This window comes from Bactrocera dorsalis, chromosome 5 (assembly GCF_023373825.1).
Source record: "Bactrocera dorsalis isolate Fly_Bdor chromosome 5, ASM2337382v1, whole genome shotgun sequence".
NCBI lineage: Eukaryota > Metazoa > Arthropoda > Insecta > Diptera > Tephritidae > Bactrocera > Bactrocera dorsalis.
The window spans coordinates 47,770,636-47,842,724 of record NC_064307.1 but is presented as its reverse complement, the minus strand read 5'-3'; the positions used below and the strand labels follow the sequence as shown (position 1 = coordinate 47,842,724).

Below are 72,089 nucleotides of genomic sequence, written 5' to 3'. Positions count from 1 at the left end.
CCCAAATATAAAGCCCGATCCCATAAAACTACAAGCTCTTGCAGTAATTTTTATTTGAGGAGAAGATGTACAAGTATTTACGACAATTGGCGAAGGCCTTATCAGCTTTGTTAGAAAAGACCACTAACGGACATATAACTGGATTGTAAATGTGAAGATGATATAGTCCAACTGAAGCTATAATATTTTCCCATCCTTCTGGTAATTTGAAGATTCCATTACGAAGAACTGCGCCAGAAAGGCGGTGAATATAAAGTTAATTTTAATACATTGGTCAGATATGAATGGTTAGGATAAGTCCGAAATAAAAGGTAGTCAGAATGGGCAAGGTCTAAGTTGTAAGACGGGTGAGGCAACATTTGACCGAATGTTGTCGTGATGGAAAATTATTGTTTTTTGTCGGTAGCGTATTTCATTAATGGTTCCCAGTTTCAAAAGCATATAATACATCACGCTCTTTTGATCCCACCAAATATTACCTTCACGCCATATTTGTAGGTTTGGGATGCAGTGGCTTAATAATCTCCAAATAGTACGAAATACTTAGACTTAACGATCGTTATATTTGACAGAATCGCCTTTGGTTCGGTAAAAGTGATAGAACTATTCTTGGGCTATTCTTGTGTTTGTCAACAATTTTCATCGAGTAACGCTTCCAGTTCCTCATCTTCTAACTTTTTTGTCCGCCCATGGTGTTCTTCATCTATCAAGCCAAAACTATCCGTTTTAAATCATGCAAACCAATTTTCAAGTTTGCTGGCTAAAGCACGTTCATCATAAACTGAAAATGTACTTTTTTCACTTAATCAAATCTATCTAATTATTTCAATCCACTTAATCCTAAAATTCAATACAACAAACATGAGAAGAAATAAATGAACTTATTTCATTCATTTGAATAACATCTCTTTTTTACCGTTTTTTTCATAAACTTAACTGAAAATAGTTCCCGCTAATCTCAAAATTGATTTAATTTTTTGTTGCTTTTTACAAATCGAAAGTTTTGATTGAAATTGTTATTTCCGTTTCCACTTCATTTGCAAAAACTCGGCCAGTAAACTATGCAAGCTTTCAAGCACTTTTTACAAACTTTTACTCTGCACCTACTGATTGAATAGTTTTAATTGTTTAATTGAATAGCACATTTAGGTTTCCACGCTCATTTTAAATGACTTAAATTAATATCAAAGATCAATACCAAAAACAAATATCTAAATACATAGTACTATTATGCACGTATACTACTATGAGCTGAAAATAGTCAGGCATTGTTGTTTATAATTTTAGAATTCTTAATTTATTCTTTAATATCAATGTCGTTCAACTCAAAGTAATCCCCAATACACTTTTGCCAACGTGTCTTCCAATCCTTGAAACATTTGTTAAAGTCAGTTTCCGGAATAGAGTTAAATGCAGGTAGCGATTCACGTTCAATGTCTTCAATTGACTCAAAACGGTTTCTAAGAAGCGATCGTTTGAGTTTAGTGAATAGCCAGAAGACACACGGAGCTAAATCAGTCGAACACGATCCTTGCGGAACGATGTTAGTTGAAAATTTTGCCAAAAACTCAGGAAGAATCAATACAGTATGCGACGGTGCATCATCGTGGTGCAAAAACCAAGAGTTATCGTCCCTAGTTCCGGCCTCTTTTTACGAATAGCTTTGCGCAAACGACGCATAACACTCAAGTAGTATTCCATGTTGAGAGTTTGGGCTGTCGGATGGAAATCGGAGTGCATCACACCTCGATAAAAGAAGAAAACTGTCCACATAACCTAGATTTTTGATCGGCTATAATGTGGTCTTTTTGGCCTTTGCCGCGAAATTTAAATTGAAAAATCTTATTATTTTTTGCACAGTAGTATGTACATGGGAGGATGGAGTCATATGTAGAAGTTCACGCAAGTGAGGAAAGTTCTCTGATCGCCATTCACTTGGGAGTGGCCAGAAACGATTCTCTTACATATGGCTCAAGCAGATCACGACTTCCGCTCTTTGACCAAGTATCCTCTGATTAGCCTTAGAACATCCGTTTGAAGGCGAGCTAAATTGAGACGACGAAATATCCCCTACATAGGGTTGTGCGCTGGGTTTAGGACCCGCCACGTAAAAAAAACACCCCCAACGAAAACACAACAACAGCCTCGGATGAGAGATCCCCCTTTTGATGACGACCATGGCAAACGGAATAAGGACTACGAATTGAGGGCAGGCACCTGGAATGTCCGGTCGCTTAATTCGGAAGGTGCCGCTGCCCAGTTGGTAGATGTCCTCGTAAAAATTTAAAGCTGACATCACCGCCGTCCAAGAAATGCGATGGACGGGACCAGGGCAGAGACGAGTAGGCTATTGTGGCATTTACTACAGTGGCCATATAAAGGAGCGTAAGTTTGATGTAGGGTGGGAGAGAGACTCCGTCGCCGAATACTATCATTCACTGCGGTGAATGAATGTCTAGCATCAACATCAAAGCGAGGTTCTTCAACATATCGCTGATTTGCGCCCACGCCCCGTCGGAAGAGAATGACGATGTGACCAAAGATGCATTTTATGAGTGCTTGAAGCGCACTTATGAGAGATGCCCCCGCCACAATCGTGCTCGGCGACTTTAACGCCAGGGTAGGCAAAGAAGGTATCTTTGGCACAATGGTCGGTAAATTCATCCTCCACGAGGAAACATCCCCAAATGGGTTGAAGCTGATCGACTTCGCCCGGGCCCGAAATATGGTTATCTGTAGTACTGAATTCAGCACAAGAAAATTTATCAAGCTACCTGGCTGTCTCCGGATCGAAAAACTACCAACCAGATCGATCATGCTGTGATGGACGGAAGACACGTCTCCAGTGGTGATCTAGTCACCGATGCCCAGAGCATACTTAAATTATGGAGGGAACACTTCTCCAGCCAGTTGAATGACAGTAAACGCACAACGGCAGGAAAAGGTGAACCCGATTCCCCAATCGATGACGATGGAGCAGACGTTCCTTTACACAACCATGAAGAAGTTCAAATAGCAATTGCCCGCCTGAAGAACAACAAAGCGGTATTGCCGGCCGAGCTATTCAAACACCGCGGCGAAGAACTGATAAGGAGCATGTATCAGCTTCTTTGTAAAATACGGTCGGACGAAAGCATGCCCAACGATTGGAATCTAAGTGTGCTCTGCCCAATCCATAAAAAAGGAGATTCCACAATCTGCGCCAACCACCAATTGGATCAGCCTCCTCAACATCGCATATAAGGTTTTATCGAGCCTATTGTCTGAAAGATTAAAGTCCACCGTCAACAAACTGATTGGACCTTATCAGTGTGGCTTTAGACCTGGAAAATCGACAACCGACCAGATATTCACCATGCGCCAAATTTCGGAAAAGCGCCGTGAAAGGAGAATCGACACGCAACACCTATTCGTCGATTTCAAAGCTGCTTTTGACAGCTGCCTTTATGCCGCAATGTCTGAATTTGGTATCCCCACACAACTAATACGACTGTCTAAACTGACGTTTGGCAATACCAAAAGCTCCGTCAGGATCGGAATGGACTTCTCCGAGCAGTTCGATACCAAACGAGGTTTCAGACAAGGCGACTCCCTATCATGCGACTTCTTCAACCTATTTCCGGAGGAAATATTTCGAGCTGCAAACTAAATAGAGAAGGTACCATTTTCTATAAGAGTGTACAGCTGCTGGCGTATGCCGATGATATTGATATCATCGGCCTCAACACCCGCGCCGTTAGTTCTGCTTTCTCCAAACTGGACAAGGAAGCAAACAAATGGGTCTGGCAGTGAACGAGGACAAGACGAAATGTCTCCTGTCATCAAACAAACAATCGTCGCACTCGCGACTTCGCACTCACGTCACTGTTGACAGTCATAACTTTGAAGTTGTAGAGAATTTCGTCTATCTTGGAACCATCGGAAACACCACCAACAATGTCAGCCTAGAAATCCAACGCAGGGTAATGCTTGCCAACAGGTGCTACTTCGGACTGAGTAGGCAATTGAGAAGCAAAGTCCTCTCTCGACAAACAAAAAGCAAACTCTATAAGTCGCTCATAATTCCCGTCCTGCCATATGGTGCAGAGGCTTGGACGCTGTCAACAACGGATGAGTCGACGTTAAGAGTTTTCGAGAGAAAAGTTCTGCGAAAGAATTATGGTCCTTTGCGCGTTGGCCACGGCGAATACCGCATTCGATGGAACGATGAGCTGTACGAGATATACGACGACATTGACATAGTTCAGCGAATTAAAAGACAGCGGCTACGTTGGCTAGGTCATGTTGTCCGGATGGACGAAAACGCTCCAGCTCTGAAAGTATTCGACGCAGTACCCGCCGGGGGAAGCAGAGGAAGAGGAAGACCTCCACTATGTTGGAAGGACCAAGTGGAGAAGAACCTGGCTTCGCTTGGAATATCCAATTGGCGGCAAACAACGAAAAGAAGAAACGACTGGCGCGTGGTTGTTAACTCGGCTATAATCGCGTAAGCGGTATCTACGCCAATTAAACAAATGCGGTCAAGTAGTTCCTGAGAATTAATATTTCACCCCACGCTCCTTGCCCAAATATTACACCGGCTCTGCAAAAGCCCTTCCCTACTAACTTGGTTGTGAAATTTAGTGCTTCTGGCGCATTTTAGGGAATTTATGCACTCTTAATAGTTTTCAACCAACTCGTTATATGCGAAGTGGGCTAACATTCTCTCGTTTAATTTTATGAGAGATTTTGTTGCTGTCCATAGTACACTCATCAACTCATCATTTTCAGCTTCTTCACTTTTTCTCAGAGTGTTTTTCTCCTTCCTTTACGGTTCACTCTCGGTTTTGCACATTGTGCGCAGAAAGTAAATTTTATAACTTTTTTATGTGAAAAGTGAAAGTAGTAATTGGAAAGTAAGTGCAATATACAAAACTAGTAATCAGCACGAATGTTTACTCTTGGAAAAAAATTGCTAAAATGTGATGATTTTTCTATTTTGAATTCAGGATGATTCAGCTGGGGATTAAGAGCATTACCTAAAGAAGTAAATGTTGCTTGATATATGTCTTCGGAGATACGAAAAGGAGATTAGTTAGGGAATACATACATGGCATATCGTCGAGTGACTTTCATCAATCATCATACTTCGTACAATTTACTATTAGATGACTGAACCACTTATGGGCTTAACAACCGTTAGTCCTTCATAGTTAAAAGGGTGTTAAGTTGCCTGAATTATTTCAATACTTTCTGCTTGACTGTCCTGCAAAAAGCACTGCTGAAACATTTTCGGTGTTACAGCCAAATTTTCGAACTTCAGCCATTCTGGTGAACTAGCTGGAATCGAAATAAATTGAGGACAAGTTATCTACAGAACTGAATTAAAATGATACTGCCTCTTGAAAATACTGCAGTAAATGCATTTTGGTTACCATTGATTCGATAGAAAATAAGAACATTTATCTGAAGGTCTTTGTCTCTATAATAAATAGATAAACAATAATTGAGGGTTTGCACTCTGGCCTATGGTCTACTGTGCACTCTACTATATCATACACATGGTCACACAGGTCCAATACTCAGAACAATTTCCTGTCCTCGTAGATGGATCCTAGGGCCTTGACCCTGCTGCTACCAATTGCTGGGCAATCTAGAATAAAGTATTCTGGAGTTTCCCGTTCATGTCGCAATACCGGCAGTTTGCGTAAGAGACTTTGCCCATGTTGGACAAGGTAGAGCACGACAAGGAGACAGAATTTGTCTAGCGGGAGGTTGATCATATCTCTAAACCTTGATAGGTTGTAACCTCCCAATAGTAACTTGGCGTGGCGGATTTGTGTTGCCTGATGCCAGTGTCGTTCCCTTCCCATTCTCTCCACCGATATGCATGATTCTGCATCAATATATCAAAGACTTCTGATGGAAAGAAAGAAAAAGAAGATAGTTTGGTGTGCGGTATGCTTTTTTAATGATTTTCGGGTCTTAAAGGTAAATATCAGTTAAGCCTCCAGTGAGACTGAGGCGTAAACATCACCAAATCTACTGATGACTCGATTAACAGGAAACTATATAGTGCAGTAAGTTGTTGAAAGGCTATATTTATATGTCTTTTAGTTACTTTCTGTTAAAAACTAGGAAAACTGACGCATGGACCACCCTGCGCTTCCATTGAAATAATTTATTCTGCACCAAAGCGTTTGTTTTCTGCTATTATTCAATTAAGGTCTCGCAAACTAATTTATAGTTTCAACAAAACATATTTTACTTTGCCATTAAATCAACAGCAACAACAACACATCTACTTTTTGCCGTCAAATGTCGCACGAAATGTCAAATGTAGAAATTCCAAAAACTTTTTTCCATGCGATTTTCGAATGAAAACTTATTATGAATGCACTCACACATACAAACACATACCTGAAAGCGGACTCTCATGGAGTCGCGTTGCAATTGCAGCAAGTTCGCCGTCACCCGCCACTTAATTGGGGCCGTTGGCACGCCATGCACCGTCTGAAGGTGATATGCGCCGAATAACGGGAATTCGGCGTCAACGAAAAGAACGCCAGGGAAGGTGCTAATTAATTGAATATCGTGCAACACGACAGCGAATACAAATGTGATTGCGAAACTGGCAGTCGACAAAGCCGAAAGCTGGCACCAGCATACATATGGGTCCCAGGTCCACTATTTATGTGTTCGTAGGCAATATGTATGGCAGGCACGTGACGCAGAACAAATGAAATCAAAACAAATAGTCGAAGTGGTAAACACACCAGTGAATTGGCAAACAATGCAATGACCCGTTCGAAAAACACGCGTGAAGTGGCGGACCGGGGTTACGGCGTGAGTTGCTGCTCGTGCAGAACTTTCCGAAGAAGTGTGCAGTAAGGTATATATTGCATTAAATAATTTTCAGCAGAGTCAGGCAAAGTGGCAAACTTGCATTGAAATGCGACGCCCGTGCCACAAATGAGCGCGTTCGTGTTGCGAGTGCAGAAAGAAAGCAACGAACACTTAGTGGCAAGCAAACTAAAAATATTATAGGAATTTCACTCCAAGGCATAAAGTGAATGTTTTCTGAGTTGGAAACCATGTACGGCGATAAGTCGAACTATGCAACAAAAGTAAAGGGTGTTCGAGCGAAGACAACAGAAATATAGCTTGAGTAGACAGTTGGCAACGCGTTTGGACAACGGAAGAGTGTCTTTTGTAAAGCCAACACAATTTATGTAGTACGAGTAGATAGATGTTAGATTTCAAAAAATTGTTCTTATTGGGTAATTGTAGACAGAAGGCTCCTTTTTTGCAAAAAGAACCGGCAGAATTCACTTGTTCGATACAGCTTTGTTACAATTTGTCGGAGTTCCGTCTGGAAAACATAGGAACTACAACTTTCACAGACTTGAAGAATTAGAAATAATTCGGGTCATTTTCCCAAGTGCTTGCATCTCCTTCAACTTTCAACAGTTTCATAAGTCTTCTACTATGAATAGTATGGAAGCAAGGAGTTCTCCGGAAAGTTAATTGTTGCCCTTTGTATGGAGAATAGATGCCAACAGTTCAGCTTCAATAAATGTTGGCGCTCGATTAATATGCTCCAGGAGGCTCAGCAAGGCCCAACTGGAACTATTCCAGACTCCGCTGTTCTAATGCTGTCTTGTCTTACACATCTTCAAGCCATTCAGAAGCTTTTTGGCATGCAACACCCGTGAGTATCACATAGGAATACATACTGTCAGTTCAGTAATCATTTTCAATCTAATCAATTGAAGTAAAGTTTTTGCTTTGCCAACACCCTGCACACCCTGTTTAGATCACAGCAACTAAAATATTGCACCCACAAGTAATATGAGTCTTCATTCACAGAATATCGCAGTAAAAATACGAGCGCACAAACTCCTCGTGGTGGCGCTGCTGGCTGAACATCGAAATGTGAGGCCACTGCGGTTGCCGTGGCGTGGTCGCATGTTAAATGCAGCATGCAGAGTTGCATGCGCTCAATAAGGAAAGGTAACACGCTGATTATTTGCACAGCAAACCAATGAATGCGGCGCGTGGTAGGTGACGGCGAGCGCGGGCGTTGCCGCGTGGCTAAAGTGCAGAAATTGCTCGTGGCACTTCAATTTATTGTAGACGCGCGGCAATTGCATGAACGGTGTTACATGTGCCGCTGATGATGATAATGATGCGGTTGCTAGTGGGAAGAATGCGAGGACGATGGTGGCGTGGAGAGATTGTAAAAAGTGTGTGGGCGTGGCAGCGTGCCAAATTGAAAGGCAGGACAAGTGACTTTGCCAACAAACTGAAATTATTTCTTTTGCGGCGCGCAACACGAAGACCGCCAGCCAGTGAGAAGGACGGAGAGCCAGAGCGGGGGTGTGAGTTGAAAACACTTAGTCACACGTACACAAAAGTTGATTTCAAGTGAAATTAGTGGCAGACGATGTTAAAATCAGCATTGTGCCGTTGGTGGCAAGCGCTGGCATAAAGCGGTATAAATGGGATGTGCGGTTGCATTAGAGCTGCCACAGCACGTACGTGGTGGCGCGCACACATGCCTTGCCGCCAAAGGTGTGCGCGTATGTGTGAGTATGTAACTGTACTTGCGGCCACAATGATTTTGTTTTATTTCTTCCTTTACACAATTACGTTGCGCCGCAGCATGGCTTTGTGGTAAGCGAAAAAGTAATAAAAATTCAAAATTAAAATGAAATAAAACGCAAGACGCCGCATGCCGCATGCCGCACAAGTATGTATATGTACATATCTGCATGTGTGCGAGCATGTAAAAGTATGCGCCACACGTAGTAGCGTGGCTGGCAGCAAGTTGGCGCATCAGGTGCGCCCAGCTGTGGCAACTGCAGTGAAATTCTTATGTCGGTCGCGTAGCTGCAAAATACACGTGTTGTTGCCACAAAATGCAGCGCTGTGCTTGAAGGGATAGAGCGCTCTAGTGATGACGCAAGTGTGTATGGGAAAGTGCCAGTTAGAAAAGGTATGTTCTGCTTGATGCTCTGAAGGCAGCCACCATTGATACAAATGTGCGCTTTCCGGGTAGTTAGCAAGCCCTCCACAGTCCAACGAATCTCGCCTTGGTCTGCGCACTATACAACATAGTATGCAGTCTAGGTATCTCTATTTGCCCTCAGGCGTTGGTGTTGCCATGTCTTTGCCTCGTTTAGTATGATTATGTTGGTGCACAGGGGCACCGTATATCCTGGTCTACCGGCGGCTGCTTTGCGCCTTTCAACACGTTCGCTCAATTTCAAGTACATTTTTCTAAAAACTTTATCACCGCAATTGTGTCGCTCGTCTGCTTTATGTATTTACCACTTCTTTTATTCTGCTACTTCGCTGTTTTTCGTCTCTCTTGCCTTTAACGCCACTTTCTCATCGCCCTAAGTAGGTGCATATATTGTGGTTACTGTAATATTTATGCTTTCACATGCGGAAATCTCTGCATTCTTTTGGGAAAATATCATGGTGCAGTCTGTTAGTTTTTCGGCGAGCGAAAATCAATAATCAAGAAGCCCAAATTTTAGCTAGCCTTGTCAACTACAGCGCGCCAGTCGCTTCTTCTTTTCGCTACGTGGAGACAATTGGATATTCCAAGCGAAGCCAGGTCCTTCTCCACCTGGTCTTTCCAACGGAATGGAGGTCTTCCTCTTCCCCTGCTTCCTCCGGCGGGTACTGCGTCGAATACTTTCAGTGCTGGAGAGTTTTCGTCCATTCGGACAACATGACCTAGCCAGCGGAGCCTCTGACGCAGAACCTTTCTCTCCAAAACTCGCAACGTCGACTCATCAGTTGTTGTCATCGTCCAAGCCTCTGCGCCATATAGCAGGACGGGAATTATAAGTGACTTATAGAGTTTGGTTTTTGTTAATCGAGAGAGGACTTTGCTTCTCAATTGCCTACACAGTCCAAAGTACTTAGCACCTGTTGGCAAGAGTTATCCTGCGTTCGATTTCCAGACTCACATTGTTGTTGGTGTTTATACTGGTTCCTAAATAGACGAAATTATCTACAACTACAAAGTTATGACTGTCAACAGTGACCTTATACGCGATGTTGAGGAGGCTTATCACACGGCAGTTGACACAGATTGTGGGGTCTCCCTTTTTGTGGATTGGCCAGAGCACACTTAAAATCCATTCGTTGTGCATGCTTTCGTCCGACCATATTTTACAAAGAAGCTGATGCATGCTCCTTATCAGTTTTTCGCCACTGTGTTTGAATAGCTCGGCCGGCAATCCTTTGTTGTTCTTCAGACGGGTAATTGCTATTCGAAATTCATCATGGCCGGGCAATGAAAACGTCTGCTCCATCGTCATCAATTCGGGAATCGGGCTCCCCTTCTCCTGGCGTTGTACTTTCACCGCCATTCAGAAGGCTGGAAAAGTGTTCCCTCCATAAATTAATAAGTATGCTTTGGACATCGATCACTGGACTACTTTTGGGAGTTCTACAAGAGTACGCTCCGGTCTTGAAACCTTCTGTTAGCCGCCGCATCTTTTCGTAGAATTTTCGAGCATTACCCTTTCGGCCAGCTTGTCAAGCTCTTCATTCTCACGCATTTCGGCCTCTTTCTTTTTTTGTCTGCATATGCGTCTCGCTTCCCTCTTCAACTCTCGGTACCTATCCTATCTAGCACGTATTGTAGTCGATCGTAACGTTGCGGGGTAGGCACTCCTCGTCGTACCAGCTGTTTTCTTGCATTTTCCGAAAACCAATGGTTTCGGTTGCAGTTGTACGTAAGGGGCTTGAAATACCGTCCCACAGTTCCCCTATACCGAGTTGTTGACGAGTGCTCTCAGAGAGCAGGAGTGCAAGCCGAGTAGAGAATCGTTCGGCTGTCTGTTGTGATTGCAGCTTCTCGACGTCGAACCCTCCTTGTGTTTGTTGGCGTGCGTTTTTTGCTGCACATAGGCGGGTGCGAATCTTAGCTGCAACAAGATAGTGGTCCGAGTCGATGTTGGGACCACGGAGCGCACGCACATCTAAAACACTTGAGATGTGTCTTCCGTCTATCACAACATGATCGATCTGGTTGGTAGTTCTTCGATCCGGAGACAGTCAGTTAGCTTGATTAATCTTCTTATACTGGAATCTAGTACTACAGATAACCATATTTCGGGCTCCCACGAAGTCGATCAGCCTCGATCCATTTGAGTATATTTCGTCGTGGAGCCTGAGTTTACCGACCGTAGTGCCAAAGATACCTTTTTTGCTCACCTTAGCGATTTTGACAACGTGGCGAAGGCGACTCTGATAGCTGCGCTCCAAGCGCTCATGAAGGCAACTTTAGTCTTTTCTTCCGTCGAGGCGTGGGCGCAAATCAACGATATGTTTAAGGACTTTGCTTTTATGCCGATTGTGGCTAGACGTTCATCCACCGTGGTGAATGACAGTACTCGGGACGGAGTCTCTGGTCCATCACGAGTCCCAGACCAAATTTGCGCTCCTACTCGCCTCAGTCCTTCTTTTTCAATATTTTTTGCCATACTGAATTAGAGAAAAGTCGGAAAATTTGCTTTCTCTCTCAAATCCGCTATAGTAGCGTAAGGTTTTATGAATCAGCCATTTTTGTCCACATTATCGTAGATTAACTCATCGTATTGAGCTTAAAAAAATTAGCCATAATCTACAGGAGTTTCCAATAAGAGTGATATGAATTCCTAAAAAATTAACACACCAGTAGTTTTCACATAATATGTATGAATTCCAATCGAAACAATTCTGAATCTAGCATCATTGAAATTGCCTCCACGACTTTTTTTCTGGGAACGAATTCGATTATCCAAATTTTCGAATACTTTTTTCCCTAAATCAAGTCGTATCTTATAAATAGCACGTCAATATTGACTTTAAAGCTCTAAGAGGGTCTGGTTTAGTATAGACCAATGACTTGGAATCGAAATTTTGCGATCTTCAGGAAGACTTGCTGAACGGCTGAAATATTATTCTTACTTTCAGCGATTCTTTGTCATACTGCCACTTGAATATTATGTAAAGAAAATGTTTGCTCGAGATTTTCAACCATTCGACGAATAGTGAACACATGTAGATGGTTATTACGATCATAAAATGGCAAAAACCGTTTCGGACAGTCACCATATGGCATCAATTTTTTATTGATTAAAAAAGCATTTTTGAAATTTACCATATCTACCGAATACTGCGGCTGTGTGATGACTCTCGTTTCGCTATATCACTGATGTCGCTTTCCAAGCTTTGTTTCCTTAATTGTTTGGATGTTATCGGCTTTAACAGAGTTGAGTGGTTGACTCGCATGATGCAAGTTGTGAATGATTTCAGGAGCATCATTGAATTTTTTAAGCCACTTAAATACTGCGGTTCAAAATACTTCTCCAACCTTTTGCAGACTCCGTAGACATGATTTTATGGAAACGCAAAATTTCAAGCAAAGTCTTGTTCAAATTTTTTTCGATGGTATTACCGATGTAGGAAGGAAATATTTATCGATTCCGTTCGCCCTTTTAAATAGACCAGTCAAGTTTGATCTTGATTGTATATTGGTTGATGTTTTGGGTTTAAATGTAAGACGTAAATCAGTAATAAAATGTTTTTTTACATAAAAAAGCTCTAATTAAATAAATCATGTATGGTTGGGTTTTATAGTGTAATAATAATATTAACAGAGGTGATTTACATTTATCCCCAAGTGGACAATGCAGTCTTCAGACTATTTTATTAATGACTTAAATCTACTGTATAATCAGAAAATTATGTATTACTGGTTACACCGGAGTGTGAAACTGCAGGGCTCGCAATAAAGAGTAATTTCGTTTTAATACCATTAGGATGGGAACTGGTTAAAGTCAATTAACAACAGTATCCTTTGCGTGAGCTAATATTGTTCAGACAGCACTAGGGCGTATCACAAAACCCCGCTTGAACTTTTCGCTCTCAGTTGGCTCACAATAGTCATACAATTAATCGTAATATTACAAATATCCAGATTACCCAAAACTAAGAATAAACGCTTTGAATTGCATATATTAAGTCACTCAGACGAACTAGTTGGAATTGAAAGGAATCGCCTCTGCAAAGTTCTGTTGAACTCAACACATTTTGTGGATAAATGGGAACTTAAATCCATCTTGAGAATGCTTTAGCACTATTAACTCCCGCTCTTCAACTGTTCAAATGCAATCTTCGTTGCAGAGGTCAATGAGGTTGGACAGCCAGTGAAACTTGTTCCAGTGCCCTTAATAAAGATTCTACTTGCCATAATTTATAAATAAAAATAAAAGTCAGATATCAACTCCACAGCATTGCTTAAAATTATTGTGCGACTGTTTTCTGATGCTTCAACAAGAATATTTCAATATCAATATTTGCTACAAACTAATCCTTAACTTATATTTTTCTTGAAACTTTTCTTCCACTCATTGGCATAATATCGCCTACTTGTCAGCACGTTATGCAATCGTAATCTTCTTATGGCGTTTCGATCCACATTTAACTACCAGAATCGCACCATTATCGCTGCCATCAAATCTTTACTGTAATCTCATTAAGACACCACAAAAGCACTTAGGCAACGATAAAACCAACTGCTCAAATGTATGTGTACACTAAGTAAGTGCAGCGGAGAGACTCTCCGGAAGATACGGAAGATTATTGCAATGCAATAGAATTGCAGAGGCAAATATATACAAAAAATGGCGGCGCAAAGTGGGAAATGCAGCGAAACAGATGGAAGAGATAATTTGCACTCAACTTTGCGGCATATCAATGTTCATAGGAAGAGAGTGGGCGAGAGAATCAACAGAAGGATGGAAAAGCGCAAATATAAATGAAAGTTGAAAAATTGGATTTACAAAACACAATACTCGTAAAAGAGATTACCCGCTAGGCGAGGCAGCTACGCTGAAGACAATCTACGTGCTTGTAGAGAGTTCGTGAGTCTTGTCGAGAGCAATGATGCACACCAAGCGCGTTGGTGAAATTCGAGGCTCTGCGAAAAAATTGTCAAGCAGTGGATTTTAGCAAGTGGAATAAGAAAATAGTCAACACAAGCTGCGACGTCAAGAAGGCATTATAATAAATGGCTGCCATTTTGTGTGTCTTCTCGGTGGATTGCATTGTTTTGGTGGCACAAATGCAACTGTAGCAGCACTTGCGGTTGTGTGTGACGGCCTAATCCACGCGTGACTGACAACAGCTGCTGCTTATTTTCCAACAACAAATACACTGTTGTGGCCAACTAGATTCATCAGCTGCAAAGAAGTTTACTTTTCTGGCCTTTCATTTAGTATTCACAGATCCTTTAAGTTTAAGTTTTTGAATTGTTTTTTATATGGTAAATTTCAAGCATATTTTCGTAGAAAAACTATCGAAACACGCCCACCAGTTAATTCAGTTAACCAAACCTGAAGTTGGAAAATATTTGTATCAGAAATATGGTGGCTACGGCAAGTGTGGTCTGATTCATCCCATTTCTGACCCTCAGGCATACCAATATCAGAAAGGGAAACTCTCCAAACTAAACAATATTTCCGATAAATAGTTAGAAACGGGTACTGATTTTGAGAATTTTTAGACTCAAGATTCCATACCTGAAATACGCTATTTGTAAAAATTTGTATCCCGAGATATTAATTGATGCTTACTTCATATACAGAAAAGTGAAAAAATCTAATAAAATTTAGAGTTGTATTTTATGGAAAGTAGGCGTGATTGCTTTCTATTTCTCGAAGCAAGTGGATCAATACAAGCGTTGATCAGCACACCAAAGCATAAATGCATTCAATACTCATATCATGGAGAACCAAAGTATGAATGCATTCTGCACTTATACCTTGGTTCCAATTGGTTCGGGTGGATAGGGACACCCTAGCCGCCTTGGTCGGGTTCGAGGCCGACCTAAAACCTCTGCCGTACTCTGGGTCCGGCACCCGACCGGACAAAATGCTCTGCATTTGGGTTTAAACCACAGCCACCATGAATCTCCACAAAGGGCCAAACCCAATGAGCAGCTCGAAGTTACCTCCAAGGGCTAACTGCTCCCCGTGGTACCAGGTTATAGTCTTTGGTGTGTCTTTGGTTACATTTGTCGCATGAACAACAAATGCCTTTATATTAGGAATTAATATAAAGTCTATAATATCATTTCAAACTGAGTATTATAGCACTATTTCTTACTTAGACCATGCTGACATTTTAAACCAAGACCTGTAATCTCAGACACAGTGCATGTGGATTTCAGTCGCCTCTTACGACAAGCATGCCTTACCACGGGTATATTTTCCCCCTCCAATGCAAGGGGCCTCCCTACCCGGAGGGGGTAGGTCATCTCGTCCGAATGGACTGCAGCTCTGAAAGTTTTCAACTCTGGCGGGTACGGAGGAATCAGGGGAGGAGCAAGACCTCCACTCCATTGGAAAGACTAAGTGGAGAAGGACCTCTTCGCTTGGAATCACCAATTGGCGTCACATTGCGAAAAGAAGAAACGACTGGCGTGCTGTTGTTGACTCGGCTATAACCTCGTAAGCGGTGTCTACGAAAGTAAACAAGAAGAAGAAGGTTTGCCACTTCATCATGGAAAGAAAATTTACTACCGAAATCGGAGACAGTAGCCTCAAAACGTGACGAATTTTGGAAAAAAATATTGGCCTACATCCTTACAAGATCTAATTGACGCGAGAGGCAACAGACAGAATAGAATAGAATCCACACGTACTCCATGAGTCACCATTGCATCACGAAAAAATTGCGGTTTAGTGCGGTTTATGGGGCGGCGGGCCAATGAGGTGCTTCTACTGTGAATGGGAATATATATCTATAGCCTTATATTTGCATCCCTAGAAGTGGAAGTATTACACTCGTATATCTGCTAACTACATTTTCATGTATGAGGACAATTAATACCTTTATTAATAAAACAAAATTGAATCTGTTTGTGAAACAATCTTGTCGAAAAGACAACTTTGTATTGAGTAAACCTTAAAAATAGACTTCATTACCAGCAACGTTCAATACTCTTTTATTTCATAGTTTTTTCAATTATTCAAGTTCAGTTGGAGTTGCCATATTGTAATTCAAAAATTCAACCATATTTTTCGGAACATCATCACCTATACAAATATTTTTTCTAAATTTTCATATTTGTTTTCGCAACTTTTTTTATCACTTTTGCTTTTCCTCCTCCAGCAGAATGCAACAACTATAAAAGTGGTTTGCACAAATTGAGAAAAGTCTCTACTTTGCTTGCATCTCCGCAGCAATATTTTGTCAATTTTGGCAACGCATCGACTCATAACACATGCGCAGCCCGGCCTATTCATCAGCAGATGTCAGTTGAGGCCAATCAAGTTTCGCAAGCTCTGCTTTCATCATCTTGTAGACACTGTTTTGCCTGCTTTTCACACTCACTTGTCTTGACTCCTTCCGCTCAAGTGTCAGCTGATGGCGTCAACGCCAACGTCACTTCATATTTTTTGCTTTGTTTTTTGTTTTTGGTCATTGTGCTCCAGCCAAGTGGTTGCCAAAGCGTTTACAGCCACTTTACTGGAGTGTGAACCTTTATGTGTTTGTGTGTGTATATATCTGAGCCTTTGTTTGTGTACATGCGTATTTATGTTTTTCGCATTCATGAATTTCTTATATTTCCCGCTTTTGTGTTCCGCCTGCAATTCCTACCCACAACTCTTACCCCACTACACGCTGTCGTCTGCAAACGCGGTGCTTTGTCTCCCACGCGTTCTCACTCACTTACTCGCTCGTCAAAATCCAAACAATAGCCACTTCGGTCTATTATCCTACTCTGGTTTGTTTACCTTTTTTGTTCATTTGTCGAGCCTTTCTACAACAACTGCATTCCTAAGTCAGCACTGAAGAAGTAGTGTGCATAAAATATGTTTTGTAGGCAAGAGAAAGGTACAAAGCCGGCTCGAAAGAAATATGCGCCCATTGTTAACACCTTCACTGCCAGCAGCAGTATGCTTTGGCGGCTTAGTCTGCATTCAGCTCGCTCATGAATCATTCACGCATTCTTTCGTTCAATTGTCATTTCGCTTGCCAGCTCTATCGCTCTGTACATAAATACACATTTCTATTAAATAATGTTCAAGGCAGCCATTTATTATTTCGCTGACATTGCGACCGTCAGCATTGTTTCGCGCATAGCACGGGCGGGGGCGCTTAGAAATAATTGTTAAAGATATTTCAAAGGCAAAATGGAATTGTAGAGATTTTCATTAGAAGTTAAAATTTATGTAATGTCTGATAATAATTGTTTACTTACAACTAAAAAATCGACATTTGGGTATTTATATTTACTTTAAATCGATTTTCTCTTGATTTAAATATTTACAATTTCCAACAAAACCTTCAGGAAATATTAAGAAAAAATTCAAGATCCAACATTTTCACTTACTTTTATCTACTGCTTCATACACTACCTTAACTGTGAGTCAACAAAATCCAAACGCACAGCTGCTTCATAGTGGTGCGCCATGGCGTATGAGCAATAAATTGGCGGCTAAGCTGTCGTTATGCCGTCTAAGTTACAATATATGGCAAATTAGGCAACGAGCGATAACCATCATTGCAATTATGTATTTAAGCATACATATACACTCATTCATGCATTTACATTTATATATCCACACAAACGCCGAAAGCAACTTCATTAGAGAGGATTTTTTTAGGTGGTGGCAGGTAATTTCGCAACAGCTTGAGACGTTGAATTTTATGCGTCAGCTTTTTGGTGGATCATAAAATTTAGCGCATTAAACACACAGCAAATACGATAATGAGCTTACGTAGTTTCGTTTTGTGCTTATGCCATGGCGTGCAGACATTGTTAGCGCTAGGCGGACAAGAGAAAGTGGGGGGACTAATAATGACAGTGCAAGAAACTGCTGTAAGCGAAACAATTAATAGTTTAAATGTTAATTTTAAATGCATCACGTAATCATTAACTGGAAATTTATTGTCAATAAAATGGCAAGCATTTGAGCATTATAAGACGGAACTGAAAAATTTATCTGAAAAGAAGTTCAAATTCTATAGTTAAAATACAAAAAGAGGGAAAAACTGTATTTCCAAGTTATTCAAATGGAAAATATAGAATTAGTGGTGTCTGTTCCTCACATTTTATTTCTCAATATTAATATTTAAAGGCTTAGTTTTTTACCTTCTCGAATATTTTCAGTCTGTTTTTTATTCGAAAACAATAACCGATACTACCCTTCACAAAACAAAAAATTCCTTACAAAAACTTGATGTGCAAAATTTCAAAGCGATACCTCAATTTAAAAAAAACGGACGGAGTGACGAAGATCGGCTCAGCTCGTCATGCTGATCATTTAGATAAATATTTATAGGTATCCGATGTTCTATGCACTGTATTATCCTACATGATGCCATTTGATCACTCTGGATCAGTATTTATGCCATTACATATGCAATTCAGAATAGAAGAAAACAAGCATTTTACGATTGGTCTACTAACAAATCACATCGTCAAGGTCTATATTGAGCAAGCCACTTGTGGTGTATTAATAGTAATAAAGTAATCGCTAACAAAATGTGGATAAGAGGATATGCTATACTATTGTGAGGCCAGTTACATTAATGAATTAATCTTATAAAAATATCTATATAAATAAAAATGAATCGCCAAAATGTATGTACGCGCATCACTTTCATACGACTGAACCAAATTTGATAATTCTTTTTTTAAAATGTTCCTTGAGGTTCAGGGATGGTTTATGCGGAGAAAAAAACTCGAAAAATTGCCGGAAAACCTCTAAAAGCGGCCCTTTTCTTTTTCCCATAGAAACGAATGGATGTTTGTTTATTAGCAACGCTAAGGGAACGACTGAATCAATCTTGATGAAATTTGCAGAGAATGTTCTGCGTGGATTGGGGAAGGTTTAGAAATAAAAAAACCTGTATGTCATTCATGAGGAAAAGTCGGAAAATTGAACAATTCCAAAAAGTTAATTTTTTCCATACAAATTTTTTATTAAATTTTTTTGTTTTGGTTTTCAATTATTTAAATCTTTCAAATTTGGCGTTTGCTTCAAAAATTTTTTAAAATTATACAGTGAAAATGTTATGTGTTTTCACACAAAGTGATCAATTATAGATTGAAATTTGTCACGATGCCATGAAGAGGTCGCGCTAATATCGGTCGGCGTTCTTTTTGGCATCAACACATTAGCAGCCCAAGGCACATGAACGAGTGCTCCCAGGATGCGATGACATTCGTACGGTATTATGGGTCGCGATCAATCAGAAAGCGATCGTCACGATGTCACAGCAAGACTTTTCAAGCAACAGCTTCGATGGACATTATCTTGATGCAACGCTTATGTGGTGCTGTTAGATGCTAGATGTACCCTGTTGAGTGGCAAAAGAGAGGTTTGCCGCACGCACAGAATTTTCTTTGGATGGTGGAAGGTGATTACACCAGATCAAATTGATGAAATCATTCAATCATGCGGCAATTCCTGATGCAAAGAAAGATCCAGTATTATACGAAGTGATGAAAACCAATAAGATTCATGTCAATAAATGCACGAAACAGTATCCACGTACTTTTCTTTCGGAAACACAAACTAGAAATGATGGATATCCACTCTATCGGCGTCGCTCACCAGACGACAACGGCAGAACATTTAGCATTCAATTAAGAGGCGGGAGTATCGAAGTTGACAACACATGGATCGTACTATATTCTCCACTGTTGTCTAATTCACATTCAAAACTCATATCAATGTTTAGTATTGCAGTTTGGTGTAATCGATAAAATACGTTTGTAAGTACGTCGCCAAAGGACGCAACATGGCGATTATTGGTCTTGAACGATACGGTCGATACGTGAACTGCAATAAAGCGCTTTGTAGGATATTTACTTTTACAATTCATGAACGTTTTCCGACTGTTGTGCGTCTCGCAGTTAATTTGGAGAATGGCCAAAGAGTGTATTTCAACCCAGAGAATACAGTATAGCCAGTGGAAAACATCGAGAGCAACAAAATTAACATTGACGAGTTTTTTCTCAACTTCCGTCAGTGATTCGTTTGTGAGAACATTGCGAACGAAAATACCTTGGTATTATACATGGAATGCATCGTCGAATAGTTACGCAGAAAGCAAGGCCAACCAGTAGATTGACATGCAGGTGTCTTATCAACTAATGCATTAGGACGAATTTACACAATCCACCCGAAAAACGACGATTGTTTCTATCTTCGGTAGCTATTGATTAATGTACGCGGTTCAACTTTATTTGAGTCATTGTTTACTGTGAATGGTATATGGGAATATGTGAAAGTTTTGGAGAAGTAAGCCAGCAATTACAAATGCTGGAACACGTTAATCACTGGAATGAAAATGAAGTTCGCATACTTTTCGATATAAACATCGACATTGTCAAAGACATTTTACATCGTCTTCGCTAAAAATTGGAAATGGTACAATAACGGTTGATACTTCCGGTGGTTCGATATCAATTCCATCTTCCCTTTATCAATTCACGAAAGATGAACTCATCACAAATGTTCGGACATTGGCCAAATTATCGTAACTACGATTCCTTAAGTGCACGTGCAATGTTAGCTGCCAAAAATACCGATGTTTTTGACTTCAACTGGAAGATTTAAAGTCAAATTCCGGGAGACTTGCGCTCATACAAATCGATCGATCGTATGAAGACGACGCCGTGAATTATCCAGTGGTAGTACTAAATTCTTTGGACAGGCTTGGTATGCCACCGTATCATTTGCGTCTCAAAGTAAGATCCGTCGTTATTATATTTCGCAATCTTCAAGCGCCGAAAGTGTGTAATGGAACCTGACTGATTGTGACGCACCTATCGAATACAAGGAGGAGAATGCTTGATTCTACGAATTCTTTTGAGGTCTAAGGATTTCTCTTTTAAGTTCAAACGTATTCCGTTTCCAGTGAAAATTGAATTTGAGATGTCAATCAACAGGACCTAAATATAGTCGCATAGTGTGAGGCATAAATTTGGAAATGCTATGTTTTTCACACGGCCGTGGCGTGCTCACGAGTTGGAAAACCATCTTTTCTGTACACCGGAACAGAAACCGAAAAATGTTGTTTATAAAGCTGCGTTACATTGAAAAAAAATGAAATGAGAAATTTAACTTTCTTTTCATTACAAACCATATAATTTCACGCAGGACAACGGCTGCGGGGTCAGCTAGTTTAAAATAAATATTCAAAAATGGGTGTGGCGCCATGATTGACTCATCTTTTGCAAGTAGAATCTTAACTCAATCAACGAACTGGCGGTTGTGTGAGATATATGTATACCCAAAGAGATAACCTGGCTATAATGATAAACATCAGTAAACACTCGCAAGGACTATGCAAAATCACTTGTCGCCAAAAAATGCAGTCCAAAGTGTGGAAGCACTTGCGATACGGCCAAGGCCAGAAGGAAGCAAAAACCCAAAGAAAGCCGGTAGACTGGCGGAATAATGAAATCGATTTACTGAGAACGATTGTACACAGAGCGAGGCGTCTATATCAAAGTATCACGGCGATTGTATAAGACTCATCAAAAAAGCGAGCGAACCTCAAAAAAGCGATAAAGGCGCCCAACTTTTTGCCTCAAAATGCTATGCGACAAAGTGGAAGAAACCCCTTGGGCAAGGCGTATAAGATCCTTGCTTAGAAGTGTGGCAGCAATGCTATTCCCAAAAGTACGGAAGTATATTTCTTGAAAAAGCAGAGACCACAGATGCATCACAGGTAAATGATCTTTAAGTGCTTCAAGCTGCTGAACGGTTCGATAATTCCAAAACACCAGGCCTGGATGGAATCCCGAACAATGCTCTGAAGCTCGCAATGAAATACAAGAAATATTTTTTGAACCTTTTCGAGCATTGATATCACTTATTTTCAAACTACCGTGAGTTTTTTCTACCGGCTTATTTATCTTGTCCAGAATATATTAAAGTACGCTCAATAAAATTTTTCTAGCATAAAGCATTTATAATTGAAGTGGAGTTAAGTGGCACTAATGTACAGTATGATTATTATCTTTAAGACTTAGAACCGCCTTTTGTTCGTACTTTTGGTCTTCATGAAAGACATGCTTTAGTAAGTACTGTAATGCGTTAGTTTACATATTTCAGAAATCGTACTTAGCGCACCGTGTTCTAATTTAACATAAGGTAATCTTAGTAAACAGGAAAACGCATATGTCAGCAGAATAGCTTCATTTTAATTCTTTAAATAATACTTAATTGAAGCTTCTAGTTATAAGCAAATACTCGGCTATCACTCTCCTTATCACTGTTTCTCATACCTTTTCTTCTGCATTCACTAATATTATGCAATTAAATCCGATCTATAATAGCTATAAGCCACCATTGAATGTATGAATGAATAATTGAAGGAAGTTTGATTAGTAGATCTAAGCTTTCTTTTATGAGTTTTTGAGGAAAGTTGATTGAGTAGCTCCCAGCCAACTTAGATGAACTTTTGAGAAATATTCTATGAGTAACTTTCATCTACCATAGTTGATTTTCTGAGCGAAGGTTGAGGAGTAGGTTTAATCCAATTTCTAAGAGCTTTTCAGTTTAACGAATTTTCACTACTCTTCAGAAGTAAAATTGCATAAATAAAGGTGAATTCAGGGTAACGATTTGAACACAATTTGAAGCTTCGAAAAAAATGATTGGCATACGTGTACAAAATTTACTCGTGCCCAAACCTTCGCTTCCAATACTACTAAGGATACTAGAAGAATGCTTACTCCCACTAAAGTCTCGCAAATCATTAACTGAAACAATTAGCCTGGCCACCATGTCACAGGCGCTCACCAACAACTGCGCACAGCGTAAAGTGATGATTGACTGACTTTCGACGCTTTTTCGACAACAACACATTTTACGACACTGTCATGTTTTCGCATTGTTTGCTTTATTTCCCATTTCATGTTGGACTCTGCGCCGCTCGCTCCCCGCCAACGTCCGCCCCCGCGCCTATTGTGTCGAATAACGAGAGATTAATGGCATTATTTAGCCGGAAATACGCATTTAATGGTTGTGTGTATTTATTTGCTCAAACAACATCAACTTGAAATTTTATTAACCCAAACAGCACGCAACGTCGGCATAATAACGGTGGAATGCCACATATTTTGATGAAATAGAGATTTGAGCCAGTGAGTCATCGCGGGTGAGTACTTAAACAAGTAGTTGTGTGTGTGTGTTTTATGTTTATGCTTTTGTTTAAATACCAAAACCACAGTTAATAAAAGTATTCATATGTGTATGTGAGTGTGCTTGAGTGTGGGCGTATTGGTTAAACTCTAAGTCAGAAAGGTTCTGCCCCAAAAGGATTCGACAAATAAGTTTCTTTGTATTTATTTAGGTTCTTAAGGTTAACAGCCGTAAATGTATTAAGTTTGTTGAAATAAATAAATAAGCAAACAAAGAGAGAGCGAAGAAATGCATGTGGGTGCTGGCACCGCTTTACGTAACGCCAAAATTGAGGTTAAAGGAAAGTGCTAATATTTATTTTGAAGACTAAGAAAGGGAGTAAAAGTAGTAAACAGGCATTTTATTGCCCCTCCGCCTACATTATTAAGTAATACCTTATTTAGTTGCTTTTATACCTTATTGCTGCGATTTTTAAGCACATTCCGAAAGTATATTATCGCTTAAAGGAGAAACTTATGCAGCAATAAAAATATTCAAGGAAGTCATCTTAGAAGTACTCACTGAAGGAGTCAATAAACTGTTTCAATTCTTTGGTTAATTAAAATTAGACAATAAAGTTTCAGTAAAGTATGATAATTTTACTAAATTCTAAATAAAGGCAGGCCCTAAAAATCACCAAAAGTTTTGGATATACTAGGTCTTTAAAAACTATTGAGGAATTATGCTTTTTCGAAAAAAAAATATTATTCATTCGGCTACAGTAATATTGCCGCCTTCAAAATAGCCACCATTTCATATGCCATCCTTCCAATCGTCGAAACACTTCTCAAACTAGGCTTTTGGAATAGCCTTTAGCACTCTCATTTATGATTGGATGTAAAACAACGACCCTTTAAGGTTCTCTGTAATTTTGGAAGAAGGAAAAGTTCACACGGGGCTATGACTAGCGAATATGTAGGATGGACATAGTAACAATATTGTTTTTAAGCAGGAATTTACGAACAAATTCTTTTATTTACAACTTTTAACAAACGAAAATTGCTAAGCTCATAAAAACACTTCCAACCCAAGAGTATGCTCTAGACAAAGTAAGCAGTAACTACAGCTGAAAATATTATCGTACTTTAGATTAGATATCCATTATTATTACATTTATAATTAAAAACTGACAATTTGACACGCTGAACCCGCGAAATTTTTAATTTTAGATTCCCGTCAGTTTTGAACACACCTTTGAAATACATAATATGTACATGTACATCGTTTGGAACGAGCATCGTGCATGCATAGAATTTTTCTCAGTACCCCGATTAGAACTGTGTGAATGATGATATCTCATAATAAATTATTCCCGTCATGATTTTGTTCAGATTCGCAAATATTTTATGTTTTTCAATATTTTCTATGTGGGGATACATAAGTTAAGTACGGTGGGTGGTTGAGGGGAAAAATAAGTTTTTCCATCAAACACTAGTTCATAAACTTTTTTACCCAAATCTTTAGTTAAAATTCAAAATTTTAAAATATATATAATATATTTATCATCATTCAAAATGTGAGCATTTTGTTTATTAACGAACTCAATCAACCCACAATGAAATTGATCGCTGAACTAAATTTGCCTGCAAAGCAAGATTTTTTGCGCAAAATCTTCCATAAAGTGGATAGGCACAGCAACAAATTTTCTACGATACTCTGCCCATAGCACCAATAGCTTCTTTGATGCGCACTATACGATGTTTCCGAGTAAACGTAGTGCGAAACCGATCCACGATTGGTCAAATGACCGACTCTGATCGGCAATGAAGTCAACCGAATATTAAAGGATCGCCTCAGTGTAACCTGCCGAAAAATCACTGATTTTCACGACATTTTTTTTAATGTTGAAATTAACTAATTGGTCCGTTTTTTTATAAATAAATACATTCATTACGAATACAAAATGATTTTTTTTTATTTATTAGGTGTTAATAGTTAAATAAATTGTTAAAACTACACTTAAAAAAGGAGGTCCTATACGATGTCCACGATTGTGGCCGCAATTTTGGTCTAAACCAAAAATTTTAAAAATATTATTAATTTGTAGTAAAGTCGCACTATGGAAGCTGTTTTTTTTTTTTTGTATCCGATAATGCAACAAAAAATCGATTTCTCGAAAATTTCATGCTGAGACGATCCCTTAAACGCAGCACGCGATGCGTCGCAAGAACCGATCTATTTACTCTACTAGTAATAAAATTAATTTAATAAATTCGTAAACATTGTTTGCGAGTAAGTCTGTATTGCTTCATTGAAACCCACTCTCCTAATCTAAAACCCGTTGAAATAATTGCTATAAAATTTTTCATCTACGACTTGCGAATAAAAATATCACAATTGCCCGCTTTAACACTTATGGATCTTACAGATTTACGTGAAGTTAGGTGCGCGTGAAAGTGCTGCAATTTTTCAATAGGTAACGCTGCACGTTGCATTATTTAAATAAAGAGATATAAAAATGTGACACAAGAAGTAGTTTTGTATTCTCTGTACTTCGTTATTGCATAACATTAGCATATTTTTGTAAATTTTTCAACGATAAATTTATTTATTTTCTATGCCATAAACGCCAAAAAGTAAGCAATATTGCTGCCTATCTATACATGTACTTTAAACAGAACTTTTACCAGATTTTTCTAACTTTACTGATTTAACTTGGAGTGCCTCTTGTTTACAGAATTTGTAAGCAATTCACTGATTTCCCCGATTAACAGTCTTTTTTGCAACCTACAGCTAGTTTTGTATCAAGTAAGGTCTGTTCCACTTGAATTTTACATAGCAGATAATTTATCTGTTCGATCCTGCTGTTAGAGCTTTCTCTCAAATTGCCAAAAAACGCTTGTCGCTTCGTGATACAGTCAAGTTTGCCGGTGATTTAGATTCATTGAAGATCTATTAACTCTTATGAACAGCTTTAAGTATGTATTTCGCCAATACTGTATCATCAATAGCCTGTTCAGTCCAAAGCAATACTTATGTAAGTGACAAAAAGCTATACCGGACCTTCCAATAGGTCTTATATGATTTCTAAGTGTCGTTTCGGCCATTTTAAATATACCATAATCAGTAATTTTTAAATGAAGGAAATTTCAATTTCATCATGAACAAAATTGTAACTTTTCGTGGGCTTTTGACACGAATTTTTAAAAATTTCAAGCGTACATTTTTTTTACATAATCTTCAAGTGTCAATAAGACAAATAATCGCTCAAAGTAAAAAAAGTATTGCTACCGTTCAAGGAAAGTTTTGGTGTAGGCCAAGACGTTATCAAGAACTAGGACTGTCTCAAACCATGATTTGATTATTTCAATATAGTGATTTTGAATGGCATCCATCAAGTTGTGATTTAACACCATTAGACTGCTTCTTGTGGAGTTGTTTAAGTCATTGGTCTATAATAAACCAGACCCACTTAGGGCTTTAAAGTCAATATTGATAAGATATAGGACCTGATTTAGTGGAAAATGTACTCGAAAATTGGGTTCATTGAATTCGTTCTTACAAAAAAAGTCCTAGAGGCCATTTGGATAATGCTATATTCAGAACTCAAAGTCCTTGCATGGAAAACTTTTCGAGAAGTTTGGCAGAGATTAATATTCAAGACATCGCTAAAATCTCCCAAGAAACTGTTCAGATCGGACCACAATAGTCCGAATGCTTCGAACTTAAGTCTGGAGTAGGACATTTAAATACGCCAGCACCCACAATACTACGTTTCCCTAAGAAAACTGTCCACATTAAAGCAACTCAATGGGCAGTGTAAACTGACCCTATACTAAGCTATTATTTTATGAGAATCATGGACACTACTCGAAAGAAACAAAACCAAACTCAAAATCCTCAAAAAAAAAAAAGATTCTACAAAATCTTTAGAGCCATGATGAGTGAAAATGAGAGTAATATACTCTCCCCAAGGCGCAGCGACTAAGATGGCTCGGCCATGTAACGAGAATGAACAACAAGTGTTTACAGAAATAAATTGTAGAGACCACAACATTCTCCAATAAAGCAAGGGTCAGACAGCGAACATGGTGGATTGACGAATTCTAGGAAGACGTGAAGAAGCTTGGCATACAAAACAGGACAGAAACTGCAAATTACCGAGATGTCTGGACGGTAGTGGCCACAAATCTACACACCTGTGAAGGATATTATATCTTCGGCGCATTCGAATTTAATTGTTTCTTGTAAAGAAGCTTTTATTATTAGCCTTATTGTCATGGACGAAAATATTATTAAATACAACGCCAAAAGCTACTCTGTGTAAATATCAATAAAATAACTGTTGATTTGACAACACAATATGCCATTATTGCCTGACCAAGACTTTCACAAACACCACGCTCTCATTTCAATAGAAATTACATTCTCAATCAATAAAGCACAAATAGAAAGATCTTAGTTCAAAATGCACGCACTGGTACAAACATAAATGTGAGGTTTATGTATACATGCATACGTTCACACATATGCGTCAATATGGTCACGAAATACAAAGAAATCAAAGCGTTGGCGGCACTAATGAACTAAAAGTGAAACAAAAAATATATAAGAAGAATGAGAGAGATAAACGATGAATGAAATGAGTTGCGTTGGCGATTCATAGAAATTCAACTGTGAAAAAATTGAAGCTAAATGTCGATATAAAAACGAATAAACGAAAACACGCAAAAGAAATAACAAAAAAAATGAATTCATACACGCGGCGAACAGAGAAGTGAATGAAGAAAATAAGTCAATTAAAATTAGCCAATTTTCGTCTCACAATTACTGTCACTCACTTGAGTCCACAGCAAATGGAGCGCAACAAAGTCCAATCAATTGGCACAACAAAAACTAAAGTAACTCCAGTTTATGTATGTTTGTAAGTCCATTCAATTGATTGCTTCTACATGTGCAAGCATAAGTATCTTTTGCACTTAAGTACGCTCACTTCAGCACATATGCGCACATACATATTGGCTTATTGATTTAACTGTTCCTTTTCCCCTCATTGATTTTGGTCGCATTTGGTGGGACAATGCGCACTTAAGCGCGGTAAATACCCCTACTTTGATACCCAAAACACATACACACACATACTCACCTGCATGACACGTGTGCCAGTGCGTATAAACAACTTCTGTTGACGGCTTTGTGGCACACGCTGGAGCCCACTGGTAAACGTCACTGGTGGTTTGTCTTTTGTCTGCGCGGTAAATAAAAATATCTGAGGACCATGTCATGCTTGACGAAGTCTTTTTTTTTTATTATTACTAGCTGGACCCGCAGCCGTTGTCCTGCGTGAAATTATGTGTTTTGAAATGAAAAGAAAGTTGAATTTATCATTTCATTTTTTTTTTCAATGTAACGCAGCTTGATAAACAAAATTTTTTGGTTTCTGTTCCGGTGTACAGAAAAGATTGCTTTCCAACTCGTGTGCACGCCACGTATATCTGGCCGTGTGAAAAACATAGAATTTCCAAACTTATTGCACACACTATGCGACTATCCTTGTGTCCTGTTGAGTGTCATCTCAAATGCAATTTTCGCTGGAAACTGAAATGGCAAATCGTTGGAACTCAAAGAAATTCGTTGAATCAAGCATTCAGCCCTTTGTATTCGATAGCTGCGTCACAATCAGTCGGGTTCCATTACATAGTTTCGGCGCTTGCAGATTGCAAAACATAATAACGACAGATCAAACTTTGAGACGCAAATGATGCGGTGGCATACCAAGCCTCTCCAAAGAATTTAGAAACTCCACTGGATAATTCACGGCGACGTCTTCAATGGCAAGACGATCGGTCGATTTGTATGAGCGCAAGTCTTTCGGAATTTGACTTTGAATCTTCCAGTTTAAGTCAAGAACATCGGTATTTTTTGGCAGCTAATATTGCGCGTGCATTTAAGGAATCATAGCTATGATAATTTGGCCAATGTCCGAAGATTGGTGATGAGTTCATCTTTCGTGAATTGATAAACCGCAGATGGAATTGATATCAAACCACCGGAAGCATCAACCGGAATTGACCCATTTCCAATTTTTAGCGAATACGATGTAAAATGTCTTCGACAATGTCATTTTTGTTCGTATCTCATAATTGACGCGGATTTAAAGGCTGATATGGTGAAATGATTATCGCGAAAAGTGTGGGAACTTCAGTGGCATTCGAAGTAGCTATCGCATCGTCCAACATTTGTTTCCACTGATTATCGTGTTCCAGCAATTGTAATTGCACACACCATACCATTCACAGTACGCAATACGCCGCGTACATTAATCAGTAGCAACCGAAGGTAGAAGCAATCATCGTTTTTTGGGTGGGTTGTGTAAATTCATCCTAATGCATTAGTTGAGAACACACCTGAATGTCCATCTACTGTTTGGTCTTGCTTTCAGCGTAACTATTTCTTCGACGATGCATTCCATGAATGCAAGGTATTTTCAAATAGAGCAATGTTCTCGTAAGCGGATCACTGACGAAAGTTGAGAAAAAAACTCGTCAATGTTAGTTTTGTTGTTGGCGGTGTTACCACCGGCTGTAATGTATTCTCTGGGCTGAAATAAACTCTTTGGCCAATCTCCATATTAACTGCGAGACACACAACAATCGGAAACCGTTCATGAATTGCAAAAGTAAATATCCTACAAAGCACTTTATTGCAGTTCACATATCGACCGTATCGTTCAAGACCAATAATCGCCATGTTGCTTCCTTTTGTGACGTATTTACAAACGTATTTTACTAATTACACCAAACTGCAATACTCAACATTGATATGAGTTTATAATGTGAATTAGACAACAGTGGAGAATATAGTACGATCCATATGTTGTCAACTTCGATATTCACTACTCTAAGTTGTATGGTCGTCTGATGAGCTACGACGATGGAGTGGATATCCATCATTTCCAGTTTGCGATTCCGAAAGAAAAGCAAGCGGATAGTGTTTCGTGCATTTATTGTTAGACATATAAACCGAAAAGGGATTGTAGTGTCCGCAAGGTCCATGAACCATATTGCTTTCCACCACTTCATATAATACTGGATCTTTCACACGTAAAGTTTTCACTGAATAATTTTCAATTGTTCAATTCACAACCTGTCGTAAAGCATCGTAAATCGTAATAGTAATAATTTTTCTCTTGAATAGCCGGAATAAAAAAGCAAGCGATCGAGACTGAACTATTCAAATAATTTCCAAATCAAAATATTGAAAAACAAAACAGAAATTGAAAGAAAATGTTTTTGGAAAAAAGTTACTTTTTGGAATTATCCAATTTGCCGACTTTTCATGAAAAGTATAAAATGTCTTAAAATTTCATCAATATTGGTTCAGCCGTTCTCTTAGCGTTACTAACGAACAAACATTCATTCGTTTGTATGAGAAAAAGAAAAGGACTGTTTTTAGGGGTTTTCCGGCAATTATTCGAATAATCCCTGAACCTAAACGATTATTTTAAAAAAAGAATTATCAAATTTCGTTCAGTCGTATTAAAGTTATGAGCGTACATACATTTTGGCGATTCATTTTACATACATATTTATATAGACGAAGATGTAAGGTTGTTTTTATTGTTTTTTTTTTTTTTTGAAGAAATGAAATATTGAAATGATTCCTACAAACATGAATTTTGAACAAATGCTTATGATTTGAAATATAATTTTTGTATTTATGAGTTGTATTAAATTTTGACATAAAGAGATAAAAAGTATCCTATGTCCGTCTCCTGGCTCTAAGCTACCTCCCTACCAATTTTCAGCCAAATCTGTTCTGCCGTTCTTGAGTTATAAGTGATGTAACTAACACGACTTTCTTTTATATATATAGATTTATTATTATTTCATATTAAAAAGCTGTTCTATTAAATATAAAATGTCTAGCTTCATATAATTAGATAGATAGAAGTTAATTGAGATTTTGCACTGCGACCTATGATCGATTGTGCACTCTCTTATATCGTGATCACAAAGCTATAGCGTTCTAAGTAGTTCCAGGAGCTCGCTGAGGGCGATAGGTAGGTTCAATGGTCTTGAGCTAGAATCAGGTGTTCTGGAGTTCTCATTTCCATGACACAAAACGAGCAGTTTGCACAAGAATCTATAACCATGTTGGGTAAGTGTTTGTTGAGCTTGCAGTGTCCAGCATAGAACGCGACCAGAATTTATCGCGGGCGAAGTTGATCATATCTCTAAACCTTGCTAAGTTGTAAACTCCAAATAGCGCATTCTATTACCTGCTGTCAATGCCGTCTCTCCCCACTCTCTTGTTCGTACTGAGAAACTACTTTATTTTGTGGGACCCCACCGCAATGCATGGTTCTAGTCCCATCATCTTGGATGCCGCCGCAGTGCGGCTTAGTTCGTCGGTCAGCTCATAGCCTTCCTGATCAGGTGTGCGCGGTTGCAAACTGATGGCGATTCAGCTGACCTATACATTGCTCCTTTAATAGCGATTTGACTTCATAAGCTGAGATCGTTTTTAGTGCCGCTTGACTGTCGCTGAAAATATCGATACGCGGGTTCGAAAGATGCGTTGGAGATAAGTTTCTGCACACTGACTGATAGCAAAGACTTTTGCTGGAAAGATGCTCGGAAAATATCCCATTGGTACGGATAGCTTGGTATACAGTCCCGCAATGTCTTCTTCAATGCCTTCCGGTGTTTTCGAGCGTCAGTGTACCACTAGTACTGCCTCTCAATAGTAGGTTGAATGTGGAATTACTCCACCTAAGCTTCTGTATATCATGAGTGCTTTGGTGGCTCTGGACTATCTTAATTCCGCATGCTAATTTCACAGTAAGGTTGAGTCCATTGTGAGGCCTACGAATTTGACCTCTTTAGAACCCTTCAACTCCCTGCCCACAAGTGTTACAAACCCGGAAGTGGTCTTCGTATTGTGAAAGGGACGACGGCTGCTTTTGATGGGTTAATGTTTAACCCTACCATATGACTTATGTCGCAGAGAGTATTCTCAAGTTGGGAACCTTTTTTGCTGGACATTGTTCAATAGGCATTCAAGACTCAACACCTTATCGAACGAAAGTTGTCGAAGTTATATGTGGTGGAAACATCTCCATTGGTCAGCCTAACAGAAATTGACATTTTCGATCTCAACAAAATTTTTGGTTGGCCAAAGCGTTTTTCCGATATGTGCGGGTCTTGTAATTAATAATATAATATATCTATAAAATCTAAGCCATTCAAGTGACTTTTATTCTACAAATTGCGAATAACAAGAAAATAAGAACGTTGAAAGAAATTTGGATGAAAGAGTAAAATTTTCATCCAGAAATCTTAAAATTAGGGATAAAATCAGAACATTGATTTATATTGGATCAGATTAAAGCCGAGAAATACACTGCAACTTGTGATTTTTCGTGTCCTACATTTATCGCCATGAAACTCCGCTAGCAGGTTTAATTAATATCTGGTAAGAAGAATTAATTCCTTGAACTTTTTATATTGAACCCAAAAACCGCTTTGCAAAGTTCAGCCATTATTTTTTTTTGTTGTTTGTTTGATTAACAGGTTTTTTCGTTAGAATGTCGGCAAATTCTTTTCTTTCAATATTTTTATGCCCAAAAGTGCATGATAATGATATGTTATCATTAATTCCAATCCTGTTAATCTTTTTGATGCACTCCACTACCATTATTGATTTGATATCAACGGACGAGATTACTTGAAGTGCATTGAAAATGACGATTTGTTTCCCTAGGTAGTTTTCTCTTAAATAATTTTTGCATATTTAGTCATGGTGTAGATCTCACATTAAAAACTGCTTTGAAAACTTCCAAGCTTTCGTAGTCCAACTATTCCAACCAATTCGACCTACGTTTTCTAGACATCTTTACTTATCTTAGGTACTTCCTAGAGTAACTTTGATACGAAAACTACTGTAAAGAACTGAATTTACAACTTTTTGAATTTAATAAGATTGCAGAAAGTACTAACAGACAAAGCAGAGCAAAAGAAAGCAACCGTTTCTATTTTAAATATATCTATAAAATGCTCACCGAGCCATAGCTTTAACTAGTAAAACTTTAAATATTGTAAATGTTAACACTTTTTTGCTGCTTTGGGTTTCCAACCTTCATCTTCGAATTTGCAGTGCTAACAAAATCAACTCATGATATCGATGAAGAGTCTTCAGTGCTCTTAGAAGTACAAGTATTTATGTGAGCAGAATTTGCATAAAACGGAAGAATTCTAGGGATTCGATTTTACTTGTAAACATATGCTTCAAAGAAGTATACAGAAATATATTTGCAACTACTCCGACCAACCTATCATTCCGAGACATAATATCGTATCATTTTCGCTGATGTCAAATTCAATTCTTAAACTTGAAATAACGTACCAAGTATTGTATTCAATGGCAAGCTTTGCCTGCAGGGAACTTTCTCTCAATAGCGTTTAAAACAGACAAAAGAACATAATGGTCATTGCAGTTAATGCAGCCAGGGCGTATGAGTAATTGCATGTTATTTCATAAGTACATTACGCACAACTAGCTAAAAAACTTTTAATTTTACGCCGAAGAGAAACAGTATGAGTTCATAATATATTTATATATGTATACCTGAAAAGCAACAAAAAAGTTATTCGCAAATTAAAAGCGATAACATTTTGAAATGCAAAGCGTAAACGGTACGGATTAAAATATTCAAAAAATACCAAACTCTCCCATAAATATATAATTATATATATTTAAACAACTCGAGCGCGCGGTCATGGCATGTTGAAAATTTAGGGCCGCAAGCGTGGTGGGGCGCACAGCACTGTTTGCCGATAACCGTGTACCTCTCAAACATAGCACGTGGCCAGCGGCTATTTGGCGGTTGTTTGCAGATTGTTTACATAATTCATGACGCCATAATTGAGTTTCTTAAAACAACAAATACACCAAACAAGCACTGCACAAATATTGGGGGTACAGCAATTAGGTCAAGCGGCTGAAAGCCAGAAAGCAAACAGGAAGAGTGGACGCGCAGGCGGTTGAGCAAATACAATTGTTGTTGTACGCTTAACACGTTCAAACATTAGCGTTAACCCACATACAGCGGTACTTAGCGGTCGAATAGTAAATAAGTTTGACGCAATGTTTGCGTGCCTCTTGTTGTTGTTGTTGAATGACATCAAAAATTCCATGAAACGTGAAACTTCATTTCGGCATTAATAAATTCTTAATCGCACAAAAGCGTAAACAAAGAGACACAAATGCACATGAAATTTATATGCAAATGCGGGTATATGCAAGAAACTCAAGGTCTGCATGTGCAGAATTTGTTTTGAGGTCAAAAAAGTTTCGTTCGGGTGTGAACATTTTCGCATACGTTACTTGTTCAAATTATGAACATTTCCGCTGTTATGAATTTTAGCAGAATGTTTGATAGATTTATCGAAAGTGTCTTTTTAATCCATTGGGAGCTTAGCTGGCAAAGGTCCTACTGATTTTTTAATGTTATTATTTGATAATTAAACTTATTACTATTTTGTTTGATTTCTTCTCTGCAGTTCTATTCCGCAGACCTGAAACCGATGTTTCAGTCATCCACCCGAGGATCTTTATTATCCGACCCAAAACACTTAAAAATTAGTCAGTAATTGATATGAGTCAACGTTGATGAATAGCTTAACTTTTTAATACCCCGAACAAGGTATAATAAGTTTGCCACGAAATTTGAAACACCCTAAGGGAAACTTCGAAAGCGCTATAAGATATATATTTAAATAATCTACGTGGCGAATGAAACCCACTTTATTTTCAACACTCACACTTATAAATAAAAATACACCGCTCTATCAGATGATCGTACATAGAACGAAAGAATGTTGTGCGATCGTGGTCTCGAAGAAAGAGAAGGGAAGGGAATCAAGACGAAAATTATTTTATTCGTTCGTGTATGGTGTAGTGTATAGGTATGTTATCAACCTGTGTGGGGTGCAGGAGTGTGTCATTGTGAGTGGTAATGTGGTGAACGTGGTGTGTCAGTGTGGTGCTTTTTTTGAATGGTGTGTTGATGAAACGAGTTTTTTGTATTTGTGTCCTGCCATGTATGGTATTGCATTTTGAAGGGGCGGCTTTGCGCATTTAGCAAAGTACCTTATCAAAACTGGTCGATAGGTTGAAAGTTTGTTTGAATCATATTTATATTTCTTCTGGCTTTTTCACTGATGTATTAGATATCTACTGACTGATACCGAAACGAATATTTTGTGGATTAAATTCCAATTAGACCAAAGTTTTGTGATGATGTTGTATACGTAAAGTTGTGGGTTTGGTGAAAATGGTGCTAAAACATGAATTATGCTACTTATCCTCTTATTTAGACTTGGTGGTTTAAAACCTCTGACCAAAGTCTTCAACTACACAATCTACTGAGCCCTCGCGAGCCTTAAGTGAATAAGAAACTAAGTAAAATGTTTTCTGACTACTTACTATTTACATATATATACTACATATTAAGGTGGCTGTGGGTCATTTTTTGTTTAATACTCTGAAAAAAGTTTCTTAAGTAACTTTTAATTGTAATAGCAAAGTCCTCGGACTTACAGTTTTCTTTTTACCTTGTTATCAGATAGAAGAAGTTAACCCTTCCGAAGTTCGAATGAACTCATATCACTCTCATTGGAAAACCCCGCAGTTGGAAGCGAGATCTTCCAACATGGTGCTAAGAGTAGAATAACAGTTGTATGAGTCACTGGAAACCTATAGAGATATATATAAAAGTCATCCTATGGCTAATGTTATCAAAATCGAACTTAAATTGATCAATCTCCAAAGGACGGAACATGTGGACCACGCTTTTATACTTAGTTGAATTTTTACTGAAAAATTTGGTCAGTGTGAAATTCAGAGAGAATCCTTTCCTGTTGGTAGTATGGCTATGGGATACAAATGGGTCGAATCGGATATATACATACCCTTAACCCTCAAATACCTAGTATTGAGTAGTCGAAAAAGTCTTTTCGTATTTTGTCAATAGATACCGTTGCAGTCGTGAATCTCCAGTGCTTTCTTTGCAATATTTAATTTAATCTTATGCTGATATTCAACAAAGAAATGCGTGCAACGGAGCGTTTTGTTATTTTGTTTGGAAAACAATTTAGTATTGATATTAGTCTACGGATCGTTAGTTCGATTCATCACATAAATATAACTATATCGTATGTATGTATGTATGAATGTACAGCGATTTATTAAGTTTTTTTATGAAAATTACTTACAAAAATACATTTAACAGTTACGACCTTTACACCTTCCCACCGCATTCTTAATGCAATCAACCGCAGAATGGCACACTTTTCGCATTTTGAATAATTTATACCTTTGTTATTTAATTTGCTGCAGTTTCACCGCAGCCTACGTGCAATTTTGCAATAATACTGTGGCAAAAAAAGGTATCTCAGAGGTGCGCATTAAATTATTTTCACAGCTGCAAAAGAAAGATCGCCGCAGCTAGCTTTTCCCTCAATATTCAAATAAATATGCGAGCTTAACTGCGCAGCACTCAAAGATAGAGAGTGAGAGTGTAGTGGCACTGCAATTTTAATGAAAATCCATAAATAATAAATATTTTCTGTTATTTATTTATACACACGCGGGTAATACCAGCAAATTGATGCAGCGACACCCGGGCAAATATTGTGGCAGAGTGCGAAGCCGGCGATGACACGGCATGCAAACGCTGCTGGAAAAACCTCGACAGGAATATCTGAATTTAAATACATAAATCCATTTTAATATTAAAATTAAAAATGATATTTCACATTGCCGTTATTATGTACGTATTACTCATGCGAACGGCCTGTGCGATTTTCTTTTGAATGCATTTCGTGCATTTGGTTTATTGCATTCCGGTGGACGACATAAATTCGACTCACCATATTATGGTTTATTTACATGTATTTGTTTTTCCGCATATTTTAAATATGCACTCGTATTTGCATTTGACATTTCTGCAATGATATTTAAAGAATTTTTCTTCAATATTTTTGCTCCAACGCTGCTGTTTCGATTGCCTTGAACTGCTTTATTTTCACATCTTCTCATTTTCGATTCAAGATACAGTTTCAGTTAAGTTGAATCTTAATTAAAATCTGTTATTTTTCATAGAAGTCTGAAAATCTTATTTCAGCGATTTTCAATATATTTTCGATTTTAAGTTGATTCGTATATTTTATTAGGTAGGTTATACCGCAATCACAGCCGCAGTGTAGGCCTTTTTTATAGTTCCGTCTAAGTTCAGTTGTAACTCGAAAATATTTTATTTTTTCCTTCCAAAATTGTACTCCGTATTCTTAAAATATGTATAAGTATACGAGAATTTTTTTTAATTGCTAAAAATAAATTAAAATAAAGAAAGCCAATAGCTAGAAAAGTCCAAACGGTCCACCCCAACAATAGAACACTTTAAAGCTTTTAGAATACGGATGGCGATACTTCTGGATTAGAGAAAAACTCAAATATTAATAACTGAAAATTGTCTTATTGTCAAAATAAATCTATTAAGATTTAATCTCCATTAAAATTTATACACTTTTTGCATGTGTTTGAATCAATTTCCACAGCATTTCTGCCACTGTTATTAAGGTATCTCCAAAACATGCCTTCTGAACGCTTCAACTACCTCTTCAGGTGTCGAAAAACGTTGATTTCTTAGCTTATTTTTTACGTAGGAGAATAAAAATAAGACATTCGGTCCCAAATCAGGAGTATACAATTGGTGACTTGACAAATTGATGTTTAAAGTGCTCAAAAATTCAGTTGATTTAGATGATATATGAGAGCTAGCATTGCCGTAGTGCAGAGAGACTCGTCTTCGGTGATCGGTTTTCCTGACTTCATGAAAGACAACAGGCAAACGAATGGTTACGTATCACTCAGAGTTTTTTTGTACTCCTTTGTTCTGGTAGTATGGTTGCGACATGTTCAGTTTTTCCAAAACAATAGGCAACCATTTGAATGGAAGTGCTTCGCAATCGAACAGCTTTTGTTAGATTCGGCTCACTTTGATACACTCATACATTCAACTGCTGTTTACTTTCGGGCTGATTCATATATATTCATCATTTATCATCTGTTGTCGTAGACATGTTTCGAAGCACCGTTAACGTATTTTTTAACATTTCTCCCGACCAGTCGGCACGAGTCTGTTTTTGAGTGATCAACAAACGTTAAAACGCCACATCAAGACGAAAATACGTTTAATCGTGCGTGTGTGGTGTATAGGTGATCCTGTGTAGTGTGGAGGAATGGGATCATTGTGTGTGGAACATGGTATGTCAGTGTGGTGCTTTTATCGAGTGATGTGTCGATGAGGTGAACGTTGTGTGTCCTTATAGTGCCTTTTGTTTTGAACGGGCGGCTTAGCTCATTCAGCCACGTACCTTATCAAAATCATCGTACCTTCAGTTAACCAAAAGACTTAGCCGAAACTGATGCCAGCTATCTCTAAGAATTTGGACAGGTTCAAAGCACTTTGTCGATCTGTTCGGCTCTTATGATCCAGTATATAGAAGTTTAAAGGTACAAAAATTAAGTAGTGTTGTGAGATGACTAAAAGAGGTCCTTCTTAGGATCGGCCTTTTAACCTAGCCTAACCTGATCTAACGTTTTTGTAACAATACTTCGGAGGAACTAGCAACACCAAAGCGAAGATAAACTCATCGAACTAACAAGAAGTTTGTTCCTGGCGGACTATTGGATAAAAATATAGCCGAGAAAAAACATAAAAGTGAATGCTTACGCCGATCGTCTATCGGCATACAATCTTAAACTCCGGAAAGTGTTTATGAGATAAAAAAGCTTATCATAAATATCAGCAGCTGTTAAGAGGAGGTCTAAAACTATCATATGTCAAAGTTATGGTATATACATAACAATAAACTCAAACAAAAAAAAAAGAAAAAAAAAACAAGAAAAAATTTTAACATGCCAAATTTCTTGAAAATAACTCGTTAAATATAAAAGCTTTCCATACAAGAAGCTGATTCCGTTCGTTTACATTGTATGGCAGCTACATACTTATGTATATACAAAAGTGTTCCGGTATAGGCGGTTTCGACAAATGAGCAGCTTCTTCTTCTTCTTAATTGGCGTAGACACCGCCTACGCCATTGTAGCCGAGTTAACAACAGCACGCCAGTCGAGCAGTGAGCAGCTTCCTTGGAAGGAAAGAACGTATGCAAAATTTCAGATCAATATCTTAAAAAACTGAGAGAATAGACATATATAGAAGACATAAGACGGTTTCTTCTGAGTGAGTTCATAGCAGACTAAATATTTATACTATATTCAGGGTAAAAACACAAATCATTCCATGTGAGTGGAATGCATTTTTAATGATAAAGAAAAAACTGATACTTTAAGAATTAGTTCCCACTAGAATACGAAGAGCATTTATCAAGGCCTAAAGGGCCCGCTATGTTATATAAAATTCGTCTTTTACGGTATTTTAAATTCCAAGCAGTCGTCCATAGTGCAGCGACGCTGCTTTCTTTATGCAAAATGAGCAATGCAACTGCGGCGTAATCAAATTTCCCTTGCGCTACGAAGCTCAAAAAGTTGTAACCCAAAAATTCGAGTTTCAAAAATAGGAATATTCAATAATATAAAAAAGCGCTTTCACATGCGCTCCGGCAAAATGACCAATGGCCACTGGGCGGCAGCATGCAGCAACGGCAAAAGTTTGCCGAAATTTTGCATATTTCATAAACTGAATAAAACAGTTATAAGCGCATGTTCTCACATGTCTGTATGTATGTATGAATGCGAAGGATATGTACATATTTGTCGGCAGCAAATACGACTGCCAGAGGAGCACTTGCACACACGGATATACAAGCAGTCGAAGTAAGCACGTGTGTGAGTGTGTGCAATTGAGCGCTCTCCATGGCCGGTCGGTTGGTCGCACATGTGAATGGCAACCGCAATGAAAGCCAACCGAGGATTACAAACTAAATTATAAATTATTGAATGTTGGCTAACAAATTCAAATGCGATACTGCAGCACACACACACCCTAACGCGTAAATGTATGTGTGTGTGTGAGCTGGCATAAGCATACTTGTAATGCACCGCAAAGCGCTATAAAAACGTTTGCCCAACAGCTCGCACAGAAGCAGCGATTACGGCAGTGGAGGCGACAGAGGCAAAAGCAGAGGCAGAGAGGACAACAACGACGACGACAGCCTGTAGCAATAAAATCATGGGCATGTGGCTTAAAAATTGCCAATTTTCATGTAGTTTGCTCGGCTTTCTGTAAACAATGGCAAATGGCAACAACAACAACACACAAAGATGCATGCACTGCCCATTAGACGTATCCGTTTGTGGGTCATTTGCGTGTTTGCACTTGTATTTAAGGCGAATATTGCAGCGAAATCACACACACACACACGCATACATTTATATAAATGCACACACTCATTCATGGACTTACAGTTATTACGGTGCAGTACTTACGTGCGAGTGCGTTGTTTTGCCGTAATAAATGTATAAAGTATTTATAAATTGCCAGGATTTTGCCAAGCATTGTATGCCATGGTTTATGGCGCTATGCCATCGCACGAAAATTGGCTAGAAAATTACAACGCAGCTGAATAAATAAAATTTGTGTGAACCAAAAATGAATGAAAGTGGCTGCTTGCTGAGCAGATAATGCAAGCAGCTTATTTGTGAACTGGCACGTGTGCACTCATATTTGTATGTAAGTGCGTAGAATAGGGTGGCACTTAAAAGAGCGATAGGAAGCTTTTTTACAGATTTAAATTAAAAAAAGCATGTTCTTGTTGCACAACAGCAGAACAAAAATGAAATGAAGATATGTGACAATTCTCTACAAACCTATACCTTTCAGGTATGATAGAATATTTATCAAACTGCTTTAAAATACACTTTCACTTGATCATCCTACACCACTTTTTGCTCAAAACTCCTACCGCGCATATGCATTTTTTTGTTTTGTAAAAAAAAAATGCACGGAAAATGTAATGAAAACGCAAAGGTATTTAATTATTCATCAATATTTCTTTCATCGCCTTCAAAGTAGTCCCAACTAGATAAAAAATAATTTTTCCAACGATTTTTTCAGTCCTCGAAACAGTTTCCATAAGCACTTTTTGTTATCGCCTTCAGAACCTTCAGCGAATTTTGTTGTATTTCTTCAATGCACTGAAAACGGGTTCCACGGGGCGGCAATTTCAGTTTGTGGAACAAGAAAGAATCACACAGGCTTAAATCTAGTGAATGCGATGGTTGACTTTAAAGTCGATCACAATCATGGCTCGTGAAAATTCCATGAATAGTTCTTCCACAATTCCGGCCGTTTTCGACGGATTTTCTCCCGCAAACGCCTCAATACGGCCAAATAGAACTTTTTATTCACCGTCTGTTCCTCCGGAACAAATTCATGTTCCATCAAACCACGAATATCTAAAGAAACAATGAGCATTACTTTCATTTTTGAGTGGTTTTGACGTGGTTTTTTTAGTTTAGGTTTATCGGGTTGAACTGAGCAAAAACGCGTTTCATACCCAAAATATTCACCAAAATCATTCGAAGGTCATATGCTTCACTTCTTTAATATTTTCATCAGTTGAAGAGGTTAAAGGTCGTCTAGAACAAGGCATGTATTCAACGATCTCTCGACCGCCTTTGAAGGCCTTGTACCACTCGCAGGCTTGTCATTGTCTTCAAAATAATCGATCTGCAATTGGAACTTTTCGTACGCTTTTGCCATTTTATTCATCGATGTTGGAAATTTCAAGCGTAAATTTTCTTTATACAAGGTTTGTTCCAAAGTAAACAGGACTTTTTGAATCTAGCGTCCCCTGGTGGCGCCATCTAAATGTCGATTAATGTGTTAGAATCTGCTGTATTTATCGATTGTTCAGTAAGAATTGCTTGACATAGCGTTTTAATTATCAGTATGTTTGTGTTATCGGTGCGAAAATTAGCTTCGAACAAAGGGCCAACATTCAATTTGGTTTTAAAATTGGTAAAACTTTTACCGAAACGTTTCAATTGATGAAACAAGTTTATGACGATGATTGCCAATCCCGTAGCAGAGTGCACGAGTGGTTTCAACGTTTTCCGAACATTTGGACTTACGAAAGGTGTGTGCACGGTTTGCTCCGCACAAATTGATTGACGACCAAAAATTTCTCAAAATCCAACATTTGAAGGTCGATTATTTCACCAAAAATCACATTTTAACAATTCAAAAGGCTCGCAGTGTCATACTAGCGGCCATACCGGCCAACGAGCTAAAACACTCGTTCGACTTGCTTTTGGACCGTGTAAAAAGCTGCATTGAAGCAGAAGGAGACTATTTTGAATAAAATAAATTTACTTTTCCGAAAAAACAGTTATTCTGTTTTTTTTTGTTTTTGTAAGTCCTGTTTAATTTGGAACGCACCTTGTAATATGTTCAAATGCCAATAAGACAAAGAACCTTTTGAAGCAATGAAAACATTGCTGCGTTCAGACAAGTGTTGATGGAGACCGCAATTTATCGATTCCAAGACTTTCTCAGGAATTGGTACTGTCTCAAACCACAGCCTGGAGCATTTTTAAAAGTATTTGAACTTGCATCCGTAAAAAATTCTTTAAGTCATTGGTGTTTAGCAGTATACCGGACTCTCTTCGAGCTTTTGAAGTCAATATCAATATCTTGATTTAGTGGTAAAGTACTTAAAACTGGGCTTATAGAATTCGTACCTGCAAAAGAAGGCGTACAGGTTATTTGAATGATGTACTTCACACCAAATAAAAAACATTTGAATTTCCTTATTGAGTTTTTTGTTCAGAAATTTTGTCACTCTTATTGATAAACCCGTTATGAAAACGCAGACGGTTATGCAATGGTTTTACTAGAAAGCCAGAAGTTAGAAAATTTAAAGTGAGATTATTCTGTTTTAAATTTAGTGCCACCCTAGTGCAATTAGTGCCATGTTTTTGCAATTAAGTCAAAATTGTGTGCTAAAAATAAAACTCTGATACATATACCTAAGCACATATTTGACCTACAATAGATTATTTTCTAAATAAATAATTCGATTTTTTCTTCAGTTTGCGGCTATCAATAAACACAGCTGAAGTTTACCGTTAATCCAGTAAAATTACCATATCAAATATAATAATAAATTTCTAATTTAATTTATATTCGATGTACATAAATTATAGACAAGCAAACTGAATATGAAGAGAAGTCCATTAAATCATTTTCTTTCAACAACATTCCATAATACCATTAATGCCTCAAGACGAGAGCTTAGGTCCTTCAAAAGTTTGCTTACTCAATTTCAAAAGTTATTGGTCTATTTTCAGACTTTTATTGTAGGCATATCTTGACAACAATTCCAATTAACGGGGAACTTTTTAGGTCTGTGTCGGGAAACCGGTTTGAGCGAGTTAGAGTTAGGGATGAGAAATAAGTGGAGAAAAATTTCCGAGTAATGATCAGCAGCAATAATGTAGCTTATTTCAAATGGATAAAATTCGTTTTTTAATATCTTCCAGAGACTTATGATTTATATCCCGTCGCACTACAAAAATATGTATATATGATAAAAATATATAAATTCGCTCCAAATCTTATTCTTCATTATTGCATAATGACTTATAGAGTTTGGTTTTTGTTCGTCGAGAAAGGACTTTGCTTCTCAATTGCCTACTCAGTTCGAAGTAGCACCTGTCGGCAAGAGTTATCCTGCGTTGAATTTCCAGGCTGACATTGTTGGTGGTGTTTACGCTGGTTCCAAGATAGACGAAATTATCTACAACTTCAAAGTTATGACTATCAACAGTGACGTAAGAGCCAAGTCGCGAGTGCGACGATTGTTTGTTTGATGAAATGAAATATTTCGTCTTGCCTTCTTTCACTGCCAGACCCATTTGCTTTCTTGTCCAGCCTGGAGAAAGCAGAACTAATGGCGCTGATGTTGAGGCCAATGAAATACGCCAGCAGTTGTAAACTCTTACTATATAAAAGATTGTACCTTCTCGATTCAGATCTGCAGCTCGAATTATTTTTTCTAGTAGCAGATTGAAGAAGTCGGACGATAAAAAGTCGACTTGTATGAAACCTCATTTGGTATCGAACGGCTCGGAGAGGTCCCTCCCGATCCTGACGTTGCTTTTGGGGTTGCTCAACGTCAGTTTACACAACCGTATTAGTTTTGCCAGAATACCAAATTAAGACATCGCGACATAAAGGCAGCTCCTTTTCGTGCTGTCAAAACCAGCTTTAAAATAAACGATGAGGTGGTGTGTATCAATCCTATTTTCACGGGTCTTTTCCAAGATTTGTCGCATGGTGATTATCTGGTCAGTTGCAGATTTTCCAGGCCTGAAACCACACTGATGAGTTTGATAGAACCTTATATGCCATGTTGAGGAGGCTTGTTCTTCAAACGAATAATTCCTCTTCGAAGTTCCTCATGGTCGGGCAATGGAACGTCCGCTCCATCGTCATCGTTTGAAGAACCGTGTTCCCTATCTTTTCGTTTGCTTTCACTGCCATTCAGTGGGTCAGGAAGTGTTTTCCAGCGGAAGGGTAGGCAGTCTGTTTTACCTCCACCGCACCACCGCGAGACCGCACCCCTCGTCGTAGCTGTTCTTTTGCCTTTTCCGGAACATCGATGGTTTCATTTGCAGCTGTATGTAAGGAGCATGAAATGTCGTCCCACAGTTCCCTTATGCCGAGTAGCTAGTGAGTGCTCTCAGAGTGCATGAATGCAAGTTGAATAGAAAATCTTTCGGCTGTCTGTTGGGATTGAACCTTCCTTGTGTTTGTGAACGTGCGTTTTTTTTGCTACACATTTTTGCTACACAGAGTGGGGGCGTATCTTCAATGCTTCAAGTTAGAGGTTCGAGTCAATGCTAGAATCTCGGAGCGTCCACACGTCTAAGAGACGTGTCTTTCGCAAATACGTCGCCAAAATATGATACAAACTGTCTCTGTCTGTCATTTTTTATCAACGTTTTATATCAAAATATTAAAGTTTTCTTATATTTTTAAAAAGGCTTATGGATTTTTGACAGTCCTGGATAATGTCAGTTGCACTACTCACACAGCTCATCGTTTGTTCGAATACAAAATCGTCACCAACTCATAAAGGGACAAAAATCTTGCGAAAAACTTTTCTTTGGACCAGCCGAAGCGCCAATTCGTCCTTCAAGACAACAGAAGCTACTTATAGTGATTTAGAGAGTGTTAAATTTGTCTGCTGCCCGTAATAGTATTGGTTGCATTTACGGGGGTTGCTATATATATTTCTGGCCTAATAATGAAAATAGGAATATTTATCAACGAAAATGGTTTTATTGTTTTTCAAAATATTCTCCATCAAGATTTATACACTTTTGCATGCGCTCAAACTAATTTTCGAAGCACTTTTTCCACTCCGATTGAGACACCTCCAAAACATGGTTTTTGAATGCTTCAACAGCATCTTCTGGCGACGAAAATCGTTGACCACGCATTATTTTCTTGATGTGTGGGAATAAAAAGAAGTCATTGGGTGCCAAGTTAGGGCTGTGCGGCGGATGACCCATCAATTCGACGTTTTGGCCGATCAAAAAGGCACTGGTTTGAGCCGATGTGTGAGAGCTCGCATTGTCATGGTGCACAATGATTCGTCTTCTCTTGTTCGTTTTTCGAATTTCTCCGAAGACTTCAGGCAAACAAATGGTGGTGTACTCAAGCGGAACAGTCGCCACATGATCAGTTTTGCAGAAGAAACAGGCGACCATTTGCTTCGAAGTGCTTTTTCCACGAACAACTTTCGTTGGATTTGGCTCGTCTTGGAAGACCCACACGGTCGATTGCTGTTTTCCTCACCTGTGACGATCTTAAAAACGTCTTTTGAAGCACTGCGATCGTATTTTTTCAGCTATTCTTTACACCAATCCACAGGAGCCTTTTTTTGAGCGATTGTCAAATTGTGCGGGATCCAACGAGAACAAACCTTTTTTACGGCCAGGTGTTCATGCAATATCGAATGTATGCTGGTGCGAGAAATGCATAGGCATTCCTCTATCTGAAGGTATGTTACATGACGGTCTTGCATTATCAGTTCACGTACGGCATCGATGTTTTCTGGCACAACGGCTGTTTTTGGACGACCTTCACGGAATTCGTCTTTGAGCGAGCGTCGGCCACGATTGAATTCGTTGTACCAGTTTTTCACAGTGCTATAGGATGGTGCTTCATAGCCATACAAAGATTTTAGTTCATCGATTCACTCTTGTCGTGATAATCCACGTCGAAACTTTTGAAAGATGATCGCACGAAAATGTTCACGAGTTAATTCCATTTTTTGGCCGAGATGAATTTTTTAATTCTCTGTAAATAAAACAATTCACGATTAAATGACAAAACGTTCTGAGTGATGTTATGCTAAAAAAGTCAAACTTTCCAATGGAAATGTCAGATTGCATCTGGCAACACTTAGCGTTGCCCAGTCCAGAAATATATATAGCATCCCTCGTATTGAGGTCGGTTCAAGCTTTGTTAGTCCCTTAAGAAAACATATAAAGTAAAGTGTCTGATCGTGTAATTTTTGGCGAGCACCAACACAATCTTTTTATCTCCTTACTGTAATTTTTCTCATAGCCTCAACGTTGGCTCCTCTGGGCCCTTGAATTCAAGACCGAGTGTCAAATACTTTCGGGATATCAAATATCAATTTTCAGACTCTACCCTCAGCTTCAAATATAATAATATAGGAGCACTAGAAGCAATTACAAAGCACGAATTATTAACAAGCAATCAGCGCTGACCAATTTACTGAGCAGTTGAAAGTCGTTAAGCAATTATAAAAACCACAAAAACTGCTTAGCAAGGACAAAGCAAAACAAATACGCCCCAACACAACACACATTGCCGCCCCTTTTGCGCGCAACAGAGTTGCAATTAAAATATTGCAAATTAAATCAATGCAACAAAAAACCGCAAACTTTTCCTGCAACATGCCACACAACACACACACTGTGACAAAACAAAAGCGCACATTCCAGCTTTGAGGGCAAACAATAGATTTTCCATATAAAAGGAATTGCAAGCACTGCAAAATATTTAAAATTTTCGCCTTTGTCGTTGCCCAATTGTTTGGCTGGCAAGAGGAAAATTAAAACTTTTAAATGCAATTTTAAAAAGTGCTTAGTGAAGTGAATTCATCAACAGTCAAAGACATTTTTCAGCATTTTGTTGCAAAAAATTGCAAAGCAATTTGCAGGCTTTTAAGAGACTAAACGAAAAAACAAAATAAATAAAATATAATAAATCGAGATTTTCGAAGAATTCGCAATGTCCTTTCGTGCTTACGATCTGAAAACGTTCTTTGAATATCCAGCACTCGCATTCAAGTTGGCTTGTTTCGAGCCATTCATGTGTAGTGGCAGCCAGCTTGGCCTTCGGCACAGATCTTGGTATCGCGTACAGCAAGTGCTATACATATGCGGCTCAATCACGTTGGTTGTGAACGTTTCCGCACTTGTCGCTGGTGTGTTTGTGCCACGTGCAACGCCGGAGGCAGAGTTGTATTCGAGCAGCGATTCACAGGTATTTGAGGTGCTTGCTGTAATTTCATACTTTTGTTGTGGCATTTACAAGATGTGGACCCTCTTTTGGCGGCGCCATGATATTCTCAGAGTACTGGAAGAGCTCAAGGACCTATTTCCGAGTGTAGCTAAACAGAGGAGGATTGCAGAATTGAATGAGTCTGAGAAGGGTCAGATTGGTTGTAAGTCATTATGTTGTCTATGTTTTTAATCGAACGAGGCTGAAATGCTCCCACAAATACTGACACCCATTACGAGTACTTCATCTTCACTTTTATTGGCACCGTAAGCGTTTTTTGCTTTTCGCTAGAGTGTTCATGTTAGTCAAAACTATTGTACGGCTCCATAAAAGTCTTAAAACTTCTGACAAAGCCATATAGGTTATCTTCTTAAGAGTTAGTCCATTGCCAAGCACTACTTTGACGCATCCACACTTTGGCCGGAACATGTGTGCGTATCAGTAGGAAAATGAAGAGTTTTGCTTTTAAACATACAATTCCAGACTTCTTTTAATAATCGTAACCGTAGTTTCTCCCTCCACACGAACCGGCTATTTCTTCGAAAGACGGCAACCAGCAGGTACAAAGGACAACAGTCGAGCTTATGCAAAATTTTGGGACCATGCAGGCAAATAACGGACCTTAGAATATTTGCCGTGGTTACTCTTCAAAAGCGTTACACCAAATCCCTCTCTCCTTGAGTTCCGGAACACCCACATTCTCAAAAGTCGTCAGTGAAAATACACTACAAACTCAGAATAGGGTTCCCATTACATTCAAGCCTCTACTTCATTTCCTTCATTCCTTATTGAACCTTCATATAATTTGCACCAGCGTCTGTTTTATAAGAACTGTGAGATTTTTTATTAAAACTAAATTTTTTTCAATATAATTGTATTGTTGAAGCCGTTGGCATCTATCGACTTCGCTATTATGAAGAAAAGTCACGCGCTAGCATGAGACGTCTCACACGTTTCATAATAAACTGTTACATCTATTATAATTCCGTACCGATTCTGCAGCTGTGCTATGCGATTGTGACGCATCAGGAGAAGATTATGTACAGAGCTCAAGCGAATACCTGGTATCCGTGGCACAATCACAATGATCACTCTTCGTTCATCGGCTTCATGGCCGCATTTCTGACCCAGGCGATTGCGGAGTATGTCTGCATTGTTTTCATAGTGTGCAGTGAAAATCTTTTCTGCTTTTTCACCACGCAAATGCTAATGCACTTCAATTATCTGTCCAGTGCCTTGAGTGCGTTGGACGCCAGTGCGCCGGATGCGCTTCTACAATTGAAAGCCCTCATCAGCTATCACAATCAATTGTTGCGGTAAGTCATTAGGTGTGTTTCCATACAATATGGTCCAATTCACCAAACTTATTTTGCAGTCTCGTTGTGCGCATTAATTCCATATTCAATTTGACTTTCACCTTGGACTTAATAATCACCACCTTTGCGATTTCTTTAATGGGCTTGACTATGGTGTTGGTAAACCTCACTAGTGCGGTGATGTTTTCGGCAGGCTTCTCTTTCTTCCTGATTCTCGGTTATCTATTTTGTAAGAACGGCGATGAACTCATAAGAGAGGTAAGTATAGAGGGTCCGAAAAATAATAGAACTGATTTTATTCCACCGTGACTGTACTTCGGAGCGTGCGCGTTTTTGAAGAATTGGTTTTATAAATTTTTTTAAATCCACGCAGTCCTATTACTTTCCGTACAAATCTTGTAATATGGAATAAATTTGATTTGGCAGATGAACCTCGACAATATTTCTTGTAAGTTCATGGGAGGTAACTTTCACAACTTTACCTTTATGCCAAATATTTGAAGAAAGAAGTTCTTTTAGTTCTGTTACCCTTCCTTTGTCAAACGTGATACTAACAAAACAGCTTTTTTGAAATAATTCGACCAAATTTACTATTTTTCAGACCATGATGATAAGTCCAGCAATTTTTTATAGCAATTGGTATGAGGGTTCCTACGAGTATCGTCGCCTGATTATATTCTTCATAATGCGCACAAAAGTCCCATGCGAATTTCAAGCCTACGGGTATACTTCACTTTCAATGGAAACTTATATGAGGGTAAGGCGTATGCGGTGTAAATATTTGAACAAAAAAAGATTATTATAAATATTATTTACAGATCTTGAAGCTCTCTTATCAGCTCTTTACATCTTTTCGAGCCATTGAGTAGTGAAACATTGAACAGAAATTATTTCAACAACACAGTAGAGGCACGCTGTTTTGTACTAGAGGGAAGAGAGATCTCTGCTTGCATTTCACAATCGCTACTAGAGTTTAAATACAATTGTTATTATATTATAAAGAAGCATCTCAGCTACTTACGTCAGCAAATAAATTAGTTGATTATTGTTATTGAAGAATTTATTAAAGGAATAAAAACTTAATTAATGGATATTCCCTATTCTTAGCGTTGTACTTGCTGCTTTAAAGAGATCATTATTTTTGAAAATAAGAACTTAACTAAAGACAACCGCTAAAAATGTTGGGGAACTTCTAATAAAGAACTCAAACCTTATATATTTGAATAAGCTTCATGGCAAGCTTCACCTCGTTCACATTAAAATTAACCGAGACCCAAAAGGAAGGTTATCTGGATCAACTTGGAGCTCTAGAAGAAGAAGAAGTAGAATATACTCATGAATAACCTGTTATTTCTTTTTGTTATGATATATACAGACTTTGTCTTTGTTTTTACCTAAATAATTCAAAGCAGAATTATAAAGACGAACATTAATAAGATAAAGCATTGGTAGGAAATTGTAAAGTACTCACATCTTATTTGTACGAAAGGGTATGATTCTGAGATACCTTCGGCCACACAAATTCTCCAGACAACTCACAAAATAACCAAGCTCACACAGATGATTCACATACACACATTCGGCACCAAGGATAATGGGACTAGTTCATCACATATGTTCTTGCAATTAGTGAAAGACGTGAGTTGAATTGGTTTTTATCAATATAATAATCTTTATCGAAAATATTAATATTAGCGCGTTAAATATTAGGTTGAGTACCAACACCAAAAAAACTTTAAAAGATACTTCCATAATATGTTGAGAAATGAATTCAAAAGTGACAGTTGTTTCTTCTCATTTTGTAGAATGTTCAGGAGTATACAAGGTTTTTCATTCTCCCATAAATAGATACAGGGTTTGTCCGGAAAGTAATAGAACCTACTCCAATCGTTACAATTCTTTAAAATCTCTCTGTCGTCAAAATGCTTGCTTTTCATCGGCCAGGCAAGGAAACAAACAAAGTCCTGGGACCACATCTGGGATGTAGTGCGGCTGCGAAAGTGTTGGGATGCCGGCCTTCGTTAGGTCCCTGTTCACAAGAAAGGCAGTACGAGTCGGGGCGTTGTTGTGGTGCAACTTGCAGTCGGCTGTGATGTCTTGTCGGACCCGATTGATCCTTCGTTTGAGTCTCTTGAAGATTTCCACGTAAAACTTAGCGAAGGAAGAAATAATTCATGGTGGACGATGCTAAGCATCGTTTTCAATTTGGATTTGCTCATTCATCGGCGACTTCTTCCCGGCCCACCAAAAAAGCCTAGTGCCACCGAAACACACCACTTTTTGCTAAAAAAAAACATCTGTGTGAGCCTTCTTGATCATAATAAACGCCTCTGGCGTAGATTTACGGAATTTCACACAGAATTTAATCGCGTACCTCTGCTGTAATGAACGCTGCATTTTCGGCTTGCACCACAGAAATACGTCACACGAAAATGTTTGTCCTGACTCTCCTGGTGCTCGGACACAACTGACCAATATAAAATTGCCTGAATATTAATATAAAATTACTTTCCAAATTTCTTCGATATCAGTAGATTAAGTCCTGAGATGTGGGCAGTGTCACAGCCATCCTCTTATTTTGACCTCGGTTCTTATAAAGGCCTCTTGTATTATGACGGATTTAAAATTGAAAGTCTCTGGCGTTATTAGTTATTGATTTATCGCGCTTTTAGTACTTTTTAAGAGTTTACGGCTTGATCCGAGTAATAGTTTCGGAGATACAGCATTGAGAATTTGTGCGCTCGAGGCTAGCTAGGCTAAGTGTGCCGTTTTTAAATGCATTTTTCCAAGACTTCTCGAGAATTACTGATTTTCATGAAATCTTAAATACTTGGACGAATCCAATTTTCAGTTTTTTTCCTTCGTCCAAGTTCTAAGTTAAGGTTTTAACTAAAACACCTATTCTTTCATTTTAGATGATCCTGTAAGGAGTTATCCTGCGGGCGCAACTTTTTTCCGAGATGTCATCGGAAATGGTGTCGCAAAGGCCGATTTTTTTTTTTTATTTTAGAATTTCTTTATTACACTATTAACAATAAAAAATTCTAATAAAATATTGCCTTTTTTATACGAGAAAAAAATTGTTGAAAAAGGCTCTTTTTAACGGAGGAACCCCATGTAACCCCTAAACAGAACTGTCATATGGGAGTGGGCGAAGATATCTTCCAATTTGATAGATTTTTACAATATCGTTGCTTAAGATATTTTTACTCAATGAATTTAACTATTACATTAAGTGTTTTAAGGGATGTAAGTAACAAACTCCATAGAAGGCGGGCCTGGCCCATATTTTCAAAATTTTAAGCAAATTGCAGGTTTGTACAAGCAACCCTTAAAGGAGCAAAATTATTATATTTTCCGTAGCAACATGTTGCAAAGGTATAAAAATACTACATGGATTGTAATACTATATTTTTCCGAAGTTACTTAGAAATAAGACGAGAAACGCCTAGAAAAGTTTTAACGCACCATGCACTACGGTTTCCATGGAAATGAAAATTGGGACGAGCTAATCTTTGACATGATTAAAAATTACTTCATCATTTGATGTAGAATTTCTCTAAAGAAGCACATGTTAAATTTCCATTTAGGAAGGTTGCCTTTTGTATTTCGGAATAAGATATCAAAAACAAAGTTTATTCATCCAAATTCGCTTAATTTTCTCGAAATATTCTCCATTAAGATCTAGACACTTTTGAATGCGTTTCCACCTATTGTCGAAGCACTTTTGCCACTCTGTTAAAGCTATCTCCAAAACATGGATACTACAACCGGCGGATGACTCATCAAATTGCTGGTTTGAGTAGTCAAAAATGCAATTGTTTCAGTCGATGTGTGAAAGGTTGCATTGCCGAGAGATCCGTCTTCGGCGGTTGGCTTTTCTGATTCCTTTTTTCGATTCGGCTCATTTTGAAACACCCATGCAATCAACTGGAGTTTACTTTCGTACTCTTACGCGTAAATCCAGGATTCATCACCTGTTATGTTGTCATAGACTTGTTTTGAAGCACAGCTATCGTATCTTTTTAACATTTTTCCCCACCAATCGACACGAGCCGATTTTTAGCGATCGACAAATTGTTTGGCATCCAACGTCAAACTTTTTTATAGTCAATTGACCAATATTGAATGTACCCTAGTCCCACTATTTCCTATTGTTGTCTAACGATAGGTCACATAACATCAATAGTTTCCGGAACAGTAACTGATTTCGCATGACCTTCCCTAAATCCGTTATGGAATGATCTACGACCTCAATTGAATTCACCATACCATCTGGTAATAATAGTTTGGGCACAACATCAATAGTTTCCGGAACAATAATTGATTTCGCATGACCTTCCCTAAATCCGTCATGGTATTATCTACGACCTTAATTGAATTCACCATACCATCGCTAAACACTGTATTTTGTTCATTGATGCACTGTTGCTGAAATAATCTACGTCGAAAGTTGCACAAAATAATCGCTCAAAAATGTTCGCTGAGATGAATATTTCAAGTTACATTATGAAGCTTAAATAGTACTTACATGTAAAACCGTTCTGAGTATGTCTAGCATCAGAAATATTAAAGTTGACGATAAAGTTGAGAGTTACCAGATTGGAGCACTAGGTTTGCCAAATCCCAAAATATATACGGCAGCTTACGCAGGTAAATTGAAAGATAATATGGGGCTTATTCGTAAGCACAAAGAGAACGCCTCCATTAAAGTATAATGGAATTTGAGAGACGTTAGCAAACCCAATATATTGAAAGCAGGATCCGGGACTAGATTTGGGAAAAGCAAAACTGTTAATTTTGAACTATTTGGAGTATATTTTAATCATCTGTTGTATGAATAAATCGTAATTGAATGATCGGTACCTTTCAATAAATTATTATACTGTGCAATATGTTGCTACAGAGTATTATCCTGACATATCTACATTGAAGTATGAATATACGCAAAATCAGTCAAAAATCACGCCTACTTAAATTTGCCTTTCCGGCAATTTTGGCGATATATTATCACATAACATGTATCAGCCGAGCAATGTACATATAGTATATGTATTGTATTTCATCGGCTTTGATCCTTGCAAGTTGTAAGAGTATGCGCCCGAACTTATCCCTTCTTTACTGTTTTATTTATAAAAAAATACGGAGACTTTTTATTCTTTTTTATTAAGCTTTTCACCGATTACACCTTCCTGTAGTACGGAGACGGTCAGGTAGTGGTGCCGTGGTTTCGAATTTGGTAAGAAATCAAGTTATGTGGAAATGTCTTTGAAGAAAATGCAGTTTATTACCCCCCATAAAAAAATAATAAAATTAGAAAGGAAGTCAACATCTAATTCACCGAAGCTATAATACGAGTATCCTACTTAGTCTGAAAACTCGACCAGAAAACAATTTGCTTATACTTTCTAGCCACCGTTGTTTTATATTAGCAATCTTAAGATCGAATTAAGAATACTTAATAAGGAAACATATCTTTTATAAAGAATTCGATAAATCAGTTTGAACGACAGTTATATACTATATTGGTCCTATCTAAAAAACTGGGAGATTTTAGTATTGTTTAGACAATAATTTGTGTTGATAACTTCGTAAAGTTAGTATAAGAACAGTTTCTTTGGAATAAAAGGACGTCCATATCCCAAAGGCTTAGGGGTTATATAGAAATTCGCAAGGTCGAATTTCCGACGTTTCCTGTTTCATGGCAAAACTAATATCCCATGTTCAGTGTAAAAAATTTGTCTTTGAAAAACCCACAAAGTTTACAAAACGACCAAGATGTGTTGTAGTTAACCAAATATCTATAAGTATTTTGAACCTGAACATAAGCGTGCCTTAGTAGTTATTATAAAGTATATGTATTCTGCGATAAAACGCACATTAGCGAAAATCGAACACAATAATTTGATATAATTACCTCATTAGTTAGGCTAATGAGATGTGCCAAAGAGAATAATAAGCAAAGTCTCGGAATGTAATTGAGTTCCTTTAAAAGAAAATTACTCAATTAATTCATAAGTAAAAATAGAAGCAAACGAAACGAAAATGGGGTATATAAAGAATTTTCTACCGAAATGTTGTGTGTACTGAAAACACTGCTTGCGCTCATATAATCCGGTATAAAAATATACGAGTATATAATATAAGACGAAATGTCTGAAATCTACTCAATGAAGCATTGCTTGAAGTATCCCTACTTCACCTTGGATCTGGCTGCAACGGAACCCTTCACTTGGAGCGGCGCACGCACGTACAGCTATCGTAGGATCTGGCTCAGGCGCGCGCTCTTCACTTTCGGCGCTATAAATTTGGTTTATCAGAATATCGGTATGCTCATTTATCTCTTCATGCCGCACGAGAGCAGCGCTCAGTCTACGATCGTGCAGGTAACCGAAACTGGAGGCATTATGGGGCTGACCATGGTCGGAACATCGAATATGCTCGTCATGTTTTGGTATGGAGACCGCATAGCGATGCTTTTAGAGAAATTTCAGCAGTTATTTCCTACGGCACGCCTCCAAAGGAAGGCCAAGTTTACGAAACAATCGCTAAGAGGTGGTGAGTATGTGTCTACAAGTACATAACATACATAGGTAGATATGTGAGTGGTAAACTTTGTCTATAATTTTATTCTGCTCTAACTCTAAATCTTCAGTGGAATTTCCACATCGCATTGAGCATTTTGTGTTGAAGTCCAATAAACTGATGAAGCTCGCGACTACACTTTACATGTTCGCATTTGCTTATTACAATTCCCTGCCGATTGTCGAGTTTTTGTACGAGTGGACGACACCGGGAATCGTTTGGAAATATCGTTACCAGTCCAATACGTGGTATCCCTGGCAAAATGAGCGCAACGCCAAATCATTTGCGTCATTTACGCTCGCTTATGTTTGCCAAGTGCAGTCGTCGCTGACCGGTGTCGCCTTCATTATGGCCGCTGAATTTATGCTCTGCTTCTTCACGACACAGTTGCAAATACATTTCGATTACTTGGCCAATGCGCTGGAGACAATCGATGCCGCTGGCGCAAATGCTAACGAGGATTTGAAGTATTTAATAAACTACCACAGTCAGTTGCTGAGGTGAGTTTGTGTGTGGTGAAAGAGTTTTTACGATAATTCTTAATTTTCCTTCCTTTTTCACACGAAGCTACTCCAAGGAAACGAATGCTATCTTCAACGTATCGTTTATGGTGAATCTATGCACTTCTGCCATCGCGATCTGTTTGATGGGCTTCTCCATGGTCATGATCAGCTTGGCTCATGCCTTCAAATACTCCATTGGTCTGACTTCATTCATTGTTTTCACGTTTTTCATATGTTACACCGGCAAGGAGCTAACGGAAACGGTGAGTACAATGCATGGATGGACGAAATGAATGTATAAATAGGTCAAATCCTCACTCGCACCTGTCCACTGATTATTAGTTGCCTGCAAAAAATAATGTAAAGGAGATCTCTATCGGGATCTCTTTCAATTATGGGACTGAAATAACGCCGCATTGCTTTCTATAAGCTGACTAAAACATAGAACGAGAGAACACTTTAGAAGGTAAAGGGAATGAAGGGAAAGAAAAATATTTAACAAAACCAAAAACCAAAAATTTTAAGAAAATAAATATCTTTTCAAAAGTCCCCCAACAGTGTGCACGAAAGCTGTTGATTTTCAAACTATTTAAGACATCTTATTGACAAAACCGTTGTCAGTAAGTATAAAACGTAAGCGAAAGGTTAGCTGAAGTTTGTGACAAGAAGGAATTTTCTTAGCCTTTAGTTATATATTACGAATTCGTTACTTTAGTCGGACTGCTGAAGAAGATTCAGAAAGATTAGCATTTATGCGGATAGCAAAAAGCAATATTAATTTTAACCGCTCAGACTATATGCTTAAAACTAGTTACGGATTGCTTAGCTTCATTATTAATTGCATCGAGCTACTTCTTGATAAGCTTTATATCGGTATCTGATTACAGCAGAACCGTGGCGTAGCTAAACACCTTTTTCATACTCTCGCAACAAAGTTGCTAAGGAGAGTATTATAGTTTTGTTCACATAACGGTTGTTTGTAAGTCCTAAAACTAAAAGAGTCAGATATAGGGTTATATATACCAAAGTGATCAGGGTGACGAGTAGAGTTGAAATCCGGATGTCTGTCCGTGCAAGCTGTAACTTGAGTAAAAATTGAGATATCATGATGAAACTTTGTGTGCGTATTTCTTGGCTCCATAAGAAGGTTAAGTTCGAAGATGGGCAAAATCGGCCCACTGCCACGCCCACAAAATGGCGGAAACCGAAAACTTATAAAGTGTCATAACTAAGCCATAAATAAAGATATTAAAGTGAAATTTGGCACAAAGGATCGCATTAGGGAGGGGCATATTTGGACGTAATTTTTTTGGAAAAGTGGGCGTGGCCCCGCCCCCTACTAAGTTTTTTGTACATATCTCGGAAACTACTATAGCTATGTCAACCAAACTCTACAAAGTCGTTTCCTTCAGGCATTTCCATATACAGTTCAAAAATGGAAGAAATCGGATAATAACCACGCCCACCTCCCATACAAAGGTTATGTTGAAAATCACTAAAAGTGCGTTAACCGACTAACAAAAAACGTCAGAAACACTAAATTTTCCGGAAGAAATGGCAGAAGGAAGCTGCACCCAAGCCTTTTTTAAAAATTTAAAATGGGCGTGGCGTCGCCCACTTATGGACCAAAAACCATATCTCAGGAACTACTCTACCGATTTCAATGAAATTCGGTATATAATATTTTCTTAACACCCTGATGACATGTACGAAATATGGGTGAAATCGGTTCACAACCACGCCTTCTTCCAATATAACGCTATTTTGAATTCCATCTGATGCCTTCTCTGTATAATATATACATTAGGAACCAATGATGATAGCGGAATAAAACTTTACACAAATACGGTATTTGAGCTGAGGTATCCCTTGTGGAAAAATTGTCGTGATCGGACTATGACTTTTCAAGGTCCCTGATATCGAACACGAAGAACTCAGTGCCTAACCTAACCTAACCTAATTTTTCAACGAAAATATCGTAAATCTCTCAAAATTTAATTCTAATTAATTTTACAGCAAAATAAAAAAATATGTAAACGGTGGATAATGAAATCTCGATTATCACTTTATCACGCGAGAGTATAAAATGTTCGGTGACAACCGAACTTAGCCCTTCCTTACTTGTTCATACTTTTTTTCTGTATTTTGAAATTTTCATTTTTGGTATCATAAAAAACCAGTCTGCAACTCATCAAGTGTGATCCACATCGAGTTATAGTTCAGTAAAAAATATCTGAGCTAAGTCTTATCTACTACTACTTTCTATATTGAGTTCCCATAATTTAGGTCATTGAGCTCCTCTTTAATCCTTTAACGAACCGAAACCTGCAGCGCTTTTAATTACTCTTCAAAAGTTTTCTAAATTAACACTCGTTTCAACGCTCCTTCACCAGAGTTTTATATTCTCTCTTCTTATTAGAGCGATAAGCTTCTGAACGCGGCTTTTTATGGCAACTGGTATGATGGAAACTTGGCTTACCGAAAAATGATACTATTTTTTATTATGCGCTGTCGCATACCAACTGAATTGAGAGCATACAAATTTACTACAGTTTCGATGCCCACCTTTACCGCGGTGAGTTTGTAGGAAATATTGATAGGCTTGAATTTTTACTGTAAATTAATTTACGTTACATTTCAGATTTTAAGATCGTCATATAGCTTGTTTACATTTTTTCAAGCCATGGGTCAGTAATAAAATCAGATTTGGCATGATATGGAAAGCGATTTTAAACTGATGGAAGGCAACAACTTAAGTGCTGCACCAGGTTCCTTTAATCAACACGGTAGTCTCCAACATTGAGTTTATAGATTCTATATGTATTATAGAGTTTTACTAGATGCGCACTCAAAATGGTGTATCCAATTAAGCATGACATTACAAGTCATTTAACTGTCAAATTAGCCAAGTCCCACACCATTTAACTTAAATCGTTAGACCTGTTCGAAATGCCTACATAAATTAAAATAAAAAAAGAAATATCCAACAATTTATGAAATAATTACATTTTGTTTAATAAATCATTATTTCTTTAATATCATTATAATTATAAATTGTTCCTTTTTAACTTTTTATTTAATTTTATCAATTATTTTTCGAGAATGCCACATATTTACAAATTACTTACTTTCATATAAATTATCTGATTATTCAGATTCATCGCATTAATTTCGTTTGTAATTTCCTTAGCTAAAATAAATAAATAATTGTGTATTTATCGGCCAGCGAAAGGGAAATTTATTTGCGGTGAAATCAGCGAGGCATCCATCATATTTTTGCATGACAGTATTATAATTTATAACTGTATGTAAGTATTTATGAAATTGCTGCATATGAAATCATATTTATTGATAAGTGATTTCAATGGTAATTGAAAAAAAAGATGCAAAGTGCTCCACAACTTTTAACACACACTAAAATCAACAATTTTGTATGACAAGGCTCAAGTTCAGTAGGAGTTGAGTAATATCATTATAATTCTGGTCAAATAGTTGAAGCAATTAAGAAGTAAATTTACTGAAAATGTTTTATTTTCAAATAAACCCATTTAGTTCCATAAATGATCGACATTCACTAAACTGAATCTTTAATTCTACCACAACCACCACGAATCTCCCCTAAGAGCCAAAGCTCAATATCGCTTGAATTTCAAATGTCTTTTCATTAAAAGGAATCTCTTTCAAAGTCTTTAATATCCGTTCAAGCTGAGTATTAAGCACTATTTCTAACAAGACTACGTTGAAATGTCGAGGCAAGCCAAAGAAAAGACATAGTGCATATTGGATTTTAGTCGCTTCTTACGACAGGCGTACCTTACCGCGGGCATCAAGGATTACATAAGCTAAAAAACTGTATAAGCTAAGTCATTACAGGATATTTCCTTCCACAATCAGTGATATTATGGGGAGAGCTGCGATAAACAGAACTGATGCCATTTTAAATTTAAACTATCTTCATTCAATGATACAACGTTTCTTCTGTCTGTTTCAAGCAATATACCTAAGGGATTGAATACCGAAAAAATAAAACTATATACTTAGCAGGAACTGGAGCCTAAATCAAATATAGTTACGTGGTTGTATACGGCCATCATTAGACCAATTTAACTTATGGAGCACTGGTTTGGTAGCCTGCATTAAAGAAACAATTAATTCCAGGAAATTAAAAGAAATACTAAGAGCAGCCTGTGAGGAATTAATGGAGCCATTAAGTCATGTCTGCATCAACTTTCCTTAGATACGTTTACTCGGAATGCAACAAGAAGCTCTGCTATCAGATTAAGGGAATTAGACAGTTGGAACAGGAAATATTATGGACATAGTCTCATTCTGAACCAGCTAAACTTAAATAAATCCAACTATCCCTTTCATTGTTACATTAAGGCACTTTCGGTTGAGGTCAGTCTCTGTATGTGAATAGAGAAAAGGTTTAGTAGAAGAGGAGTATAATACCTCTATCTTTACCGACGGGTTCAAAATAGACTGCGAAGTAGGGAGGGGATATACTCCAATGGTCTTGATATATCTCTTTATAGCCGTCTTCCAAGCTCAGCCAGTATCTTTCTAGCTGAAGTACTAGACTCAGAGAAGAGATCTATTGAATAACCATGGCAGGATAGAGAAAACTACCATATACACGGATACCCAGGCGGCATTGATGGTGACGCCACAGATTAATTCCAGTATATTAAACAAGCTCCATGACAGGTCAACCCTACTCGACCATAATTTGTGTTCTCGGTAACAGGAACATTTTTGGCAACGAAAAGGCAGACAAAAATGCAAACCTAAGAGCATCTTTAGACGAATTCGAGGCGAGTTTATACCTTCTGGGAATGATAATTTTGATCAAATATCTCATAGCAGATAGAAATAGCATGCTGCAAAATAACAAATCAGATATGACCCCTGTATGCAGTAATACTTATCAAATAGGTCCATAAATAGTATAAATAGACTTCAACAGGGCGCTGTCCTTTTGAATAATTGCCGCAACTGAAATTTAGAAGAATAACTGTCTACGAAAAGCATAGCGGATATAAGCAGTTTCATTGCGAGAACCAATCCCTACCTACCTAAGTCAAGTGAAGTTGTTGAGGCTCTATTGCTCGAGTTCTAATTTGAATAGAGAGTACCGATTTTACCTTAAACGATTAAGTACTCCAAAACAAGGCTCTGCATAAATCAGGCTTTCCAACTTAAACCATAAATCACGAAATTACGTTGTGATATCAACTTGAAAGTGTTATACAATACTTTGAATACCGAAAGGGACAAACAGAAATCATTTAAAATCTGCACTTGAAGTTGGTTTTACATGTATCTAAATCCGCGAACATCAATAGCAGTGAGCAAACAGAAGCTGCAATATTTTGTTTATTGAACGAGATGGGTGTCAAGAGATACCTAAACGTATCCTTAGGTAAATTCTACCACTACATAAATCGCTTATAAGGCTCATAGCATAGCCTAAGCTCTTTGGGCTTCCGGGTTTGTGTGATCAAAATTAAGCGATTTGTGTAGGACAATCACAAAAATGCTGAAGGCGTTTACTTAAAAATGCAAATCTAAATATTTCTCTTATTCAAAATTTAAACTTTTCTCATTTTAGAAACGCTTGAAGGTCGACCCACTTAACATTAATTATTTGGCTGTCCACTTCCGGCTCTGGCGACGATATTTCGCTTTGGTTTTTTTACTATTCTTAATCACCGTTTTATGTGTGTTTTTTTTTCTGAGTTTTTCCCACACCTAATGTCTAGCGCAATTTTGCCGCTCGTTTCGCCAGTTAACTTCCGCTAAGCGTCACCTTCGACTGACTGTTGTGCACTGCGATTATCACCGTTAAAACTTTCGACGTAAATAAACTTGGCAGTTTATTTAGCTCACCTTCATTGCTTGCTTGCTTAAACCTGCATCATTATTGTTGTTGTTTTGTGTGCTTTTATTTTCTCACACCTGAAAACTTCGTTGTGTTCAAAATTCAACTAAAAATTTACGAAATTCCGAAACACTTTGCTATTTCGGTACTTTGCTCCTTTCGATTTTTGGATTTCCAGCAGCCACACAATGACGGAACTCCGTTCAACCGCTAGTTTGATGGCTTCACCATGGCGCGTGACGTCAGTGAAGTGGAAAGCAGTGCGTAGGGCAATGGGTTGTAGTGTTAAGATTGTGATTTTACCTTAGTTGTCACGTCCGCTGGCGACAAAATAGTCAGGTAAGTGGATACAAAAAGACTATTGTGGAAGCTAAATCCGTGAAGTGTTTTGGTCAGAAATAATCGTTACCTCACCTCTGGCATACAGATGAGCTGTGCGCCATGTAAAGAAGATTGAATCAACTGGCAGAAAATTAAGAAATTTAATTTGGATCTGCCATGGAGATTGAATTTACTGGAAGGTAAGTTGTGGAAAAATAGACACGGATGCAGGAAATGCTTAGGAATATTCAAAACGCGTTTGGAGTGTGAAATTAAACAATTTAATTTTTTATTTATATTTATTTTCCACAGATTATTTTTATTTTCAGCTTTAAAAGCAATTTCCATAAAGTATAACGTAATGAAACTATGTCAAAAAGCTTCACGTATTATTTGTGTTTCATTAAATGTGTTAACTCAAAAGACTCTTGCAAATATCTTGATACACTATATCCTACAGGAATCGATGTATAAAGATTTTAGTTCATCTTAAGAGAAGTTTTGATGGTGTACAAGGTTTTGTTTACTCCAATTATGAAACAAATGCTTTCATTTCTTAAATTTGCATTTCTGTTCTTCATGTTTGGAAAACAAATCAATTGTCTATGCTAAGTCTGCAGAAAAGGGTGGATAAGGCAATACATAGTATAGTTCGACAAACTGAAATCTGGTGACACCGGTCAGATGTCATTGTGAAACACCCCTTTTTTATTCTCCAAATAGTAACCGGCGTTTTCTTCAATTCGCCATCGTATCGGCTCAATAATTTGGTATAGTAGAGCCATACCATTTTGCGTTGCTTCAAGCAGTCGATCTAGTTCACACAACGTGAATCTCAGAAAACTCATAATTTTTTCTACCAGCAGAACGAACTTCGTCGCCTTTGGGGCAGATCCGTAGCGTAATGTCCACTATTATTTGGTATCTGGCTTGTATCTTTTGTTTACGGTCACAAAACGTGGCAAAAGCTTGAACAGTGCTCTTTACCTGAAAGGAGCATATTGGACAGCCATCGTACCGCTAGCTTTCTTATGTCCAATACTTCGTACAAAATAAAACGCACACAGTCTTTAGAAATGCCTTAAGTCAAAGCTATTTAATGCACCTTCAATTGGTGGTCGATCAATATGTGGTCGTAGACGTTTGAGAAGTAAAGCTCAGTTCTAGCTGTTTTGTAAACCCCGACTCCCGACCATAGTGACATCTGTAAAACTAAATTTTGACGGTCACCATCGAAGAAAGAAGAGAAAAAATCTCCAAAAGTAGCATCTATCATTCGACTGGCATTTTGATACCAGAACAATCTAAACTAAAGCGGCGCCATCATAGCTTTTCTGCGACTTAAAATTCTTCGACGCACCTATTGCTTTCTTTGGGCGAAATTTTCGAACATACAGGGTTAGTCCGGAAAGTAATTGGATTGATTTTCTTCCACCGCGACTGTACTTCGGAACGTGCGCGCACCGAATGGATTCGGTAGAGGGCGTTTCTAGCTAACGAGCGGCTGGTCAGTTGTCTCCGAGCACCTGGAGAGTCAGGACAAATATTTTCGCGCGACGTGTTTCTGTGAGTCGCTGATGAAGACCGTGCTGGGAGACTTGCGACTTCGACAAACATCAAAGGTATCATCCACCATGAATATGTTTCTCTTGGACAAACCGTCAACTCCAAGTTTTAGGTGGAAGTCCTCAAGAGATTCAAATGAATGGTCAATCGGGTCCGACAAGACATCGTAGCCGATTGGAAGTTGCACCACGACAACGCCCCAGCTCACACCGTCGTTCTTGTGAACAGCTACCTAATCAAGACCGGCATCCCAACACTTCCGCAGCGGCCCTACAGCCCAGATGTGGCCCCCGGACATTTTTGTTTCTTACATCCAAGCATGGATCTACGCAGAAGGAACCTATTTTGAAGTCCTATTACTTTTCGGACAAACCCCGTATTAATCAGAGCAGATCCATGAAAGTCAGTCTTTATCTGAATATAGCTGTTCATCTTTCCTCATTGTACTGATTTTGATGGTGGATAAAACTATTATATTTTTAGGAGTATGTGTGATCTTTTTTCTAATATGAGGCGGCTAGACACAATCAAGTTTCAAGAACCCACATATCAGTTCTCCGGAGTTCATTACAAAAATTTCATCTCATTGCTTAAACTTAAACTTAACACAAATTTATAAAAGAAAACAGTCTTTCATATTCCGAATGATCCAACATGTTCCGCCCAAACATAAATATTAGCAGCTTTCTTATTTTTAAAGCAAGATTACATTCGAATCTCCTCAATCATTATTTCTCTATCAATTTCAAATTAGCTGTAAAAACGGTTTAACTTTTCACTTGAATTTGACAGATTTAATTTCCAGCGCTTTCGTTTTCAACAGCAACGACCCCACAAATGACATTAAATTATTTGCCGAAAGTGAATATTCATCTCCCAAAAGCCTTCCTAGCCTCGATAATAATTTTCCCATGCCAAATAAAAATGGCAACCGCAAGCTAAATCCACCCTCTCAACTTGATGGATGAAAGCAAATGTCACTGAACCACAAAACAATGTCAATGGAAAAGTGACAATAACAATAACCACTAAAGAGGGTGAGAGAAAAACATGTTTAGAAACGGGCAATGGACGGGAAGTAAAAAAAAAATATATAAATTTTTTAGGGACGCACCGACATAACTAACTGAAACAGGCTTATGACGAGAAAAGGTACGCCAGATAAGTCCGTCAAATCCTCCATAATTACAGTTAATTATTTTAGTGCAAAATAAAGGCAGAAAGAGTTTTGTGGAGCAGAAAATTTTCTAACTTCGAATAAAAAACTTTCATTGTGTCTGTGTGTGAGAGAGTTCGAGCTCACCTTAGTAAAAAAAAGCACTTGATTATGTAAAGCATTTGTTAACCTTTTTTTTACTGGCTTTCCATTGTACGCACATTGCGTGCTTGTCGCCACTTTGCCACCCATTTTTGGTGCCCCTCAGCACCTGCCGCCTTTCGTTCACTCATTAGCATTAGGCGACGCAGTCACCGTGAAGGTGACAACCTAATTAATTGACAAACAATGAGATGGGCTATTTCGATTGCCGGCAGTGACGGGAGGAGAGGTGAAAGAAAAGGAGAAAGGTGGAGAAGAGTGCGTAAATTAAGTTCGTAATGGCAGTAAAGTGGATTTTTTTCTCGGTCACATTTAAATTGATGTCTGTCGCAGGAAAAAGTTTTACAAAATGCAAAAAACAACAAAAAAAAATTTCTGTTGAATGAATGAGAAAATAAGAGAATAAATAAAAATGGCGCAAAAAATGTTAAGTTCCAATAACTGGCCATAAAGCAAATGCGCATAGAAATTAAAGGCTCTTAAGACAAGTGCTAAATACCAAGTGCCAATGGACAATTTATTGTAAAAATTTAAAAAGAAGGGGGGAAATATGAGCAGTTAGGAATACTGCCTTCCCACCGCTACAAGTGTTTTCTACACTAAACATGTTTGGCACTACCACCTTTCAGGCCTTGGATCCATCTACGCGGACAGGGAACATCACCTCCATCGCCCTGCAAGCTCCTGAAATTGTTCAGTGTGCTGAACCTTTATGACCATATATGATATAGGAGAGGACACAGTAGACCATAGGTCGCAGTGCAAAACCTTAATTAATTTCTATCTATCTACTACCTTTCTAGGAACGAATCTCTTAAGATGCCTCAAGTCGACTAAGAACTCATGACCCACTCGGAGGTTCTATATGACTTTTAGTACCCAATTTTATATTTTGGTAAATCTGGAAGTTAAATCTGCTCGGTGTTCAGATAGTGTTCCCGACTGAATTTCACAATTATCGCAGAAAGTCAACATGGGTCTAAAAACCAATTGCTGGACTCTCATCTCGAAAAAAGACTAACGCACAAATTTTTTGGCTAGCTCTAACATTAAAATCGACATTTGTTACAGATATGGCACTTAAATTTTAGAAGACCCATTAATAAGTTGAAGAAATTCATGGTCTATCGATCACAATAATTTTCTTCGAAACAGTAAAATTTCGCCGCTCGTATAAGGAGGAATTCCCCAATTTTGATTTTTCTAAATAAAATTTGAATGTTTTGAACAGGAATAGAACAAGATTGATGGTTGCCACCTGTTTCAAAAAATCATAACTCAAAGAAGCATAAGAAAGCAATAACGAAGGCTTCCGAAACCTAATTCACAGTTTATAATATAAGTATTTAAAGCAGCGTTGCCACTTGTTTGGAAAATGTGATGCAAATTAAAAGAAAGTTAAATAATGACAACATAATAAGTAAATACATATATCAAATTAAAGAGCTGGGAAATTATTTCAAGTTGCAAATGTGTCAAACAGAGTTACTCTCAATTCACAAATTCCTTTCGGATCGTACAAATAAAATCGGGCACAAATAAAGATGAGACAAATGTTTGCCAAAAAGAGTTGCCATACTATTAACATGTATAGTTCAGTTACAACAAATTCCTGAGAAAGCCTTTACTAAAAACATAACAACCATATTGTTAGCCTTCGTTTTGTGCTTTGAAGACTTCCTGCGGTGTGAACAGGAGCGTATCCGCGGAGGGGGAACTGCGGAAGAGTAAACCCAAAAGTTAAAAGTTATACATTATTTCCAGTGAAGCACAAAAATCATAAATAATAAAAAATTAAACATTCGATAATCATATTACCGAAAATATTATACAAGTTACCGCTTTCCATCATAAGTGACATTCCGCGAAGAAAAGGACTTGGAGTTGCTAATATATTAAATTTATCCTATTAGGATTCATAGACGCTTTCCGAAAGATACTCATGAAAAGGAACCCAACGACTCTTCAGATACCGATGAAGAACCGAGCACGAGTGCAGATATAAGTATTGATGAAAACAGGCACGATCAGATTTCGCTCACCGCAGCTGCGTTAGGACAGTTGGTTTCGAAAGAGTTGAAAGATGTTGGGTTGGATGTTTAGATCTGCGTTGCAATAGGTACGTGGAGCCGTGAAATACAAAAAGAAGCTACAAACCCTGAGATGACACCATATCTTTCCAATAAATTGAACCGCAACATTTCCAAATCCGTTGAAATTGTTTTAATTAAAAAGGCATGTGAAATATTCAGAGAGGATATAACGCTTTTCCAAGTTTCAACACCTGTTTCAGCTCAATTCTTGGGCAAAAAAATTGTACAGCTTTCTGAGGCAAGGTGGTTACAAAGGCATGATGTCCTTCTTCAAATCCCAGTTGTCTATCCAGAAATCGTTCAAGCACTGACAGAAATAAACAAACTGTTAAACTTCGAGTCCATTGTTGGAATTTTCAGTAGCAGTGATGATTTGTCACTGCCCAACCAATTAGTGTGTTTCCGCAGAACGAATCAATCTACCTTTTGACAGCATCAAAGGTCATAATAATATTGGTTGCAACACTAAACACACGAAGAATGTATAATGATCATCACTTCAATGAAATTTTTTCAAATGCTACACAGCTGAAAAATAAAATGTTGAAGTGAAAAAACCTAGAACATCGAAACATTCAATCAAAACATCTCAAAGCTGTGAAGACTTCTACAGGTTTTCTGCATTCCACTCGATGACACGGTTCTAGAAAGTTCCAACTTGAGACAGCTGTTATCAAACTTTAACCTAAACTTAGAAGAAACAGATTTAATTATATTAATTGAATGCCTAGTTAGACGTTTTGGAAAATCTTGCCAGGAAACAAAGAACTGTAACAATCTAAGCTCAAAGCAGAAGTAGCGCTTTGACAACAACAACGGAATATACAAATGACTACGAAAGCGCAAGTGCTTTCTGCCTCAGAATCCCTTAGCACTTGCGATAAGGATACTATATATCCGACTATTCATACTCTTCTTTACGTACTATGCACTTCGGCAGCCAAAAATGCTAGCGCTAAACGATCCCTTTTTTCTTTGTGGCGAGACAAGACTGGCTCGGAACAACGATGCTCCAGAAACTGTTGAACGGCTTAGCACTCCTCAACATAAACTACGACATTGCTGTGCAACCAGAAGAAATAATAAAAAACTTAGTAAAATGAGCAAAACCTGTATTGATTTTACGCTGTAAAATAAATGTTGAAATATGTATAAAAAATAAAATTATAGTCTACAGTTATACATTTCTGAAATCAAATACAATATTATATAGTTCCTACCCAAAAATTCTACTCTGGATCCGCCCCTGAATGTGAAAGAGTGTCTACTACTGTCTCCACAATGATATCTAACTGAACTACCTCAACTCAACTTGGCTGAAAGCAATGTTCCGACCACTACATAAGTTTATTTCATCAACTCTTGGCATTCTCAATATATTTAGTTCTGACACGGGAGTCTGAAACAGCCCTTTTTTATGTCCTTGAAACCAAAATTAAACAAAAATTCTTCTTGTCAGTTTCTTCCGAATATTCAGGCAATTAAAGAAACTTAAACCAAAACACGTTGTAACCTCTTTGCCAGTCACAGAGATTGAAATAGTGTCGGGGCAACAACGGTGGCAGCAATGACAGTCGTTTGCTAATTAGGAATATTGTAGCACTGAGAGCCGCGTCTGACACGAAAATGTCGCAACAACGAAGAATTTATTTCGGCCGCCAACTTGTAGACTGTCTAGTGTTGTCATACTTCTGCACAAACGAACAAAAAACGCGAAAAACCGAAATTGACAAAATAAAATCACGGCGCACAGGAGCACAAAAACTAATTGGACAACGACGTACGACCTCAAATGGAAACAGCAATTATTGCGGCGCGTACACTCGAGTCGCATTTGCTTATGGCACTGCGGCAACGGCAACAAGGACACCAAGCAGTGAACACTAACGAAGAAGTAATAACGGTATTCGTCAAAATGCGCCAGTTAAAGTAAAAGGCAGGAAGAATGAAATTAGAAACGCCGACGACAACACGCAAACTTCCAACGAAGGCAGTCAAACAAAGTGACAACCGGCAGACGACTAGTTCGCGAGCTATTGCTGGAACTACAAGCGGTCGGGGAGAGTAGCGGAGAGAGAATCGTGGCAACACTAAGTAAAATTCACGGCAACTATGGGAGGATGTTGCGTGCTGCGAGGAGTGAAAAGAAGAGGCGAGTAGTGGCTAGCGGTAAGAAAAACGACTGGAGTCCAAAGTACGTAAACAGAAGTGGAGAAAAAAGCTCAGTTCGTTTTTAACCTCGCATAATTTCTTCGGCATTTAACTGCAGTTGTGATTGTTTTACTTTGCCGCCAAAGTCACTGTGCCATTGTGCCAGTGTGTCATTAGTGGCAACACGGCCCTCGGTACCACTCTGCAGCGCTTGCCACTGCTTGTGTGCCGATGACTGCCGCAGCTGTCGGTCTCTTGTTCGCCATTTTGCCGCATTCACTTTCGCATTTCGCAATTTATGATTTGATTGATGGCTTTGTGCTCATTTGAATTTCCAATGAGTGCGAGCACTTCTTCTACCTCGCGGCCCTGCTTATAAGTGTGGGTTGAAAGAAATTCTTTAGTGACATCAAATTCATGGGAATTCTCTTTCAATTTTATTAGTATTTAAGGCAAATTAAGCAAAAATTTTGTGAGGAACATCAAATCTTTAAACAAAAATGCAGATAAAACATGACTACCGTTATTTTACTTGAATTTTTTTGATCACCAGATATTTTTTGATTAATTTGATAGTAATTTTACAAATGAAAAGGAATCCCTGACGAAGTATTTAAAATATTGTAAATAGAAATTTGAAATTAACATTACCATGAACATATTCCTCAGCAAATTAGTTTGAACACACACAAAAGTAATTCCAACTGAGAGCCTGAATATGCTCTCTGAGCGCTGATAAGTACAGTTCACCTTAGTCCAAATAGAGAGAGATTACTCACTTTCTTCATTTAAGTAAATATACATATGTATGTCGGTCGACTTGTCGTCAGAAAAGTCCAATTGTACTAACTAAAAAGTAACCCTTCTTCACTTTACATTAGTGAAACTGTTACTTAATTATGAAAGTCTGAAAAAATAGGATACTATTGTATATTTAATATTATACGTTCAGTAATTTTAACGAAAGTTTGAAGATCTCATATAAGGTATAAATTAGATAGTATTGACCCGACTTTATCTATTTTTTGCCAATACGAAAATCCAAATATTTGTTATCGGGGGCTAGGTCAAGCTTTCGCCCAATTTTAATCGTTGTAGGCATTGTTATGATTAAAACACTCTCTCTATTTATACCCTGAACTGGGTATATTAAGTTTGCCACGAAGTTTGTAACACCTAGAAGGAAGCGTCGGAGATCGTATAAAATACAATATATATAAAAATTATCAGAATGTCGAGCTGAGTCGAGTTAGCCATGTCTGCCTGTCTGTCCATCTGTATATATACGAACTAGTCCCTCAGTTTTTAAGATATCGTTTTGAAATTTTGCAAACATCATTTTCTCTTCAAGAAGCTGCTCATTTGTCGGAACTACCAATATCGGAGTACTATAACATATAGCTGTCGTATAAACTGAACGTTCGGAATCAAGTTCTTGTATGGAAAACTTTCTTATTTAACAAAGTATATTCACGAAATTTGGCATGGATTACTGCTAAAGATAAAAATATAATCCCCAAAAATTATTCAGAACGGATTACTATAGCATATAGCTTCCAGGCAAACTGAACACATAATTACTAACAGAAATGCACCTGTTAAGGGTATTTAGCTTCGATGCAACGAAGTTAACGTTTTTTCTTGTTTTAATTGAGATAACTCAAATATTGACCGATATATGCGGTACAAAGTCACTCGGAACTTCGAAAATCTTTATACTAGGTATATGCGGGCTAAAGGAAGTATTGATCCTATTCTACCCATTTTGGGTAATGGGGACCGCATAGTCGGTACAGAGGGACTGGGCTTGAACAGCTTTTTTCGATTTCCACAGTTCTTAGTCATAATGTGGCTCACCTCGAATGCACTATTCTTGCAAAGTTTTATCTCATTATATTGACTACTTCTTGATTTGGAAAGTGAATCAAAAGCAGGCGTAGTTGTTCTCAAATTATTTTGGCTTAAATATATACATTAAACCCTTTATTTTTAGTCCACAGATACCCCTTTCCACTGGGATCCCATATGCCAAATTACAGCTTTATATATGAAGAAAGAACGGTAGTTATGGCATTTTATAAGTTTTCCTTTATAGGCTTTTATAGAAGTGACAGTGGTATAATTACTTCCATCTACGATAGTTAACAAATTTATTAAGAGACATAAAAATTAACCTTTAATAAACATGTTTCCTCTGCACCACACTTTTTTATTGCCGGGAAGCTGTCAATGAAAATATTTGTGTTGATGACAGGCATCGATGCGCGTCTAACCACGACGTGCCACCCAGCGCGCGCCTACCTAACTATCCACTTGCCATTGATCGTCATTATTTACGCTGCAATTGACAATTTCTATTATAGCAAAAGCCAAATTACACACCATGGTCTACGGTTTCGTGCCAAAATTCGGTTAAAATATGCAGCGTCCAAGTGGTCATCGGGCGGCGAATCAACAAAAGCGACGGGAGGCAACCGCGAAAATCGGCCGCCAAAATCGTTTAACTGCAACCCGGCCATATGGAAGCGCTGGTATGTGGCGCGAAACAACAACAATGCTGTAAATTCGACTATAAAAGTT

At 38.1% G+C, this 72,089-nt stretch overlaps 2 protein-coding genes across 2 annotated transcripts; both read left to right on the top strand.

Moving 5' to 3' along the window:
* Nucleotides 1–47,268: 47,268 nt before the first annotated feature.
* Nucleotides 47,269–50,150, top strand: LOC109579891 (putative odorant receptor 69a). Its single transcript, XM_049458528.1, has 5 exons — nucleotides 47,269–47,938; nucleotides 48,662–49,091; nucleotides 49,151–49,349; nucleotides 49,693–49,848; nucleotides 49,910–50,150. Exons 1-5 carry the CDS (start codon nucleotides 47,503–47,505, stop codon nucleotides 49,958–49,960), a joined length of 1,272 nt encoding a protein of 423 aa, XP_049314485.1. The 5' UTR covers nucleotides 47,269–47,502; the 3' UTR covers nucleotides 49,961–50,150.
* A 4,979-nt stretch (nucleotides 50,151–55,129) lies between these two features.
* LOC105230346 (putative odorant receptor 69a) lies at nucleotides 55,130–59,404 on the top strand. Its single transcript, XM_011211067.4, has 5 exons — nucleotides 55,130–55,649; nucleotides 55,747–56,176; nucleotides 56,244–56,442; nucleotides 58,599–58,754; nucleotides 58,821–59,404. The coding sequence occupies exons 1-5, from the start codon at nucleotides 55,244–55,246 to the stop codon at nucleotides 58,872–58,874; spliced, it is 1,245 nt and encodes a 414-aa protein (XP_011209369.1). The 5' UTR covers nucleotides 55,130–55,243; the 3' UTR covers nucleotides 58,875–59,404.
* Nucleotides 59,405–72,089: the final 12,685 nt, after the last annotated feature.

Excerpts from the sequence above, each read along its gene's own strand:
- LOC109579891 (XM_049458528.1), top strand. The coding sequence starts at position 47,503 with ATGTCCTTTCGTGCTTACGATCTGAAAACGTTCTTTGAATATCCAGCA. Across the intron at positions 49,350-49,692 it reads GCGATGAACTCATAAGAGAG|ACCATGATGATAAGTCCAGC; the intron begins GTAAGTATAGAG and ends ACTATTTTTCAG. Across the intron at positions 49,849-49,909 it reads CAATGGAAACTTATATGAGG|ATCTTGAAGCTCTCTTATCA; the intron begins GTAAGGCGTATG and ends TATTATTTACAG.
- LOC105230346 (XM_011211067.4), top strand. The coding sequence starts at position 55,244 with ATGTCTGAAATCTACTCAATGAAGCATTGCTTGAAGTATCCCTACTTC. Across the intron at positions 56,443-58,598 it reads GCAAGGAGCTAACGGAAACG|AGCGATAAGCTTCTGAACGC; the intron begins GTGAGTACAATG and ends TCTTCTTATTAG. Across the intron at positions 58,755-58,820 it reads CGATGCCCACCTTTACCGCG|ATTTTAAGATCGTCATATAG; the intron begins GTGAGTTTGTAG and ends GTTACATTTCAG.